This window comes from Ranitomeya imitator, chromosome 1 (genome assembly GCF_032444005.1).
Source record: "Ranitomeya imitator isolate aRanImi1 chromosome 1, aRanImi1.pri, whole genome shotgun sequence".
Lineage (NCBI taxonomy): Eukaryota > Metazoa > Chordata > Amphibia > Anura > Dendrobatidae > Ranitomeya > Ranitomeya imitator.
The window spans coordinates 1,252,403,516-1,252,475,604 of NC_091282.1; positions in this window are offsets into that span (position 1 = coordinate 1,252,403,516).

The window sequence follows — 72,089 nt, forward strand, 5'->3', positions numbered from 1 at the left end:
ACTTGGTCTGCAGGTGTCACGTTGCATTTGCAGAGCCCCTGATGTACCCAAACAGTAGAAACCCCCCACAAGTGAGTCCATATTGGAAACTAGACCCCCCAAGGAACTTATCTAGATGTGTTGTGAGAACTTTGAACCCCCAAGTGTTTCACTACAGTTCATAACGCAGAGCCGTGAAAATAAAAATTCTTTCTTTTTTCACAACAATGATTTTTTAGCCCCCAGTTTTGTATTTTCACAAGGGTAACTGATCCGGTGACCTTGGAGCTGCATGAGAACTTTCACTGGAGAAGGTGGCCACTATACTGACCGCAATCCTGAACTTAACACCGCAACTAGAAGTAGCCGTGGGATGTACCTAACACACCTAGACACCCCGTCACAGCCGGAGGACTAAATAACCCTAAAGATGGAAATAGGAATACTATCTTGCCTCAGAGAAAATCCCCAAAGGATAGACAGCTCGCCACAAATATTGGCGGTGAGTTGGAGAGGAAAAAACATACACAGGCAGAAAAACAGGATTTAGCACAGGAGGCCAGTCTAGCTAATTAGGACAGGATAGGACAGAGTTCTGTGCGGTCAGTATTAAAACCCTTCAAAAACATCCACAGCAGAATATACAAAAACTTCCTACATCTAACTAAAGATGTAGGAGCGTAAATCTGCAACTCCAGTGAATCCTACAATCAGAGCAGGAATAAAACTGAAACAAGCACACAGCAGTGTGCCACAAATACAAAAAAAAAACAACACTTATCTTTGCTGAATTTGGCAGCAAGCAGGAGAAGCCAGAAAGTGATCCAACACTTCACAAGGAACATTGACAACTGGCAAGGGCTAAAGGATCCTGCACATCCCAGTCAGAATTGTAATCATCAGATACACCTGGCCAAGACTGCGACTCAGAGACAAATGCATTCCCATCTACAACCACTGGAGGGAACCCAAAAGCAGAATTCACAACAGTACCCCCCCCTTGAGGAGGGGTCACCAAACCCTCACCAGAGCCCCTAGGATGATCAGGACGAGCCAGATGAAAGGCACGGACCAAATCAGCAGCATGGACATCAGAGGTAAAAACCCAAGAATTATCCCCCACAGGACTGCACAAAAGAATGCACATCACGGGACAATGAAGGCCACAAAAAGGACCTACCAACCAAATCTCTGCTACCAAAAATTCCAGGATGACCAGCCAACACGGAACAGTGAACCTCAGAAATCACTCTACTAGTCCATCTGTCAGGAACAAACAATTTCCCCACAGGACAGCGGTCAGGTTTGTCAGCCTGAAATTCCTGAAGAACCTGTCGTAAATCAGGGGAAATGGCAGAAAGGACCACGCCCTCTTTCAGAACACCGACCGGCTCTAAGACCTCAGGAGAATCAGGCAAAAAACTCCTAGAGAGGGCATCAGCCTTAATATTCTTAGAACCCGGAAGGTACGAGACCACGAAATCAAAACGGGGAAAAAACAAGGACCATCGAGCCTGTCTAGGATTCAGCCGTTTAGCAGACTCGAGGTAAATCAAATTCTTATGATCGGTCAAGACCACAATATGGTGCTTAGCTCCCTCAAGCCAATGTCGCAACTCCTCAAACGCCCACTTCATAGCCAACAACTCCCGATTGCCGACAGCATAATTGCGTTCAGCATGTGAAAACTTACGGGAAAAGAAGGCACACGGTTTCATTAAGGAACCAACAGGATCCCTCTGAGACCAAACGGCCCCTGCCCCAATCTCAGAGGCGTCAACCTCAACCTGAAACGGAAGAGAAACATCCGGTTGGCGCAACACTGGAGCAGAAGTAAATCAACGTTTAAGCTCCTGAAAGGCAGAGTCAGCCGCAGAGGACCAATTCGCCACATCAGCACCTTTCTTCGTCAAATCGGTCAAGGGTTTTACCACACTGGAAAAATTAGCAATGAAACGGCGATAAAAATTTGCAAAACCCAAAAATTTCTGAAGGCTCTTCACGGATGTGGGCTGAATCCAATCATGAATGGCCTGAACCTTAACCGGATCCATCTCTATAGACGAGGGAGAAAAAATGAAGCCCAAAAAAGAGACCTTCTGCACCCCAAAGAGACACTTAGACCCTTTCACAAACAGGGCATTGTCACGAAGGATCTGAAATACCATCCTGACCTGTTGCACATGAGACTCCCAATCATCAGAAAAAATCAAAATATCGTCCAAATATACAATCAAGAATTTATCAAGATAAGTCCGGAAAATATCATGCATGAAGGACTGAAAAACAGATGGAGCATTAGAGAGTCCGAATGGCATCACAAGGTATTCAAAATGGCCTTCGGGCGTGTTAAACGCAGTTTTCCATTCATCACCCTGCTTAATACGAACAAGATTATATGCCCCTCGAAGGTCAATCTTCGTAAACCAACTAGCTCCCTTAATCCTAGCAAACAAATCGGAAAGCAAAGGCAAAGGGTATTGGAACTTGACCGTGATTTTATTCAAGAGGCGATAATCTATACAGGGTCTCAAGGAACCATCTTTTTTAGCAACAAAAAAGAACCCCGCTCCCAACGGTGAAGAAGATGGTCGAATATGCCCTTTCTCCAAAGACTCCTTAATATAGCTCCGCATGGCGGTATGTTCAGGCACAGATAGGTTGAAAAGTCGACCCGTAGGAAACTTACAGCCTGGAATCAAGTCAATAGCACAATCGCAGTCCCTGTGCGGTGGAAGGAAACTGGACTTGGGCTCATCGAATACATCCTGAAAATCAGACAAAAACTCTGGAATTTCAGAAGGGGAAGAAGAGGAGATTGACATCAAAGGAACATCATTATGAACCCCCTGACAACCCCAACTAGTCACAGACATGCACTTCCAGTCCAACACAGGATTATGTACCTGCAACCACGGAAAACCCAACACGATAGCATCATGCAAGTTATGCAACACCAGAAATCGACAATCTTCCTGATGAGCTGGCGCCATGCGCATGGTTACCTGTGTCCAAAACTGGGGCTTATTTTTAGCCAAGGGTGTAGCATCAATGCCCCTTAAAGGAATAGAGTTCTGCAAAGGCTGCAAGGGAAAACCACAACGCCTGGCAACCTCAAAATCCATTAAATTCAAGGCGGCGCCTGAATCCATAAACGCCATGACAGAAAATGATGACAATGAGCAGATCAAGGACACAGATAACAAAAATTTAGGTTGTACAGTACTGATGGTAATTGAACTGGCGATCCTCTTTGTCCGCTTAGGGCAGACTGAAATGACATGAGAAGCGTCGCCACAATAATAACACAACATATTTTGACGTCTGAAACCTTGTCGTTCCATTCTAGACTGAATTTCATCACACTGCATAGGCTCAGGAATTTGCTCTGAGGACAACGCCACAGCGCGCACAATTCTGCGCTCCCGCAGGCGTCGGTCAATCTGAATGGCCAGAGACATAGAATCACTCAGACCGGAAGGCGTGGGAAACCCCACCATAACATCTTTAACGGATTCAGAAAGCCCCCTTCTGAAAATTGCCGCCAAAGCATCATTATTCCATTTAGTCAACACAGACCATTTTCTGAATTTCTGACAATACAATTCTGCCACCTCTTGACCCTGAGACAGGGCCAACAAGGTCTTCTCAGCTTGATCCACAGAATTAGGTTCATCATATAATAATCCTAAAGCCTGAAAAAAGGAATCAATATCAAGCAAAACCGGATTCCCCGATTCCAGGGAAAACGCCCAATCCTGCGGGTCGCCACGCAGCAGGGAGATTACAATTTTTACCTGCTGAATGGAATCACCAGAGGATCGAGGTCTTAGAGCAAAAAACAGTTTACAGTTATTTTTAAAACTCAAAAATTTAAACCTATCACCAGAAAACAAATCAGGAGTAGGAATCTTCGGTTCTAAAGCAGGAGTCTGAACAATATAATCAGAAATACCTTGCACCCTAGCAGCAAGCTGGTCTACACGAGAAGCTAATTCCTGAACATTCATGCTTGCACCAGGCTCCTCAGCCACCCAGATATTAAGAGGGAAGAGAACACAAAATAGACTGGAGAAAAAAAAATGGCTCAAGAGCTTCCTTCCCTTCTTCTGAGATGCATTTAACTCATTGTGGGCCAGTTGTACTGTTATGATCCGGTGACCTTGGAGCTGCATGAGAACTTTCACTGGAGAAGGTGGCCACTATACTGACCGCAATCCTGAACTTAACACCGCAACTAGAAGTAGCCGTGGAGTGTACCTAACACACCTAGACACCTCGTCACAGCCAGAGGACTAAATACCCCTAAAGATGGAAATAGGAATACTATCTTGCCTCAGAGAAAATCCCCAAAGGATAGACAGCCCCCCACAAATATTGGCGGTGAGTCGGAGAGGAAAAAACATACACAGGCAGAAAAACAGGATTTAGCACAGGAGGCCACTCTAGCTAATTAGGACAGGATAGGACAGAGTTCTGAGCGGTCAGTATTAAAACCCTTCAAAAACATCCACAGCAGAATATACAAAAACTTCCTACATCTAACTAAAGATGTAGGAGCGTAAATCTGCAACTCCAGTGAATCCTACAATCAGAGCAGGAATAAAACTGAAACAAGCACACAGCAGTGTGCCTCAAATACAAAAAAAACCAAACACTTATCTTTGCTGAATTTGGCAGCAAGCAGGAGAAGCCAGAAAGTGATCCAACACTTCACAAGGAACATTGACAACTGGCAAGGGCTAAAGGATCCTGCACATCTAAATATCCCAGTCAGAATTGTAATCATCAGATACACCTGGCCAAGACTGCGACTCAGAGACAACTGCATTCCCATCTACAACCACTGGAGGGAACCCAAGAGCACTGGAGGGAACCCAAGAGCAGAATTCACAACAGGTAACAGGATAAATTGGACCCCATACCCCATATGTGGGGGGGACTGTTATGACCTGGTGGTTAAGAGGCCACACTGATATGACCTGGTGGCTAAAACGCAACATGGACGAGCTCTGAGAAGGTGGTATCTCTACTGACCGCAGTCCCTAATCCTAACAACACAACTAAAAATAGCCGTGGGATGTTCCTGACACTCCCTAGACAGCCTAAGATATATCTACCCCTAAAGAAGGAAATAGAAAGCTATCTTGCCTCAGAGAAACCCCCAAAAGGAAAGATAGCCCCCCCACAAATATTGACTGTGAAAGGAGAGGGCAAAGACGTACACAGAAATGAAATCAGAATTCAGCAAAGGGAGGCCAATACTAAACTAGATAGGCAGAGAGAAAAGGATACTGTGCGGTCAGTATAAAAACTACAAAATCCACGCACAGTTTACAAAAATGAACTCCACACCGACTCACGGTGTGGAGGGGCAAATCTGCTTTCCCAGAGCTTCCAGCTAGCCTGAATGAGACATAGTGACAGGCTGGACAAAAAGAGACATAGCTGCAGAGCAATGAAGTCCAAACTAATGGACAAACAAAAACTAGCAAAAACTTATCTTTTGCAGACCAGGACTGGCCATGTGAGAATTCCAAGGAGAGAACCAAATCCAACCAAGAACATTGACAGCAGGCAAGAACTAAAGCCCAGAGCAGGTTTAAATAACAAACCCAGGCAAGGCGATTAGTGAAGGCAGCTGCTACAGCTACCTAAAAGAGCAGCAGTTCCACTTGAAACCACCAGAGCGAGCCCAAGGGCAGAACTCACAAAAATACCATTAGTAACCACAGGAGGGAGCTCCAGAACGGAATTCACAACAGTACCCCCCCCTTGAGGAGGGGTCACCGAACCCTCACCAGAGCTCCCAGGCCGATCAGGACGAGCCAAATGGAAGGCACAAACCAAATCGGCAGCATGAACATCGGAGGCAACAACCCAAGAATTATCCTCCTGGCCATAACCCTTCCACTTGACAAGATACTGAAGCCTCCGCCTCGAAAAACGAGAATCCAAAATCTTCTCTACCACATATTCCAATTCCCCCTCAACCAACACCGGAGCAGGAGGATCAACACGGAAGGAACCATAGGTACCACATATCTCCGCAACAAGGATCTATGGAACACATTATGAATGGAAAAGGAAGCTGGAAGGGCCAAACGAAAAGACAGTGGATTGATAATCTCAGAAATCTTATAAGGCCCAATAAAGCGAGGCTTGAACTTAGGGGAAGAAACCTTCATAGGAACATGACGAGAAGACAACCAGACCAAATCCCCCACACGAAGCCGGGGACCAACACACCGACGACGGTTAGCAAAACGTTGAGCCTTTTCCTGAGACAACGTCAAATTGTCCACAACATGAGTCCATATTTGCTGCAACCTGTCCACCACGGAATCCACACCAGGACAGTCAGAAGGCTCAAGCTGCCCTGAAGAAAAACGAGGATGAAAACCGAAGTTACAAAAGAAAGGCGAAACCGAGGTTGCCGAACTAGCCCGATTATTAAGGGCAAACTCGGCCAACGACAAAAAGGTCACCCAATCATCCTGATCAGCAGACACGAAGCATCTCAAATAGGTTTCCAAGGTCTGATTAGTTCGCTCTGTTTGGCCATTTGTCTGAGGATGGAATGCTGAAGAAAAAGACAAATCAATGCCCATTCTAGCACAAAAGGACCGCCAAAACCTAGAAACAAACTGGGAATCTCTGTCAGACACAATATTCTCCGGAATACCATGCAAACGAACCACATGCTGAAAAAATAATGGAACCAAATCAGAGGAGGAAGGCAACTTAGGCAACGGCACCAAATGGACCATCTTAGAAAACCGGTCACAAACCACCCAGATGACAGACATCTTCTGAGAAACAGGAAGATCAGAAATAAAATCCATGGAAATATGCGTCCAGGGCCTCTCAGGAATAGGCAAAGGCAAAAGCAACCCGCTGGCACGGGAACAGCAAGGCTTAGCCCGAGCACAGGTCCCACAGGACTGCACAAACAAACGCACATCCCGTGAAAAGGAAGGCCACCAAAAGGACCTAGCCACCAAATCTCTGGTACCAAAAATCCCAGGGTGACCAGCCAACACCGAACAATGAACCTCAGAAATTACCTTACTAGTCCATCTATCAGGAACAAACAATTTCCCCACAGGACAGCGGTCAGGTTTATCAGCCTGAAACTCCTGAAGTACCTGCCGCAAATCAGGGGAGATGGCAGAAAGAATCACCCCCTCCTTGAGGATCCCAGCCGGCTCAAGAACTCCCAGAGAATCAGGCAAAAAACTCCTAGAAAGGGCATCAGCCTTCACATTCTTAGATCCCGGAATATACGAGACCACAAAATCAAAACGTGAGAAAAACAAAGACCACCGAGCCTGTCTAGGATTCAACTGCTTAGCAGACTCGAGGTAAATCAGATTCTTGTGATCAGTCAAGACCACCACGCGATGCTTGGCTCCCTCAAGCCAATGTCGCCACTCCTCAAATGCCCACTTCATAGCCAACAACTCCCGATTGCCGACATCATAATTACGCTCAGCAGACGAAAACTTTCTGGAGAAGACAGCACATGGTTTCATCAAAGAGCCATCAGAATTTCTCTGAGACAAAACGGCCCCTGCCCCAATCTCAGAAGCATCAACCTCAACCTGAAAAGGGAGAGAAACATCTGGCTGACGCAACAAAGGGGCAGAAGTAAAACGACGTTTAAGCTCCTGAAAGGCCTCAACAGCCGTAGAGGACCAATTCACCACATCAGCGCCCTTCCTCGTCAAATCGGTCAGAGGCTTCACCACACTAGAAAAATTAGCAATAAAGCGGCGATAAAAATTGGCAAAGCCCAAAGATTTCTGAAGGCTCTTTACAGATGTAGGTTGAGTCCAATCATGAATGGACTGGACTTTAACAGGGTCCATTTCAATAGCCGAAGGGGAAAAAATTAAACCCAAAAAAGAAACCCTCTGAACTCCAAAGAGGCACTTAGACCCCTTCACAAACAACGCATTAGCACGAAGGACCTGAAATACCATCCTAACCTGCTTCACATGAGACTCCCAATTATCGGAGAAAACCAAAATATCATCCAAATACACAATCATGAATTTATCCAGATAATTCCGGAAGACATCATGCATAAAGGACTGAAATACCGATGGAGCATTAGAGAGTCTGAATAGCATCACAAGATATTCAAAATGGCCTTCGGGCGTATTAAATGCTGTTTTCCATTCATCACCTTGTTTAATACGCACGAGATTATACGCCCCTCGAAGGTCGATTTTAGTAAACCAACTGGCACCCTTAATCCGAGCAAACAAATCAGAAAGTAAAGGTAAGGGATACTGGAATTTGACAGTGATCTTATTGAGAAGGTGATAATCTATACAGGGTCTCAAAGAGCCATCCTTCTTGGCAACAATGAAAAATCCCGCTCCCAACGGTGATGAAGACGGGCGAATATGCCCCTTCTCCAAGGACTCCTTTACATAACTCCGCATAGCGGCATGCTCTGGCACAGACAGATTGAAAAGTCAGCCCTTAGGGAACTTATAGCCAGGAATCAAATTAATGGCACAATCACAGTCCCTATGAGGAGGCAGGGAACTGGACTTGGGCACATCAAATACATCCTGGAAATCCGACAAAAACTCAGGAACTTCAGTAGAAGGGGACGAGGAAATGGACATCAAAGGAATATCACTATGTATCCCCTGACAACCCCAACCAGTTACAGACATAGATCTCCAATCCAGCACTGGGTTATGTACCTGTAACCATGGAAAACCCAGCACAACAACATCATGCAGATTATGCAACACCAAAAAACGAATATTTTCCTGATGTGCTGGAGCCATGTACATGGTTAACTGAGTCCAGTACTGAGGTTTATTCTTGGCCAATGGCGTAGCATCAATCCCCTTTAAGGGAATAGGACTCTGCAAAGGCTCCAAGGAAAAACCACAGCGCTTGGCAAATTCTAAGTCCATTAAGTTCAGGGCAGCGCCAGAATCCACAAATGCCATAACAGAAAAGGACGACAATGAGCAAATCAGGGTAATAGACAAGAGAAATTTAGGCTGTACAGTACTAATAATAACAGACCCAGGAACCCTCCTCGTACGCTTAGGGCAATCACAAATAGCATGCGCAGAATCACCACAGTAGAAACACAGGCCATTCTGACGTCTGAATTTCTGCCTTTCTGCTCTAGTCAAAATCCTATCACACTGCACAGGCTCAGGACTTCGCTCAGAGGACACTGCCATATGGTGCACCACCTTGCGCTCACGCAAGCGCCGATCAATCTGAATGGCTAGAGACATAGATTCGCTCAACGCGGCGTAGGAAAGCTCACCACAACATCTTTAAGGGTTTCAGAAAGACATTTTCTGAAAATAGCAGCCAGAGCCTCTTCATTCCATTTTGTGAGCACAGACCATTTTCTAAATTTTTGGCAGTATAACTCTGCCGCTTCTTGACCCTGACACAGGGCCAACAGTGTTTTCTCAGCATGCTCTACAGAGTTAGGTTCGTCATACAATAATCCGAGCGCTTGAAAAAATGCATCTACGTTCAATAATGCCGGATCCCCTGTTTCAAGAGCAAAGGCCCAGTCTTGAGGATCACCACGCAGCAAGGATACGATGATTTTTGCTTGCTGAATGGAATCACCAGAAGAACGGGGTTTCAAAGCAAAAAACAATTTGCAGCTATTTTTAAAGTTCAAAAACTTGGATCTGTCCACAAAAAACAAATCAGGAGTAGGAATTCTAGGCTCCAGAGCCGGAGTCTGGACAATATAATCTTGGATACTCTGGACACTTGCAGCAAGTTGATCCACACGAAAAAACAAACCCTGAACCTCCATACCAGAACATATATCCAGAACAACCCAGATATCAAGAGGAAAAAAAAAGACAGAACAGAGCACAGAAAAAAAATGGTTCAGAACTTTCTTTTCCTTCTTTTGAGATACACTTAATTCATTTCTGTCCTGCTGTACTGTTATGACCTGGTGGTTAAGAGGCCACACTGATATGACCTGGTGACCTGGTGGCTAAAACGCAACATGGACGAGCTCTGGGAAGGTGGTATCTCTACTGACCGCAGTCCCTAATCCTAACAACACAACTAAAAATAGCCGTGGGATGTTCCTGACTCTCCCTAGACACCTCTTCACAGCCTAAGATATAACTACCCCTAAAGAAGGAAATAGAAAGCTATCTTGCCTCAGAGAAACCCCCAAAAGGAAAGATAGCCCCCCACAAATATTGACTGTGAAAGGAGAGGGAAAAGACGTACACAGAAATGAAATCAGAATTCAGCAAAGGGAGGCCAATACTAAACTAGATAGGCAGAGAGAAAAGGATACTGTGCGGTCAGTATAAAAACTACAAAATCCACACACAGTTTACAAAAATGAACTCCACACCGACTCACGGTGTGGAGGGGCAAATCTGCTTTCCCAGAGCTTCCAGCTAGACTGAATGAGACCTAGTGACAGGCTGGACAAAAAGAGACATAGCTGCAGAGCAATGAAGTCCAAACTAATGGACAAACAAAAACTAGCAAAAACTTATCTTTTGCAGACCAGGACTGGCCATGTGAGAATTCCAAGGAGAGAACCAAATCCAACCAAGAACATTGACAGCAGGCAAGAACTAATGCCCAGAGCAGGTTTAAATAACAAACCCAGGCAAGGCGATTAGTGAAGGCAGCTGCTACAGCTACCTAAAAGAGCAGCAGTTCCACTTGAAACCACCAGAGGGAGCCCAAGGGCAGAACTCACAAAAATACCATTAGTAACCACAGGAGGGAGCTCCAGAACGGAATTCACAACAGGGGACCACTGTTTGGGCACATGTAAGAGTTCGGAAGGGAAGGAGCGCCATTTGGAATACAGACTTAGATGGATTGGTCTGCAGGCATCACGTTGCATTTGCAGAGCCCCTGATGTACCCAAACAGTAGAAACCCCCCACAAGTGACCCCATATTGGAAACTAGACCTCCCAAGGAACTTATCTAGATGTGTTGTGAGAACTTTGAACCCCCAAGTGTTTCACTGCAGTTTACAACGCAGAGCCGTGAAAATAAAAATATCTTATTTTTCCCACAAAAATGATTTTAGCCCCCCAAATTTGTATTTTCCCAAGGATAACAAGAGAACTTGGACCACAAAAGTTGTTGTCCAATTTGTCCCGAGTACACTGATACCCCATATGTTGGAGTAAACCCCTTTCACCAGAGAGCTCGGAAGGGAAGGAGCACTGTTTTACTTTTTCAATGCAGAATTGGCTGGAATTGAGATCGGACGCCATGTCGCGTTTGGAGAGCCCCTGATGTCCCTGAACAGTGGAAACTCCCCAATTCTACCTGAAACCCTAATCCAACAACACCCCTAACCCTAATCCCAATGGTAACCCTAACCACACCCCTAACCCTGACACACCCCTAATTCTAATCCCAACCCTAATCCCAACCGTAAATGTAATCCAAACCCTAACCCTTTTTTTTTTTACTTTTTTACTTTGTCCCAGGGGGGACATCACAGATTGCCGATCGTACAGTTTGCACAGCACTCTGTAAGATCGGCGATCTCACTCACATCGCTGCAGGCTTACCAGCACCTGCAGTCGACCCGGAAGTACTCCCTGAAGGACCCGGATGCAGCCCCGCGGCCATTTTGGATCCGGGGACTGCAGGGAGAAGACGCTCGGTACAAGGTGAGCACATCACCTTATACCGATCGTCTTAGGGAAGCCCGCAGGGAGCCCTCTCCCTGCGCGATGCTTCCCTGTACCGCCGGCACACTGCGATCATGTTTGATCGCTGTGTGCCGGGGGTTAATGTGCCGAGAGCAGTCCGTGACCGCTCCTGGCACATAGTGCCGGATGTCAGCTGCGATAGTCAGCTGACACCCGGCCGCGATCGGCCGCGCTCCCCCCGTGATCGCGGCCGATCGCTATGACGTAGTATCCCATCGGTGGGAATTAAGGCCCACCCCACCTCGACGGGATAGTACGTCATATGGGATTAAGGGGTTAAAAAAATGAACATTTATCATTTTTTCACAAAAAATTTATTTCAGATCCAATTTGTTTTATTTTACTAAGGGTAACAGAAGAAGGTGGACCCAAAAAGTAGTTGAGAAATTTGTCCTTAGTAAGCTGATACCCCATATGTGGGGGTAAACCACTGTTTGGGCGCATGGGAGAGCTCGGAAGGGAAGGAGCGCCGTTTGATTTTTCAATGCAAAATTGGCTGGAATTGAGATAGGACGCCATGTTACCTTTGGAGGGCCCCTGATGTGCCTAAACAGTGGAAACCCCCACAAGAGACACCATTTTGGAAAGTAGACCCCCTAAGGAACTTATATTGATGTGTGTTGAGCACTTTGAACCCCCAAGTGCTTCACAGAAGTTTATAATGTAGAGCTGTAAAAATTAAAAATCATATTTTTTTCACAAAAATGATCTTGTAGCCCCCAATTTTTTTATTTTCCCAAGGGTAAAAGGAGAAATTGGACCCCAAAAGTTGTTGTGCAATTTGCCCAGAGTACGCTGATAACTCATATGCGAGGGGGGGACCACCGTTTGGGTGCATGTCAGAGCTTGGAACCCTAACCCTAACTTTAGCCCCAATCCTAAAGCTATCTTTAGCTCCCACCCTAAACCTAACTTTAGCCACAACCCTAACTTTAGCCCCAACCCTAACCCTAATTTTAGCACCAACTCTATCCCTAATCCTAATGGGAAAATGGAAATAAATACATTTTTTTTATTTTTTATTTTTCCCTTGCTAAGGCGGTTGAGAAGGGTGTGGTTGATTTACTATTTATAGGTTTTTTTTATAGCGGGTTTTTATGCTTGGCAGCTGTCACAGACTAATAGATGCTTTTCATTGCACAAAATAGTTTTTGCGTCACCACATTTTGAGAGCTATAATTTTTCCATATTTTGGTCCACAGAGTCATGTAAGGTCTTCTTTTTTGTGGGACAAGTTTACTTTTTTATTGGTACCATTTTGGGGCACATTACATTTTTTGATCGCTTTTTATTCCGATTTTTGTTAAGCAGAATGAACAAAAACCAGCAATTCATGAATTTCTTTTTGGGGGTGTTTATACCGTTCCGCATTTGGTAAAATTGATAGAGCAGTTTTATTCTTCAGGTTAGTACGATTACAGTGATACCTCATTTATTTTTTTTTATGTTTTGGTGCTTTTATACAATAAAAACTTTTATATAAAAATTAATTATTTTGCATTGCTTTATTCTGAGGGCTATAACTTTTTTCATTTTTTTCTGATGACGCTGTATAGCGGCTCATTTTTTGCCAGACAAGATGACGTTTTCAGCGGTATCATGTTTATTTCTATCCATCATTTTGATCGTGTGTTTTTTGCCTCGTTTTTTATTTAGATTTTTTACGTTGTTCACTGAAGGAGTTAAATAGTGGGACAGTTTTATTGGTCGGGTTGCTATGGACGTGATGAAACTAAATATGTGTACTTTTGTTGTTTTTTTTATTTACGCAAAGAAATTTATTGGAACAATATTTTTTTTCTTTTTTTAGGATTTAAAAAAAAAATATATTTTTACACAGCATATTTTTTTTAACTTTTTTACATTGTACCAGGGTGGGACATCACTGTAAAAAGACAGATTGTTGATCTGACACTTTGCAGAGCACAGTGTCAGATCAACGATCTGACAGGCAGTGCAGTAGGCTTGTCGGCGCCTGCTCTCAGCAAGCACTGACAAGCCACCTCCCTGCAAGACCCGGAAGGACCCGACGGCCATCTTGGATCCGTTGGCCTGCAGTGAGAAGAATGGAGAAGACGCTTGGAAAAACACAATCACATTGCGTTGTTCTGAGGGTCTCAGGGTAGCACGCAGGGAGCCCACTCCCTGTGCGATTCTTCCCTATGCTACCAGAACACTGCAATATTGTTTGATCGCAGTGTTCCAAGGGATAAAGTGCGGGGAAAGGTGTTGTGAATTCTGTGGCTGAATTCACTCCTGTGGTCACAAGTGGTACTGCAGCTTCTGAGCTTCCTTCCTCAGGTGTTCTGGTGAGCTCGTTAACTGCTTCGTTACTTAACTCCGCCTGATGCTGCTATCCCTGCTCCTTGTCAATGTTCCAGTGTTGGATCTGAGCTTCTCCTGATTGTTCCTGTGACCTGCTGCTCTGTATAGCTAAGTGCTTTTTTGCTATTTTGTTGCTTTTTTTCTGTCCAGCTTGTCTTTTGTTTTGCTGGTAGCTCTGAGAAGCAAAGGGTGTACCGCCGTGCCGTTAGTTCGGCACGGTGGGTCTTTTTTGCCCCCTTTGCGTGGTTTTTGCTTTAGGCTTTTTTGTAGACTGCAAAGTTCGCTTTACTATCCTCGCTCTGTCTAAGATTATCGGGCCCCACTTTGCTGAATCTATTTCATCCCTACGTTTTGTCTTTTCATCTTACTCACAGTCATTATATGTGGGGGGCTGCCTTTTCCTTTGGGGTATTTCTCTGGGGGCAAGTCAGGCCTATTTTTCTATCTTCAGGCTAGCTAGTTTCTTAGGCTGTGCCGAGTTGCATAGGTAGTTGCTAGGCGCAATCCACAGCCGCTTTTAGTTGTGTTTAGGATAGGATCAGGTGTGTAGTCTACAGAGTTTCCACGTCTCAGAGCTCGTTCTTTTGTTTTTGGGTATTTGTCAGATCACTGTGTGCGCTCGGATCGCTGGGCACACTGTGTCTCTGGATTGCCTTCATTACACCTTTCATTAGCAGACATAACAGTACAAGGAGCCAAACTAATGATTCTCAATAGAGGGAAAGAAAAAGTTCTGACATCATTTTTTTTTTTCTGCTCTGTGTTCATTTTTTTTTTTTCCCCTAGACATTTGGGTGATTCTGGACACAGGTGTGGACATGGATATTCAGGGTCTGTGCTCTTCAATGGATAATCTCGTTATAAATGTACAAAAGATTCAAGATGCTATTGATCGGAAATCTATGTTAGAACCAAGAATTCCTATTCCTGATTTGTTTTTTGGAGATAGAACTAAGTTTCTAAGTTTCAAAAATAATTGTAAGCTATTTCTGGCCTTGAAACCTCATTCTTCTGGTAATCCTATTCAACAGGTTTTGATTATTATTTCTTTTTTGCGCGGCGACCCTCAAGACTGGGCATTTTCTCTTGCGCCAGGAGACCCTGTATTGAGTAGTGTCGATGCGTTTTTCCTGGCGCTCGGATTACTGTACGATGAGCCTAATTCAGTGGATCAGGCTGAGAAAAATTTGCTGGCTTTGTGCCAGGGTCAGGATGATATAGAAGTATATTGTCAGAAATTTAGGAAATGGTCAGTACTCACTCAGTGGAATGAATCTGCGCTGGCAGCTTTGTTCAGAAAGGGTCTCTCTGAGGCTCTTAAGGATGTCATGGTGGGATTTCCTATGCCTGCTGGTTTGAATGAGTTTTTGTCTTTGGCCATTCAAATCGGTCGACGCTTGCGCGAGCGTAAATCTGTGCACCATTTGGCGGTATTGCCTGAGGTTAAACCTGAGCCTATGCAGTGCGATAGGACTATGACCAGAGTTGAACGGCAGGAATACAGACGTCTGAATGGGCTGTGTTTCTACTGTGGTGATTCCACTCATGCTATTTCTGATTGTCCTAAGCGCACTAAGCGGTCCGCTAGGTCTGCCGTCATTGGTACTGTACAGTCCAAATTCCTTCTGTCCATTACCCTGATATGCTCTTTGTCGTCGTTTTCTGTCATGGCGTTTGTGGATTCAGGCGCTGCCCTGAATCTGATGGATTTGGATTATGCTAAACGTTGTGGGTTTTTCTTGGAGCCTTTGCGGTGTCCTATTCCATTGAGAGGAATTGATGCTACACCTTTGGCCAAGAATAAACCTCAATACTGGGCCCAGCTGACCATGTGCATGGCTCCTGCACATCAGGAAGTTATTCGCTTTCTGATGTTGCATAATCTGCATGATGTGGTCGTGTTGGGGTTGCCATGGCTACAAACCCATAATCCAGTATTGGATTGGAATTCCATGTCGGTATCCAGCTGGGGTTGTCAGGGGGTACATGGTGATGTTCCATTTTTGTCGATTTCGTCATCCACCCCTTCTGAGGTCCCAGAGTTCTTGTCTGATTATCAGGATGTATTTGAAGAGCCCAAGTCCGATGCCCTACCTCCGCATAGGGATTGTGATTGTGCTATCAATTTGATTCCTGGTAGTAAATTCCCTAAAGGTCGATTATTTAATTTATCCGTGCCCGAACACGCCGCTATGCGCAGTTATGTGAAGGAATCCCTGGAGAAGGGACATATTCGCCCATCATCATCACCACTGGGAGCAGGGTTCTTCTTTGTAGCCAAGAAGGATGGTTCGCTGAGACCGTGTATTGATTACCGCCTTCTTAATAAGATCACTGTTAAATTTCAGTATCCCTTGCCATTGTTATCTGACTTGTTTGCTCGGATTAAGGGGGCTAGTTGGTTCACTAAGATAGATCTTCGTGGTGCGTATAATCTGGTGAGAATCAGGCAAGGAGATGAATGGAAAACTGCATTCAATACGCCCGAGGGTCATTTTGAGTATCTAGTGATGCCGTTCGGACTTGCCAATGCTCCATCTGTGTTTCAGTCTTTTATGCATGACATCTTTCGTGAGTATCTGGATAAATTCCTGATTGTTTACTTGGATGACATTTTGATCTTCTCAGATGATTGGGAGTCTCATGTGAAGCAGGTCAGAATGGTTTTTCAGGTCCTGCGTGCTAATTCTTTGTTTGTGAAGGGATCAAAGTGTCTCTTCGGTGTGCAGAAAGTTTCATTTTTGGGGTTCATCTTTACCCCTTCTACTATCGAGATGGATCCAGTTAAGGTCCAAGCCATCCAGGATTGGATTCAGCCGACATCTCTGAAAAGTCTGCAAAAGTTCCTGGGCTTTGCTAATTTTTATCGTCGCTTCATCTGTAATTTTTCTAGCATTGCCAAACCATTGACCGATTTGACCAAGAAGGGTGCTGATTTGGTTAATTGGTCTTCTGCTGCTGTGGAAGCTTTTCAGGAGTTGAAGCGTCGTTTTTGTTCTGCCCCTGTGTTGTGTCAGCCAGATGTTTCTCTTCCGTTCCAGGTCGAGGTTGATGCTTCTGAGATTGGAGCAGGGGCGGTTTTGTCACAGAGAGGTTCTGATTGCTCAGTGATGAAACCATGTGCTTTCTTTTCCAGGAAGTTTTCGCCCGCTGAGCGTAATTATGATGTGGGCAACCGAGAGTTGCTGGCCATGAAGTGGGCATTCGAGGAATGGCGCCATTGGCTTGAAGGAGCCAAGCATCGCGTGGTGGTATTGACTGATCATAAGAACTTGACTTATCTCGAGTCTGCCAAGCGCTTGAATCCTAGACAGGCCCGTTGGTCGTTATTTTTTGCCCGCTTCGACTTTGTGATTTCGTACCTTCCGGGCTCTAAAAATGTGAAGGCGGATGCTCTGTCTAGGAGTTTTGTGCCCGACTCTCCGGGTTTATCTGAGCCAGCGGGTATCCTCAAGGAAGGAGTCATTGTGTCTGCCATCTCCCCTGATTTGCGGCGGGTGCTGCAAAAATTTCAGGCGAATAAACCTGATCGTTGTCCAGCGGAGAAACTGTTCGTCCCTGATAGGTGGACTAATAAACTTATCTCTGAACTTCATAGTTCGGTGTTGGCTGGTCATCCTGGAATCTTTGGTACCAGAGAGTTAGTGGCTAGATCCTTCTGGTGGCCATCTCTGTCACGGGATGTACGTACTTTTGTGCAGTCCTGTGGGATTTGTGCTAGGGCTAAGCCCTGCTGTTCTCGTGCCAGTGGGTTGCTTTTGCCCTTGCCGGTCCCAAAGAGGCCTTGGACACATATTTCGATGGATTTCATTTCTGACCTTCCCGTTTCTCAAAAGATGTCAGTCATTTGGGTGGTCTGTGATCGCTTTTCTAAAATGGTCCATCTGGTGCCCTTGGCTAAATTGCCTTCCTCCTCTGATTTGGTACCTTTGTTCTTTCAGCATGTGGTTCGGTTGCATGGCATTCCTGAGAATATTGTTTCTGACAGAGGTTCCCAGTTTGTTTCAAGGTTTTGGCGAGCCTTTTGTGGTAGGATGGGCATTGACCTATCCTTTTCCTCGGCTTTCCATCCTCAGACTAATGGCCAGACCGAACGAACCAATCAGACCTTGGAAACATATCTGAGATGTTTTGTTTCTGCTGACCAGGATGATTGGGTGTCCTTTTTGCCGTTGGCTGAGTTCGCCCTTAATAATCGGGCCAGCTCGGCTACCTTGGTTTCTCCATTTTTTTGCAATTCTGGGTTCCATCCTCGTTTCTCTTCAGGACAGGTTGAGTCTTCGGACTGTCCTGGTGTGGATTCTGTGGTGGACAGGTTGCAGCAGATCTGGACTCAGGTAGTGGACAATTTGACCTTGTCCCAGGAAAAGGCTCAACTTTTCGCTAATCGCAGACGCCGTGTGGGTCCCCGACTTCATGTTGGGGATCTGGTTTGGTTATCTTCTCGTCATATTCCTATGAAGGTTTCCTCTCCTAAATTTAAACCTCGTTTTATTGGTCCGTATAGGATTTCTGAGGTTCTCAATCCTGTGTCTTTTCGTTTGACCCTCCCAGACTCCTTTTCCATACATAATGTATTCCATAGGTCGTTGTTGCGGAGATACGTGGCACCTATGGTTCCATCTGTTGAGCCTCCTGCCCCGGTTTTGGTGGAGGGGGAATTGGAGTATATTGTGGAGAAGATTTTGGATTCTCGTGTTTCTAGACGGAAACTCCAGTATCTGGTTAAATGGAAGGGTTATGCTCAGGAAGATAATTCCTGGGTTTTTGCCTCTGATGTTCATGCTCCCGATCTTGTTCGTGCCTTTCATGCGGCTCATCCTGGTCGGCCTGGAGGCTCTGGTGAGGGTTCGGTGACCCCTCCTCAAGGGGGGGGTACTGTTGTGAATTCTGTGGCTGAATTCACTCCTGTGGTCACAAGTGGTACTGCAGCTTCTGAGCTTCCTTCCTCAGGTGTTCTGGTGAGCTCGTTAACTGCTTCGTTACTTAACTCCGCCTGATGCTGCTATCCCTGCTCCTTGTCAATGTTCCAGTGTTGGATCTGAGCTTCTCCTGATTGTTCCTGTGACCTGCTGCTCTGTATAGCTAAGTGCTTTTTTGCTATTTTGTTGCTTTTTTTCTGTCCAGCTTGTCTTTTGTTTTGCTGGTAGCTCTGAGAAGCAAAGGGTGTACCGCCGTGCCGTTAGTTCGGCACGGTGGGTCTTTTTTGCCCCCTTTGCGTGGTTTTTGCTTTAGGGTTTTTTGTAGACTGCAAAGTTCGCTTTACTATCCTCGCTCTGTCTAAGATTATCGGGCCCCACTTTGCTGAATCTATTTCATCCCTACGTTTTGTCTTTTCATCTTACTCACAGTCATTATATGTGGGGGGCTGCCTTTTCCTTTGGGGTATTTCTCTGGGGGCAAGTCAGGCCTATTTTTCTATCTTCAGGCTAGCTAGTTTCTTAGGCTGTGCCGAGTTGCATAGGTAGTTGCTAGGCGCAATCCACAGCCGCTTTTAGTTGTGTTTAGGATAGGATCAGGTGTGTAGTCTACAGAGTTTCCACGTCTCAGAGCTCGTTCTTTTGTTTTTGGGTATTTGTCAGATCACTGTGTGCGCTCGGATCGCTGGGCACACTGTGTCTCTGGATTGCCTTCATTACACCTTTCATTAGCAGACATAACAGAAAGGTCCGTGACCGTGACTATCGGCCACGCTTCCCCGTGAGCACAGTTGATCGCATTGGACGTACTATTCCATCCATGGGAATTATGGCCCATGTCACCGCGACAAGATAGTATGTCCGATGGCAAAAAGTGTTTAATGACGAGGCCAAACTTTTGTAATTTGACCAGTGCCACTTCATGTGATAATAATAACTCTGGAAAGCTTTAATGGATCCCAGTGAGTCTGAGATTGTTTTTCGTGACACAATATACTTTATATTAGTGGTAAATTTAGGTCCATATTTTTTAATTAATTTTTAAAATTTTGGAATTTTGGTGAAAATGTAGAATATTTTGGAAATTTCAAACTTTATATCCCTAAACCAGTTAGTTATGATGTACAAAATAATAAATAACCATTCTTATATGTCTATTTAAGATGTGCATCATTTTTCAAAAGTTATTTTCTTTTTGCTAGGATGTTAGGAGGGTTAAAAGTTTAGCATTCATTTCTAATTTTTTCAAGACATTTCCAAAGCCTGTTTCTTTAGGGACCTATTCAGATATAACCTCTTGGGATTTTCCATTTTTGCGGTTTTGATTTCTACTCCCCTTCTTTCTAGAGCCATAACTTTTTTATTTTTTCATAAATATGCCCATGGGGAAGCTAGTTTTTGCAGTACAAGTTGTATGTGTTGTACTTTTCCACAACACCATTGATTTTATTATATAGTGTACTGGAAAATGGGGGGAAAAATCCATGTGCAATGAAATTGCAAAAAAAAGTGCAATTCCCCAATAGTTTTTTTGCCAAGGCAAACAGGATCATGGGGTGCATTAAAATAGGTCTGGATACACATGATGAGAGCATTATACTGCCTCTGTACAAATCCCTAGTTAGACCGCACATGGAGTACTGTGTCCAGTTTTGGGCACCGGTGCTCAGGAAGGATATAATGGAACTAGAGGGAGTACAAAGGAGGGCAACAAAATTAATAAAGGGGATGGGAGATCTACAATACCCAGATAGATAAGCGAAATTAGGATTATTTAGTCTAGAAAAAAGACGACTGAGGGGCGATCTAATAACCATGTATAAGTATATAAGGGGACAATACAAATATCTCGCTGAGGATCTGTTTATACCAAGGAAGGTGACGGGCACAAGGGGGCATTCTTTACGTCTGGAGGAGAGAAGGTTTTTCCACCAACATAGAAGAGGATTCTTTACTGTTAGGGCAGTGAGAATCTGGAATTGTTTGCCTGAGGAGGTGGTGATGGCGAACTCAGTCGAGGGGTTCAAGAGAGGCCTGGATGTCTTCCTGGAGCAGAACAATATTGTATCATACAATTATTAGGTTCTGTAGAAGGACGTAGATCTGGGGATTTATTATGATGGAATATAGGCTGAACTGGATGGACAAATGTCTTTTTTCGGCCTTACTAACTATGTTACTATGTTACTCTGTTACTATGTCTTTTATATTTACTATGTTCACTTAATGCTAAAACTGACCTGCTAGGATAATTCACCAGGTCATTATGAGTTCGCAGATACCAAACATAAATAGGTTCTTGTCTATTTAAGTGGTGAAAAAATAGAAAGTTTGTACATAAGAAATGGAGCTATTTTCTTTGACCCGTGGCATTTCCTTTTTTAGGGATCTGAGGTTGGGTGATGGGTGATGACTTAGTTTTTGTACTCTTAGCTGCCGTTTTTATTGATACTATTTTGATGTAAATACAATGTTTTCATTGCCATTTATTGCATATTATTACAATGTTAGGGTGACCAAAAAACGTATTTCTGGTGTTTTGATTTTATTTTCTCGTAGCGCCTTTTACTAATCAGATTAATTGATTTTATATTTTGATAGATCGGACATTTCTGCACACAGCGATAACATATACAGTGGTGAAAAAGTGTTTGCCTCTTTCCTGATTTCCTGTTCTTTTGCATGTTTGTCACACTTAAATGTTTCTTATCACCAAGCAATTATTAGACAAAGATAACACAAGTAAACACAAAATTCAGTTTTAAATGAAGGTCTTTATTATTAAGGTAAAAATAAATCCAAACCTACAGTGCCTTGTGTGAAAAAGTGATTGTCCCCTAAACCTAATGACTGGTTAGGAAACAACTGCAATCAAGCGTTTTTGATAACTGGCAATGAGTCGTTTACAACGCTCTGGAGGACTTTTGACCCACTCTTCTCTAAAGAATTGTTGTAGTTCAGCCACATTGGAGGGATTTTGAACGTGAAAAGCATTTTTAAGGTCATGCCACAGCATCTCAATCCGATTAACATTTCCTGCAGCGGTGCTCCAGGTGTGCCGAACGTCTGTGGAGAAAATCTAATCAACCCAAAGATTTCATCCAATATAAGTTCATGATTAAAACATACAATTCTGCCCTTCACCTCTCCACACAAACATATTTTAACACCCTCATCACCTCCCTGTCCAATAACTCTAAACGTCTCTTTGACACTATCCATTCCCTACTCAAGCCAAGAGTGCAGGCACCAACCACGGATCTCCGCGCTGACGATCTGGCCAATTACTTCAAATAAAAAATTGATCACATTCGACAGGAAATTATCTCCCAATCCCTTCATACCATGCACTGTCCTCCCTCCCCCACTGCATCTAGCTCACTCTCTGACTTTGAACCAGTTACAGAAGAAGAAGTAAGCAGGCTCCTTGCATCTTCTCGCCCAACCACTTGCACCAGTGACCCCATTCCATCACATCTCCAGTCCCTTTGCCCGGCGGTCACCTTTTACCTAACAAAACTATTCAACCTCTCTCTCTCTTCCAGTATTTTTCCCTCCTCATTTAAGCATGCCATCATACATCCATTACTTAAAAAAGCATCCCTCGATCAAAACTGTGCCACTAATTATAGACCTGCCTCTAATCTTCCTTTCATCTCTAAACTCATCGAACACCTGGTCCACTTCCGTCTCATCCGCTATCTCTCAGATAACTCTCTTTTCGACCCTCTTCAATCTGGTTTCCACTCTTTACACTCTACTGAAACTGCCCCCACTAAAGTCTCTAATGATCTACTAAAAGCTAAATCTAATTGGATCATCAGCTCCTCCTTACTATGCTCTGCTCCATCAGCCTCAACAACACTGTTCTCTCCTGGTTCTCCTCCTATCTCTCTGACCGATCCTTCACTATATCTTTTGCTGGTTCCTCCTCCTCTCACCTTCCCCTTACTGTTGGGGTTCCTCAAGGATCAGTCCTAGGCCCCCTTCTCTTCTCTTTGTGTACCGCTCCTATTGGACAAACAATCCATAGATTTGGTTACCAGTACCGTCTCTATGCTGATGAAACCCAATTATACACCTCTTCTCCTGATATAACGTCTGCCTTTTTAGTAAACACCAGTGATTGTCTTACCGCTATCTCTAACATCATGTCCTCCCTCTATCTGAAACTGAACCTGTCAAAAACATAACTACTCGTGTTTTCTCCCTCTACTAACCTACCTTTGCCTGATATTGCTGTCTCCGTGTGTGGTTCCACCATTACTCCCAAGCAACATGCCCGCTGCCTTGAGGTCATACCTGATTCCGAGCTTTCATTCACCCCCCACGTCTGATCACTGGCTGACTCTGCAAAACTCTCACTGTTTCACTCATTCATTCTCATCTGGACTATTGTAACTCTCTCTTAATCGGCCTCCCTCTTAGCAAACTCTCCCCGCTGCAATCTGTCCTGAATGCTGCTGCCAGGATTATAATCCTGGCCAACTGTTACACCGATGCCTCTACCCTGTGCCTGTCATTACACTGGTTACCCATCCACTCCAGAATCCAGTACAAAACTATTAAATTTATCAACAAAGCACTCCATGGCTCAGCACCACCCTACATCTCCTCCCTGGTCTCAGTCTACCACCCTACCTGTGCTCTCCGTTCTTCTAATGACCTCAGGTTAGCATCCTCAATAATCAGAACCTTCCACTCCCATCTCCAAGACTTTTGATGTGCTTCACCAATTCTGTAGAATGCACTATCCAGGTTAATACGATTAATCCCCAATCCCCACAGTTTTAAGCGTGCCCTAAAAATACATTTGTTCAGACTGGCCTACCCTCTCAACGCATTAACCTAACTACCCCTGTGTGGCCCATTCAAAAAACTTAAACCATAATCAGGTTCCTCACATCATGTTCTCATACACTTTATGCAGTTAATAGCCCTCTGTGTCTGTACTGCTACATATTTAGGCAGTTAACTGTTTCATGCAGCTTTACATGAACACCCGATCCTTACACTATGGCTGGTCCGAACAACGAAAGAAATTGTTATCATCCACCTCTCGTGTCTCCCCTTTTTCCTCATAGTTTGTAAGCTTGCAAGCAGGGCCCTGATTCCTCTTGGTATCTATTTTGAACTGATTTTTGTTATGCTGTAATGTCTATTGTCTGTACAAGTCCCCTCTATAATTTGTAAAGCTCTGTGGAATATGTTGGCGCTAAGTAAATAAAATGTATTATTATTATTAATAATAATGTTAGGAGCTTGACTAGGCCACTCCAAAAGTCTTAATTTTGCTTTTCTTAAGCATTTAAGAGGTGCATTTGCTGGAGTGTTTTGGATCATTATCCTGCTGCATAACCCAAGTGCTCTTCAGCTTGAGGTCACAAACAGAAGGCCGGACATTCTCCTTCAGGATTTTTTGGAAGGCATCAGAATTCATGGTTCCATTTACTGGTCTTCCAGGTCCTGAATGTCACAACTCTGTTGTCGGGTGTTCCGATGCCAGAGGCTAATTTCCTGTCCTTAATGCTAGGGGTGCCCTAGCTCGCCCTGTTCCCAGGGTTACTTCTGATGGTGAAGATGCTGGGGCCACGTACCTTGCCTTAACTCCTGAATCTGCATTCAGTGTATACCCTTCTTCCACCCAGGGCAGAGGGGAGTAGTAGTGTACCGTAATACACTAACCAGACCAACAAGGAAAAATGAACAGGGATAATGAAAAATGCCAATCATACAAATATACTCACAAAAACAGCAGAGGTTGAAGAAGAGGAAGAATTAGCACACACACAAAACCTATCAGCAATCACAGAAAAGTCCACAAAATGACAACAAACAACCTCCAGCAAGTCAGCAAAAGCTAGTTCTGACAATTAGTGTTTGCCAGGACACAGATTATATAGGAGATGGGAATGGCTAACACTGAGCAGCTGAGCCTTATTGCAGGAAAAGTTCCAGGAGCTCTCAACTGTGCAGATTATCCCCTGCACTGCAAAAAGAAACCTGTACTGTTCAATATGAAGGTGAAGTGCTTCTAATCAGTGCAGGAGTAAAAGAAATCAGACGCTGCAGCCTTCTGGCTCCTTCCTGTCACGGTAAACCCATGACAGTACCACCCTTCTACAAGGGTCCTCCGGAACCTAAAAACCGGGTTTAGCAAGGCAATTATTTTTTGAGTAGAGATCTATGAAACACATTATCGGTGCTAAAAGTGTGCAGGAAAGCAAGGCAAAATGTAATGGGACGGTAACAATCTTATAAGGACCAATGAACCTTGGACCCAGTATCCAAGAGGGAACCTTCAACTTAATCTTCTTCGAGGAAAGCCATGCCAAGTCACCAACACACAGATCTGGAACTACCAAACGTCTCTCATCAGCCACACTGTTATATTTGGTCCCCATCATCCTCAAATTATCATGAACCCCTTGCCACACAGACGTGATTGATGATGAAAACCGTTCTTTTTCAGGTATTCTAGAATAACGGTTCCTATTAAATCAGCTGAACAGAGAATGAAACCAATATGCCCTGAAGAATGGGGACTTACCAGTAGACTCGTGACAATGATTATTTACAGCAAATTCAGCTAGAGGTATGTAGGTAACCCAAACCTCCTGATGCTCAGACACAAAACACCTAAGATAAGTCTCAAGATTCTGGATAACCTATTTAGTTTGCCCTTTAGACTGTGGGTGAAATGCTGAAGAGAATGACAGATGGATGCCAAATGAGTGCAAAACACCCTCCAAAATTTAGAAATAAACTGCACCCCATGATCAGAAACAATATTGGTAGGGATCCCCCGTAATTTTGTAATCTCTCTGATGAAAATTTGTGCCAAGGTCTTGGCGTTAGGTAATGTGGGTAGCGCAATGAAAGGTGACATTTCACTGAGTCTGTCCACCATCACCAAAATTACAGTATTACCTGCTGACACGGGTAGATCAGTGATAAAATCAACTGATCAATGAGTCCAAGGTCTATTGGGAATCACAATTGTTTGGAGAGACCCAGGTGGACGAGTATGAGAGGTTTTAGAATGTGCACAGACACTGCAGGTGGCTACAAACCTCTAGTAATCCTGATATACCTTAGACCACCAAAACCGCCTAGTAAAAAGATCTGTGTTGGCTTTATCACTGTGAAATCCGGCCAAGAAATATTCATGAAGTTCACTAAGAACTCTCAGATGGAGATACACAGATACAAACAGTTTACCTAACGGACAGGCAGCAGGAGCGTCCTCCCGGCCCCACACAACCTCATTCTCAAGATCAGAGCATATAAACGCAATAACTAGAGATGAGCGAATATCTTTGGCTCCCTCTTTATTCGGCAGATAAGCTGCAATGGGAACCCGGATGCCTGGATCGCTCCTGCTGATCAGCTGTTCTGGGAAATTCAAGATTCACCGCACACTCTATCCATATGGTGATGCAAAAAATTATATTTATTACACTTGTTGACAGCAAAATAATCGTAGAGCAGGGAAATGAATTATTTTGAGTGACTATATTCAATGACATTTCGACCTCTCCCAGGTCTTAATCAATACGTTGCTGGGTAGTCCTTAGAAATGTAGGGAGTATAGTGATATGCTTCAAGCGGTGTACAAGGCAGCACTCAAGAACGGGGCCCCAGACATCACACAGGGAGTGCACAGGGGAGCAGAGACAGCGCACAGGGGGGCAGAGACAGCTCACAGGGGCCCTGCACGCTGTCTCTTCCCCCCTTGCGCGCTTTCTCTTCCACACTTGCTTGCTGTCTCTGCCCCCCTGTGCACTCTCTCTGCCCCCTGTGTGCTCTCTCTTCCCCCCTGTGCGATCTCTCTGCCCCCTGTGCGCTCTCTTTGCCTCCCCTGTGTGATGTCTCTGCCCCCCTGTGTGATGTCTTTGTTCCCCTGTGCGCTGTCTGGGGCCCATTCTTGAGTATATGACTCAATCCTATGCGATGTCTGGGGCCCCTGTGCGATGTCTGGGGGTATAAAATAATAATATACCCGGGGTATAATATGGCTTAGATCACTTTAACCCCGGGTATATTCTGGGCAGGGGGGTTAATCTGGCCTCTTACACCAGCAGCCAGGATTCTCACAGAAAGTGCCTTTAGCGCTGCTGACGTGTAAGCACACCCAACTGTCCCCGGAAAGTGTAGATCCCCTAACTTTCATCAAGATGAACAAGTCATGGATCTCCAATGACTTTTGAACCCCAGTATCAGACTGGACAGACTAGGCGATGTTGTAATTTTTAGTGAGCTGCATTGATGTAATCTTATGTTATTGTAGTCTGTGACGCCTTTATAGTGGTATCTGTGCCTGCTGATGCTACTGCTGATTTTTGGAAATGTGGAGACTCCAAGTTGTGTCTCCATCTGGTGGGTTACCTGTAGTGGATGTGGTGTAAGAGCCCCATTAAATAATTTCTACTCTGTGGAAATTGATGCCATTTAAGTGGTGTCTGCTTCTAATTTTTGGAAATGTTTGAGCTCCAAGTTGGGTCTCCTTCATGTCTGAAGCCTGTAACAGTAGGGCTCCCACACCGGCAGGCCTGCACTTACTTTAAACTACCTTTGTTACTATTAGTGATGGGTGAGCACTAAAATGCTTGGGTGCTCATTGCTCTGGTCAAGCAGATTGGAATACTTGGGCCAGAACAACGAGCCCAATGTAAGTCTATCGGAGACCCGAGGATTTTTACCGCGATCCCCCGGGGGTCCTTTTAAGGTCTAAAAACGTCTGATAATGATGGAGACACTGCGCAAATGACACTGGAACCTCATGGGGATCGCCCCTGGAAGCATTCCTGACTCCTACTTCACAGCTTGATTCATGCAATTTTTCCCAGTGCCATAAAAAACACATGAAAACGAAACCAAAACGAGTTTTGCTTGGAAATATGTCAAGGTCCATCATTTGCAGGTTAATGACTTGCCTGTAAGGCCAAAAATTTAAACCCAGACATAAAATTTTCTTAGGCTTAGTTAAGACGCAGTGTTTTTGAAGCGTTTTTCAACTTTAACATTGTTTCAACCACTACAAATGCATTTACTGTGAAATGTCATTGTAACATGTAACCCCCCTAGCTGGCCATGTGGTGTGTGACACATAAGCAGAACCATCTTGTTTCATTTACGAAGGAGGGACTCTTAAAGTCACAGAGCCTATCTTTACTGGTGAATCAGGTGGCATTAATCTTCTTAAAGGGCCATTATGAAACAGTGGGTCTCCTAAGCTGTTGTAGCCTACGCTGTGAGTGGATGGGCCAGGGGTGAACCTAGCCTCTCTGCTGCCTGAGGCGAGCTACAAAATGGCACCCCCCATCCCCCCTCGTAAAAACAGTACAAATAAATCTGTTTTACTCTTTTCTAGCCTAACCTGACGCACATGTACAATACATACACTTTTAATAGGAATATATTTAGGAAATAGGAATGATTTTTTAAGCCTCCACCACGACAAGGCAGACTCTTTTGGCCCAACTCTACTCTACTCTAACGTATTAAACATTTGTTAAAATATCTAATACAATTTAGGTATATTTTTATTTTTCAATTTTTAAAATGATCAATAATATCACATATAGGAGACAAATACCATTGCACCATGACCAAAGGAACAAATACCACCACACCATGTCCAGACACCATATTACCACCTCAGTGACAGAATAATACCACATACAAGGAACAAATACCACAACCCCATGACCAGACCAGATATTACCACCACATACAAGGAACAAATAGCGCCACACCATAGTCGGACAACATATTACCACCACATAGTGACTGAATACTACAATACTGATCATTAACAAAAAAAAACACAATACTAATATCACTTTAAGTACTATTATACATAGGAGATCTGAACTGAAACTGCCCTAACTAAAATCACCATTGACCTAAAAACCACCAAGAGCTAGCGACACTACTCTGTACTCCTTCTCCTGCACCTGTCTTGTGCCTTTGAAACTGTGGACCATTCCCTCCTGCTCCAGATTCTCTCATTTCTTGGCATCACAGACTTGGCCCTATCCTGGATCTCATCATATCTAACAGACGGAACATTCAGTGTCTCCCTCTCACACACCACCTCCTCACCTCGCCCCCTATCTGTCGGTGTTCCTCAAGGCTCAGTCCTAGGACCCTACTCCTCTCCATCTACACCTTTGACTTGGGACAGCTCATTGAATCCCATGGTTAACAGTATCATCTCTATGCCGACGGCACGCAGATCTACCTCTCTGGACCTGACCTCACTTCCTTACTGACCAAAATCCCACATGCTTGAAAAAGGTCCACGGACCAAAACGTTGCAGATGGCAGAATAAATACGGGAGCTGTTTTTTTAACAATTGCTGTGGTGCTGTCCTTCTCTTTATGTGCATCAAAATCCTACAATGTCGGTCTGCTATTTCAGCTTTCTTTTATGCTCGCTTTCTAAAACTGAACATGGACAAAACATAATTCATCATCTTTCCCCCATCTCACTCTGCCCCTCCATGAGACTTATCCATCATTGTCAATGGCTGCTCACTTTCCTCAGTCCCATACACTCGGTGCCTCGGGGTGATCCTCGACTCTGCCCTCTCTTTCAATCCACATATCCAAGCCCTTGCCTCCTCCTGCCAACTCAAACTCAAAAATATTTCCAAGATCTGTGCATTCCTTGACCATGAAATCACAAAAACACTAGTGCACGCCCTTATCATCTCCTGCCTCGACTACTACAGCCTCTTAGTCTCTGGCCTCCCCTCTAGCACTCTGGCACCTTTCCAATCCATCCTACACTCTGCTCCCCGATTATTCCATCTGTCTCCCCATTATTCCACAGCCTCCCCTCTCTGCCAAGCCTTTCACTGGCTTCCTATTGTCCAGAGGCTCCTGTTCAAAACCCTAACTATTACATACAAGGCCATCCACAACCTGTCTCCTCCATACATCTGTGACATGGTCTCCTGGTACCTACCAACACGCAACCTTCGATCCTCTCAAGATTTCCTTCTCTACTCCCCTCTTATCTCTTCTTGCCACAACCGCATACAAGACTTCTCCCGCGCTTCCACCATACTCTGGAACTCTCTACCCCAACACATCAGACAGCCTGCCACGGAAACCTTTAAAAGGAACCTGAAGACCCACCTCTACCGACAAGCCTACAACCTGCAGTGATCCTTAGTCTGCTGAATTGCCGCACAACTAGCTCTTCCCTCTCCTAGTGTATCCTCACCCATCCGCTGTAGACTGTGAGCCTTCGCGGGCAGGGTCATCTCTTCCTCTGTACTTGTGTGTGCCTTGTTTTGCTTATGTTTTTTTGTACTTGTCTATAATTGCCCCTTCCACATGTAAAGTGCCAAGGAATAAATGGCGCTATAAAATTGAATAATAATAATAATATGGGAGACACACTTTCTTCTAATGACAACAATTTTGTCATGATGCCCTCAAGTATGTCTAATGAAAGGGTTATTGGGGTGCATATAACTTTGGTGCAGGGCAGGCCTTGCATTCAGTGTCTAAGCAAACAGTATGGGAGACACCCTTTGTTCTAATGGGAATAAGTTTCTCATGAGGCCCTCAAGTACGTCTTCTGAAATGGTTATTTGGGGTGAATGTAACATTGGTGCAGGCCACACCTTGCATTCAGTGCATAAGCAAACAGTATGGAGACACACTTTTTTCTACTGGGATCAATTTTGTCATGAGGACCTCAAGTACGTCTGCTGAAAGGGTTTGGGGTGCATGTAACATTGGTGCAGGCCAGGTCTTGCATTTAATGCATAGGAAAACAGTATGTTAGACACACTTTCTTCCAATGGGAACAATTTTGTCATGAGGCCCTCAAGTACATTTTTTTAAAGGGTTATTGGTAGTGTTGAGCATTCCGATACTGCAAGTATTGGGTATCGGCCGATACTTGCTGTATCGGAATACCGATACCGAGATCCGATATTTTTGTGATATCGGAAATCGGTATCGGAGTGTGCAGCGCATGTGGTTCCAAGGGTCTGGAGGAGAGGAAACTCTCCTTCAGGCCCTGGGATCCATATTAATGTAAAAAATAAAGAATAAAAATAAAAAATATGGCTATACTCACCCCTGCGGCAAACCCTGGCTGTCACCGCTGCGAGCGTCCGCCTCCATCCTTAAGAATGCTGTGAGTGAAGGACCTTCAATGATGTCGTGGTCAGGAGAGCGGTCACGTGAGCGGTCACCTGACCGTGACGTCATCGAAGGTCCTTCACTCACAGCATTCTTAAGGACGGAGGCGGACGCTCGCAGCGGTGACAGCCAGGGCTCGCCGGAGGGGTGAGTATAGCCATATTTTTTATTTTTATTCTTTATTTTTTACATTAATATGGATCCCAGGGCCTGAAGGAGAGTTTCCTCTCCTTCAGACCCTGGGAACCATCGATAATACCTTCCGATATTTGTGTCCCATTGACTTGTATTGGTATCGGAACTCGGTATCGGCGAGATCCGATATTTTGCCGGTATCGGCCGATACCATGTGATACCGATACTTTCAAATATCGGAAGGTATCGCTCAACACTAGTTATTGGAGTGCATTTAACTTTGGGGCAGGCCAGGCCTTGCATTCAATGCAACATTTTTTCAGGAGGCCCTCCTGTACATCTCGTGAGAAGGGTATTAGGGTGCGTCCTAATTTTTGGCAGTCCAGCCACTCACTGCATTGGCAATAACAGTACAGGAGACCCACTGTTTACTTGCCCTTTAAGAAGATTGGTGCCACCTAATGCCCCTCTAAAAATAGGCTCTGTGAGTTTAAAATGAAACAAGATGGGTCTTCTTATGTGCCACACACCACATGGCCAGCTAGGGGTGTTAAATGTTACAATGACATTTTCCATTTGATGCATTTTGATTGGTTGAAAGCAATTCTAAAGTTGAAAAACGCATCAAAAACGCTGCGTGTGAACATAGCCCAAGTGGTGGGGTAAATTATTTTGCTTTATATAATTCATTAGACTGGAAAGGATGTACCTTAACATATTTCCCAGCAAAATCCATTTTGGTTTTGTTTTTGTATGTTTTTTGATGCACCTGTTAAAATGGTGTGAAACTCTGACAACATTGCTTACAGCTGTGACCTAGGAGTCAGAAATGCTTCCAGGGGCGATCCCCATGAAGCCCCTGTGTCATTTGAGTGTTCCTTTCATTTTCTGACATTTTTAGACCTTAAAAGGAATCCCAGGGGGAGATCGCGGTAAAAATACTCGGGTCTCCCATAGACTTTCATCGGGCATGTTGCTCGGGTCGAATACTTGAGTATTACAAATTGTTTGCCCCAAGCAACAAGTGCGGCGCTCCAGGGTTCTGGTCGTCGCAGTGGTATTGCTTTCCTCTCGGGTGAGTGATGCTACGTTTGGAGGCAAGGAAGGATAGCTGCATCCAGGTATCACAAACATGAAACACATTTCACACTCCAGGCCACCAGGGGGAGCTTTTGCTCCAATTTACTAGGTCACTTCCCATATATATATAACTGGTAGTCTGTAGGGAAAATTAGTCAGTTCCATACTGAAGCTGGTTGCTGGCTGAGCTCAGCTCAGTTAGTTCCAGACAGGAGTCAGTTCCTGACAGAGCTCCAGTCAGGAATTCTGTTAGGGAGTTCCAGACCAGAGTCTGAGGAGGACAGAAGGTCAACGTGCATGCCCTCAGAGCTGCAGTTCCAAGAAAGAGACTTTGAAAGGCAGAGTTGTATTGCAGCGAGCGTGAAGGAAGTCGAAGCAAAGGAGAGGATACCAGAAGGGGAACTGCCCTGCTCAGGCTGCCCCCTTCTGAGGCACAAAATCCCAGTAGCCAGAACACTGAGGGAGAAAGGACCTTTCCGCCTTATTTCAGAGACCGGCAGGACAACTAATTGCAGGTTACCTGTCCTCACCTACACCCAGGAGGCACAGTGACACCTACAGAGCCGGGTTATCTAAGAGACCCTATAAACAGGCTCAAGTCACCAGTCATACAGGTTTTGTTCTATCCTATATGGGGGACAGAGAGAACGAAACATCACATCTGTGAGACCCTTATGTGAAGCCATAAGCAGTAAGGGACTACACAACCGCAGCGCAAGGGAAGGCTGCTGATTTCCACCTCGACAAGGGGACTCTGGACTTGCCTCCAAACTGGCCGGACTCTGCCTGCCCTGTGATCTGGTGCCCTGGACTGTGGATGCTGAAGCCTTCAGTAAAGGTAAAGAGACTGCAAGCTTGTGTTCCTCGTTCTTCTCTGTGCCTCTCACCATACCACCATCTACACACCGGGAGCCCTGGGGATATACTTCACCTGTGGGAAGTTATACCATCTTGCTGCCATAACATCACCCCAGCGGACCCCTTAAAGTAGCATCGGTAACCCTGACCGAATACCACAGGTGGCGTCAAGAACATAAACTCTATCCCTTTAAAGACCTTTCTCTTTTTACATGGGCGCCCTGGGCCACGGACCGGGTCGTAGCCACCGTGACATCCCTGTTATGATCCGGTGACCTTGGAGCAGCATGAGAACCTACACTGGAGTAAGTGGTAACTATACTGACCGCAAATCCTGATCTTAACACCGCAACTAGAAGTAGCCGTGGGATGTACCTAAAAAACCTAGACACCTTGTCACAGCCGGAGGACTAAATACCCCTAAAGATGGAAATAGGAATACTATCTTGCCTCAGAGCAGAACCCCAAAGTATAGGCAGCCCCCCACAAATATTGGCTGTGAGTAGGAGAGGAAAAGACGCACACAGGCAGAAAAACAGGATTCAGCACAAGAGGCCCTTCTAGCTAAAATAGGAAAGGATAGGACAGAGCACTGTGCGGTCAGTATTAAAACCCTTCAAAAATATCCACAGCAGATAATACAAAAAAATCCCACCATCCAACTAAAGACGTGGGGCAAATATCTGCAACTCCAGAGAAAAATACACTCAGAGCAAGAATGCAATAAAAAAACACGCACACTGCTTGTGTGCCATGGAAAAAGAAACAGACACTTATCTTTGCTGAATTGGCAGCAAGGCAGGAGAAGCCAGACAGGGATCCAACACTTCACAAGAAACATTGACAACTGGCAAGGACTAATGAGTCCAGGAAACCTAAATACCCCAGTCAGAATTGCAATTAGCAGATACACCTCTCCAGGACTGCAGCCCAGGCACAACTGCATTACCACCTGCCACCACCTGAGGGAGCCCAAAAGCAGAATTCACAACACATCCCCCTGTGAACAGCAGGACCCGGTACCGAGTACCCCTAGCCTGCGGGGCGACTCACAAGCACCCGAGCATTTTAGTGCTCGCTCATCACTAGTGCTGGCAGGAGCGCTATATGGCTTTTGAAGCACAGATTTTGTTACAAATGTTTATGGGCAGCATTTGTGAAGCCCCTATGGTGACAGAACAGCTGAAAACCCCCCAAAGGCGCTCACCTCTACCATAGTAACATAGTAACATAGTAACATAGTTAGTAAGGCCGAAAAAAGACATTTGTCCATCCAGTTCAGCCTATATTCCATCATAATAAATCCCCAGATCTACGTCCTTCTACAGAACCTAATTGTATGATACAATATTGTTCTGCTCCAGGAAGACATCCAGGCCTCTCTTGAACCCCTCGACTGAGTTCGCCATCACCACCTCCTCAGGCAAGCAATTCCAGATTCTCACTGCCCTAACAGTAAAGAATCCTCTTCTATGTTGGTGGAAAAACCTTCTCTCCTCCAGACGCAAAGAATGCCCCCTTGTGCCCGTCACCTTCCTTGGTATAAACAGATCCTCAGCGAGATATTTGTATTGTCCCCTTATATACTTATACATGGTTATTAGATCGCCCCTCAGTCGTCTTTTTTCTAGACTAAATAATCCTAATTTCGCTAATCTATCTGGGTATTGTAGTTCTCCCATCCCCTTTATTAATTTTGTTGCCCTCCTTTGTACTCTCTCTAGTTCCATTATATCCTTCCTGAGCACCGGTGCCCAAAACTGGACACAGTACTCCATGTGCGGTCTAACTAGGGATTTGTACAGAGGCAGTATAATGCTCTCATCATGTGTATCCAGACCTCTTTTAATGCACCCCATGATCCTGTTTGCCTTGGCAGCTGCTGCCTGGCACTGGCTGCTCCAGGTAAGTTTATCATTAACTAGGATCCCCAAGTCCTCCTCCCTGTCAGATTTACCCAGTGGTTTCCCGTTCAGTGTGTAATGGTGATATTGATTCCTTCTTCCCATGTGTATAACCTTACATTTATCATTGTTAAACCTCATCTGCCACCTTTCAGCCCAAGTTTCCAACTTATCCAGATCCATCTGTAGCAGAATACTATCTTCTCTTGTATTAACTGCTTTACATAGTTTTGTATCATCTGCAAATATCGATATTTTACTGTGTAAACCTTCTACCAGATCATTAATGAATATGTTGAAGAGAACAAGTCACAATACTGACCCCTGCGGTACCCCACTGGTCACAGCGACCCAGTTAGAGACTATACCATTTATAACCACCCTCTGCTTTCTATCACTAAGCCAGTTACTAACCCATTTACACACATTTTCCCCCAGACCAAGCATTCTCATTTTGTGTACCAACCTCTTGTGCGGCACGGTATCAAACGCTTTGGAAAAATCGAGATATACCACGTCCAATGACTCACCGTGGTCCAGCCTATAGCTTACCTCTTCATAAAAACTGATTAGATTGGTTTGACAGGAGCGATTTCTCATGAACCCATGCTGATATGGAGTTAAACAGTTATTCTCATTGAGATAATCCAGAATAACATCCCTCAGAAACCCTTCAAATATTTTACCAACAATAGAGGTTAGACTTACTGGCCTATAATTTCCAGGTTCACTTTTAGAGCCCTTTTTGAATATTGGCACCACATTTGCTATGCGCCAATCCTGCGGAACAGACCCCGTCACTATAGAGTCCCTAAAAATAAGAAATAATGGTTTATCTATTACATTACTTAGTTCTCTTAGTACTCGTGGGTGTATGCCATCCGGACCCGCCACAGGTAATGCCACAGGTGTGGATGCTTACTGCGATTTAGGCACAGTGAGACTCACAAGGAAAGAGGACTTGGATTTTGGGGTGCAGATTTCACTGGATTCTATTTGAGGGGATATTGGCAATAAATAAAACAATATTGACAAGAAAACATACAAAACCACAGATAATATTTACTTTACTGTAAAAATATGTTAAGAAATATTCTTTCCAGGATAATGACTTGCATGTTGCATGTAAGGCTGCTTTCATACATCTGTTTTTTTCCATCAGTCGCAATCCGTCGAATTTTGAAAAAAACGGATCCAGTAACTGATGCCACCAGATCTGATCTTTTCTCATAGACTTGTTTCAGGAATGGATTGAGATGAATGGCCTCACATTTCATCCATCGTTCACAGAATCCGTCGAAAATTGTCGGTCCGGAGGCCAGAGACAACTGACAAAGTAATGTTTTTGTGTCAATCGAAAAAAACGGACAGCAACGGATCCGGTGCCTACTGGCGTTTGATAGAATGGAAGCCTATGATGGATTCCGGCAACGGATTCTGTTTTTTTAAACTAAGTATGCTCCGATTTTTCTAGGATCCAATAGCCCGTTCAGTTGGTCAGATCTGGCTAAAAAACACATCCGTCACATCAGTTTTTCACAATCTGCGACGGATCCGTTTTTTTCAAAATTCGACGGATTGCGCCTGGTGGCAAAAAACTGAAAAAAATGATGTGTGAAAGCAGCCTAAATAAATAAGAGAAAAAAGATGCTCTTCCACACCCTGTGGTATGTTCACATTTTAGTGTTTTTTGCCGCATTTTTGCACCTTTGCATTGCTTTCAGTGGTGAAAGAAACATTGACCATGAAATTTAATTTTAACATTTTACTATCTTCTCCGACCCTGTGGTGTGTGAGACATGATCAGTCACATCCTGTTTAATTTATGAAGGAAGGACTCACAAAGTTTTTTTTTAGGGCCATCACGCAGCCCCCACTATTTGTAGAGGGCCATCACGCAGGCCTTTTTATTGCTAGAGGACCAGCAGACGGCCCTCACTATTGTCCGACGGCCATCAGGCAGCCCTCACTCTAATTGTAGAGGGCCAGCAGCCAGTCCTCTTTAAGCATTTTGGCATAGCGGTATATTGTTACTGCATTATAATTTTGCATCTGAGGTGAGCAATTTTTCTTTCTCATATTAATACTGTAAAGTTTGATGGCCAGCAGGCAGCCCTCACAATTTATAGAGGGCTAGAAGGCACCCCCCCACACAGTATTTTTAGAGGGCCAGCAGGTGTCTTGTGGATAGATGAGACCAAGATAGGCCTTTTTGGTAGAACACATAATTCTACTGTGTACTGTAAATGGAATGAGGCCTACAAATAAAAGAACCGTAGTTAAAGTCAAATATGTTGGCGGTTCAAAGACATTTTGGGGATGTTTTGCTGCCTCTGGTACTGGATGCCTTGAATGTATGCAAATCTTCATGAAATGTGAAAATTCCCAAAGGGTTTTGGGTCGCAATGTCGTGCCCAGTGTCAGAAAGCTGGATTTGCAGCCTAGGTCATGGGTCTTCCAGCAGGACAATGACCCCAAACATACTTCAGCAAGCACCCAGAAAAGAATAGAAACAAATCACTGGAGAGTTAAGAAGTTGTAAATCTCCGAGTATAGTGAGAAATCCACTCACTATAATGAGGCAGCAGAGTTGCTGTGAACTCGTGCCTCTGTTCACATGGGGGGAGGAAGAAACCAATAGACAACCTTAGGTCTATAATATAAAATTACTTTATTACAAGAGGGCAAGGAACAGTAAACATGCTAAAATAGCCGATTTGTCAACCACAAAAATTATTGTAAGGGTACAGCGGACCACGCGTGCCAATTGTATATAAGAGACACATACAATCAATACATTGGTAAATCAAGGTGAGGATGCCTCCATGCGTCAGTTGGCCACATGGATGCATCCACATTGAAGACACTCCCACGACACTTTAAACTATGCCATGATAGTAATAGCAAACTGATATGCAATGCCTTCACTATCCAGCCGACGCTGGTGACTATGATCTTTGAGCGTGTAATCACGTGGGGCCCCCCGTATTTATGTAGTCATGGCTCTCTTTTCGCGATGCCTGGCTGGTGTGTGGGAGTGTTGCTATGGCAGCCGTTGACATCTTCCGGGGTTAGCTCTCTGGATGTTGTTCCGGTCCACAGCCTTTTTATACTTGATCTTTTTGTTCAACATCGTGATCCCTGACTAAGGTGTTCCGAAATGCACGTTGGGGCGGGCACGTGGACCCTCTGCTCGCACTTGCCTTCATCAGGTGATGTGTTTGAGCCTTATTCTGATGTATGTGATTGTTTTGGTACTCTGCATAGTATTCTCTGGCCAATTTCAATTTGCATTGTCCAGATAGGCTTTTCCTGACATGTACTATGTGCATACTCACCTTTATTTACCAATGTATTGATTGTATGGGTCTCTTATATATAATTGGCACGCGTGGTCCGCTGTGCCCTTACAATAATTTTTATGGTTGACAAATCGGCTATTTTAGCATGTTTACTGCTCCTTGCCCTCCTGTAATAAAGCAATTTTATATTATAGACCTAAGGTTATCTTTCGGTTTCTTCTCCCCCCCCCCATATGTCTATATTGACAACCGGTTTTTATTTAGGTCCATGATATTTATATTTCTGGGATATTTGTAATAATGTTGGTATGATATGTGATATATTTTTTCCAGAATAACTTATATACCAATGATTGCCACCTTTCTCCTTTGTCATTTGCCTCTGTTCAGCAGTCTCACTGAACTGTGGTCAACCGCACATTTATGCTCATCTAAAAAGATGCACAATGCCAGATCACAGGTCCTATGGCATCCATAGTGCCTCCATCTGCCTCATTAAAGGGAACCTTCAGCCAGATGATCCAACTGAATCATGTATTTCAGAGACTTACACTCATAAACCCCGGTGTAAGCGCTCAGTGCAGAGCACAGGATAAATGTGCGCCGAGCCTTACTGCGATCTTTGGGAGGCAGAATGAAAAAATCAACAGCAGGTAAAGAATCGGTTTTATTTATTTTTTACGCTGTTCCTCGTGCAGTATTAGTGATTAGATGACTTTATGGGTTTTTATGTTTGGCTGCTGTCACACAATAGACTAAGCGTCAAGATCAAGTCTGGAGACAAGAAAGGTGTGTCTTTATATAAATGTGGAATAGACACATTTTATTAAATAGTTTTACATTACAAAAAAAATCAAAACCTTAAAATCTTGTAAAAGATGTCTGGTGTCAAAATGGAGATGCAATGATTAAATATACATGGGACATATTGTCCTATCAAAAAGATAGTCTAATAATCAGGATAAAGTGACAGCCATATGAAGCCCTCATTGACTTGGTGGAAAGAGACATAATAATCTGACTACCAGCAGAAGGTAAAGAAAGTTAAGAAGTTGCACAAAGCTAAAAAGCTGCATTATAAAAACCTTTTTGCTGAAGGAACAGAGATGTATCAAGCCACAAAGTCATGCATCATATTAACTGCTAATGCCTAGGATAAGGGTTAATAGCTCTCTGCTACTAAGTAACTATAATTAAATATAATAAACAAATAAATTATAATTACTAAATATACATTACACATGTTAGCCAAGACTTGAAGGAGTTAAACCCATTACCCATTGGGCATAAATAGATACAAACCATGAAAGAGTTAGTACATATTATCTCTTTTACCTGATGAAAGACAAATGCTGAAAAAAAACGCTGCCTCTCCCACGTGCGTTTCGCCTATTCTTCTGGGAGCGCCTTTTTTGTTTCCAGACTTGATCTGGGCATTTTGTTTTGGCATTTAATGTGTGGAGTGTGATCTGGTCAAGGTCTCATGGACTAACATGCATATGTCACACAATAAAATACGCTTTTTATTGCAAAAACTAAATTTTGCATCCCTGCATTTTGAGAGCTATAATATTTCCATATTTCGGGAAGAGTTCACATTTTTATTGGTATCATTTTCAGATACGTGACATTTTTTAATCACTTTCTATTCCAATTTTTGGGAGGTAGAATGAGCGAAAAACGAGCAATTCAGGAATAGTTTTTTATATATATCGTTACATATGTGGTAAAATTGGTAAGACAGCTTTATTCTTCGTTTCAGTGCAATTACACGATACTACATTCATATTTTTTATGTTTTGGCGCTTTTACACAATAAAAATACTTTTTTTTTGCATCGCTTTATTCTGAATGCTATAACGTTTTTATTTTTCTGCTGATGACGCTGTATGGTGGCTGTTATTTGCAGGACAAGATGACGTTTTCAGTGGATCCATTTTTATTTGCATTTGTGTTTTTAATGGTGCTTTATTCCGCTTTTTGTTCAGTGGTATGATGATAAAGCATTGTTTTTTACCTCAATTTTTATTTATTTTTTCACGGTGTTCACTGAAGGGGTTAACTAGTGAGACAGTTTTATAGAGCGAGTTGTTACGCATGCAAAAATACCAAATATGTGTATTTTTTTGTTTATTTTTTTTATTTACATAAATAATTGTATTTATTGGAATAATATTTTTTTCTTTTTTCTTGTTCTTTATTTGGGGAGTTTAAAAAAATATTTTTTAATGTTTTAGTAACTTTTTGTTTACTTTTTTACATTGTCCCAGAATGGGACATTACTGTACAGTATCAGATTGCTGATCTGATACTCAGCAATGCTTCTGCACTGTAGCGCATCAGATCAGTGTCTGACAGGCAGGAAAGGAAGGGGCGTTTTCACATGAAGTGATGTCTGTTTGTTTGTAATTGTGATGCCATGAAGGTTTGTATAAAACCATTGCTGTAAACAGATACTGTCAAACTTTTGGCCCTGAGGAAGTGGCAGATTGCCACAAAACGCGTCGGCATAATAAAGCTTTTAAGAACATTTCCATCGTTGTGTGGTTAGTCTTCTTTGAGGCAGGAAAGGAGGCATGCCAGCGCCTGCTCTTAGCTACCTACCCTGCAGGACTCTGAATGACCCCGCTGCTATCTTGGGGCTAGGTGTCTCCATGGAGACCATCAGAACAACGCAATCGCATTGCATTGTTCTCATGGGTGCACACAGGGGACCCCACCTTGCTCAATTCTCCTCGATGTTTCTGTAACTATTCACTATAGGTGATCCCTATATTACCTGTGCACTATACACTAAATACAGAGCTCCTGTGTATAAAGTCACCTATGATCCCTGATATAACCTTTACACTGACACTATATACATAGCTCCTATGTATAATGTAATTGGTGATCACTGTATTACCTGTAAACTATACAATATATACAGAACTCCTGTGTATGATGTCACGGTTAATCCCTGTATTACCTGTACACTATATACAGAGCTCCTGTGTATGATGTCACTGTTAATCCCTGTATTACCTGTACACTATACACTATATACAGAGCTCCTGTGTATGATGTCACTGTTAATCCCTGTATTACCTGTACACTATACACTATATACAGAGCTACTGTGTATGATGTCACTGTTAATCCCTGAATTAAGTGTACACTATATACTATATACAGAGATCCTTTGTATAATGTCACCGGTGATCCCTGTATTACTTGTACACTGACACTATACACTGTATACTATGTACAGTGCTCTTGTGTATAATGGCACCTATGGTAATGTTGGTATTGTGTTTGTTTATTAATGATCAGTACTGTAGTATTTGGTCATTATGTGGTGGCAATATGTGCTCTGGTCATGGTGTGACAGTATTTTTTTCTCATAGGTGGTATTATTCGGTTACTATGGGTTAGTAATATGTGGTACAGCCATGGTGTGGCTGTATTTTTCCCATATAGTCAGGATACTCCTTCAGCATCTTCCAAATAATTTCCCTCCTTGTAAGAGAACCCTGCACATCAGGGCCTGGGTGATGTGAGGGCATGAGAAAACTGTCTCAGACCTTTTATGTTCCCTTGCCTCTGCTGCATATGGTGTGTATCTCCCTCATTTCTACTCCTTGGTTGTCCAAGGAACTGTGACCTCTGACACCAGCATTGTCAGATGGGAATTTTTTAAATAATTCTTCAACTAGGGCCTTCAAGTATTGCAACATTTTAGTAGACCTTTCCGCCATGGGAATGAGAGATGAAAGTTCTCCTTGAAGCATGCGTCTAGAAGGGTGACCAACAAGTAATTTGTGTTGGTCAATATGTGTACAATGCAATGGTCACAGGAAAGGCAGCGTGAACTCAGTAAACTCAACCATGTTTGCCATATTGACAACAGCCAAGATTTCCCTTTCCTCACGAAGAGGACGACTGTCCATCTTCTCCTCCTCATCATCGTCCTCCCCCTGGTCTTCAGGCCACTCATGCTGAACAGATGGAAAGGGACCCACAAGTAGCGCGGATCTGAGTAGGTTTTGAGAAACCGCTGAACCACTAGGTTGAGCATATTGGCCGGGCATGGTACATGTGTGTTAGTTCGCCGAGCTTCAAGTAAATCATTCAGCTGCTGCGATGAAAACTAAATCTCCGAGCAGTCATAAATACTAGTAATCGTTCACCTGAGCGTGCTCGAGAAAACCCGAGCAACGAGTATACTCGCTCATCACTAGTCCTAGGCTATGCCTTCAGCATAATCTCTCCCTATGTGCTGCGAACAGCAGTATTAATATTGATTATAATTAGCCCTAATGAAGGCTGTTGTTGCAGTTGATAAAAACATTACAGGTGTCTAATTCCTGCCTATGCGCAGCTAAAACTCTGTCCTTCACTTTGCAGCGCACCACCTCTCCCTACTCTGCATGAGTCTGTGGGTACACTGTGCTGGATCTAGCATCACTGGTCATATTTAGACCTGATGGCGCTATGTGCCAGCCAATCACAGTAATGCTACAGCAAAGATGGCTGCAGCATTACAGTTACTGGCAGGCAATCCTCGCATGTGCAGTGGTTGTCTAGCAAGCACCAAACATGGACGGTGGGGACTTGAACTTGCACTCAGGCTTTCAAAAAACTCACGTAGTAACAAGCATCCTGAGCACACAGATGCTCCAGCGAGTACCGAGTAGTAACAAGCACGCTCGCTTCGCACTAGTTACAACCTATAAAGAACATGTTTATTTTATCATAAATCGTATTATAATTTTTAAACTCTAGATTTATGTGTTTCTTATATTATACATTGTATCACATTGTACATGGTCCAGAGTTAATAGTTTATTATGTTAGAGTTTGTATTATGAATGATCTATAGAGTCCAGACATAAAAGTATTAATACATTTTACATTTTTTTTGTTGCATTCCATCCTGTTGTATAACAGATGACATATCGGAGCGGCCGTCACTTTCCGCTCCCCTTCCGCACTCATATGGATAAATCTGTAAAACATCCATGAGTCAGCTACCTGGATACATAAATAGACAAGAAAGTAGTGAATCTATGAGATAAAAAAATCAAGTAAAATGACTCAGATCATAGGAGCTGACAATGCCGCCCGGTGTAGAATTCCCCCGCCATATGCTTCTCATTCAGATTCATAATTATAGGGGAGGAACCACAATATCGCTGTGATCCTGACTCCAGAGAACACGGAGACGCTTTAAGTTATTTACAAGTGAAAAATTCTGCTCTTTCTAAAGGGAATTAGCCATTGAATTTTCTCGTAGCCATGAAACAATTGGCCTGATTGAAGCTATCACAGCAATAAGTAGTTTAATAAACAAAGTAAATATTTTCAAGGTCACTTTTTCCTAATTTTATATGTGACAGATGTACACAGAAATGTAATTACACTGGAAGAACAATGTGATTAATTTGGAAAAGTCCCATAAACAGCGATGGAGCGCGGCTGCTGCCGACCCATCAAGGAAAGACGATGATTGCAGGAATAATGGGTTAAATTCTGCTGGACAAATGATTAAGGATGAATGGAATAACAGATCCAGGAGATAAATATGTGGCGTATTTGTCTATTCATTTCAAGGTGACAACACTTATTATTTAGGACAAACTACAGGTGGTTGTCCTGAAGAAGGAATGTTGTCACTTCCAAAGGCATAAATAAATACCCAGCATATCTGTCTCCTGGGTTCTTGGCTCCATTCATCCTTAAAAGGAACCTGTCACCTGAATTTGGCGGGACAGGTTTGCGGTCATGTAGGCGGGGTTTTCGGGTGTTTGATTCACCCTTTCCTTACCCGCTGGCTGCATGCTGGCCGCAATTTTGGGTTGAAGTTCATGCTGTGTCCTTCGAAGTACACGCCTGCGCAACACAATCTTGCCTGGAGTACGCGCAGTATGCTTTGTCCAACTGCAGGCAAAGCCGAAAAGCCTTAGTGCGCATGCACCGGCGCACTATGTCCCGGAAGTATTTCGCTGTGTTCCGGGACATAGTGCGCCGGCGCATGCGCACTAATGCTTTTCGGCTTTGCCCGCAGTTGGGCAAAGCATACTGCGCGTACTCCAGGCAGGATTGCCTTGCGCAGGCGTGTACTGCACCATTTAATATGAAGGTGAAGTGCTTCTAAACAGTGCAGGAGTAGGAGAATTCAGACGCTATGGACTTTTGGCTCCTCTGTGTCACAGTAAACCCGTGACAATACCTCAGCCCAACAAGCTCTAATGCTGTGGGCACACTTGACCAAATAACAGGCATGCCAAGTATGGGCATAGCGGTGATTGACCACCGCACCATGTGACCTCACCTGTGTAAAGGCCGGATAACGGGTTGCACAGCCATTCTGATGCCTGATGCCTTAACAGTCTGGTGTACAGCTGAACACCAAAACAAAAAGTAGACCTCTAAAAATTAACTTTGAATAACATATTTTAAAGATCAGAAAATACTTAAATTGTGCAAAAAAATTGGGGCCTCACACAGTAGAATAACTAATCAAAGGGCTAACCTCTCCTTAAATGAGCCCTATCAGTTGCCCTACCTGTCAACGGAGGTTGGCACCCTAGTTGTAGACGTGATGGCGCCCCTGCTCAATGTCGGTGTCCCTAATGACCCTAGTGCCCCCTCAACATACTATACACTAATTATACACAAAATCACATAGATATAAAAACAATAAGAGAAAGTACCCAAATGTAAACAGCTCTGGCACAGTATATAAATATCTCATAGTTAATATTTTAGGTTCTGGTAGGTATACCGCTAGGGTGTGTAATAACCCAAAACAGAAAACTAGAAATAGACCAAGATGTATATTCACATTAGTATTTAGGACCTTCTAGGCTGCAGTCTGACCGGAAATCCATCAATCTAATATATAAAGCGGAATGTGTGTGTGTGTGTGTGTCCGGGATTGGCATCTGCACCGTCGCAGCTACAGCCACAAAATTTTGCACAGTCACATGTCTGGACCCCGAGAGCGTCATAGGCTATATTGTGAGGCGAAATTTTAACCCCGCGCGTTCCAATTCACCAAACAATTTTGCCCCTATCTACATAATGGGGAAAAAAGAGAAAGGAAAAGTGTTGGAAGCGTCGCAGCTACAGCCACAAAATTTTGCAAAGTCACACGTCTGGACCCCGAGAGCGTCATAGGCTATATTGTGAGGCGAAATTTTAACCCCGCGCGTTCCAATTCACCAAACAATTTTGCCCCTATCTACATAATGGGGAAAAAGTGAAAGGAAAAGTGTTGGAGGCGTTGAAGCTACAGCCACAAAATTTTGCACAGTCACACGTCTGGACCCCGAGAGCGTCATAGGCTATGTTGTGAGGTGAAATTTTAACCCCGCGCTTTCCAATTCACCAAACAATTTTGCCCCTATCTACATAATGGGAAAAAATGAAAGGAAAAGTGTAGGAGGCAAATTGACAGCTGCCAGATGTGAACAAGGGGGACTTAAAGAATGAGAGCGATGGCGCCAAAGAGTATATACCGTACAGTTGCTAAGGTAGGGCCCCGACATGGGATACTCACCACACACGGGGATATAAACACACACACAAAATGCGCCACACACTACCACATGCTTGAACACATATTACCCTCAGCACACATTTCACCACAAATACACCAACCTCGCCACATAAAAGTCAAAACACAAAAGTCGCCACTCAAAACTCGCCACGCGCAGAACTCGCCACATGCAAAAACTAGGCTCTTGCAAAACTCGCCACAAGTGCAAAATTCTCCTCATGAAAAACTCGCCACACGCAAAACTTGCACACGCGGAAAAATTGCCACATGCACAAAAGTTGCAACACATGCAAAAGTTGCCTCACACAAAACTTGCACATACTCAAAAGGCACCACACATAATACTCGCAACGCGCAAAACTCGCCATGCGCAAAACTTGCTGCACACAACTTGCTACACTAACCTATCACATGTAACTCGACACACAAAAAGTTGCTACACGCATGTTGCTACACAAAACTCATCTCACAAAAGTCGCTACATGCATGTCGCCACACGCAACTCAACACACACAACTTGACAAACGAAACTCGCCCTAAAACACACACAAGTCTGGTATTATCCTTCAAAAATAAAAATCTGATTAATAAGCAGACAAACTACAACAATTGCACCATATAGGAAATACGGCAGCTGTCAGTCACATGACCTGTCTATTATGTGTATGTGTGAGCTAATATATACTGCCAGGGGGAGGGCTTCCTGTTGGCTGGGGATTTATCAGGCTGCCAATTTAGCTTACAAAATACTGAGGTAAAAATACTGAGCAAATAACGTGTGAATGAGGTCTAATACAGGAGGAGATGACACACAGGTATATACTATATACAGGGGAGATGACACACAGATATATACTATATACAGGAGAGATGACACACAGGTATATACTATATAGAGGAGGAGATGACATATAGGTACATATATATACAGGAGGAGATGACATACAGGTATATACTATATACAGGAGGAGATGACATACAGGTATATGCTATATATAGAAGATGACATGCAGGTATATACTATATGCAGGAGGAGATGACACTCAGATATATACTGTACAGGGGAGATGACACACAGGTATATACTATATACAGGAGGAGATGACATACAGGTATATGCTATATATAGAAGATGACATGCAGGTATATACTATATGCAGGAGGAGATGACACTCAGATATATACTATATACAGGGGAGATGACACACAGGTATATACTATATACAGGAGGAGATGACATACAGGTATATACTATATATAGAAGGAGATGACATTCAGGTATATACTATATATAGGGGAGATGACACACAGCAGGTATATAATATATACAGGGGAGATGACATACAGGTATATACTATATACAGGAGATGACATACAGATGTATACTATATATAAGGGAGATGGCAAACATGTATATACTGAGGTGATGAGGTGAAAATGAGAGGTGTGAGGTGAAAATGAAAAGGTGTGAGTGCAAAATGAGAGAAGTGAGGAAAAAATAGTGGAGTGATCAGAAAATGACAGATGTGAGGTTGAAATGACAAGTGTTAGGGGGGAATGAGAGGAGTGAGGGAGAAAATGAAAGATGTGATTGGGAAAATGAGAGGCGTGATGGGAAAATAAGAGAAGTGAGGTGCCATAACTAACCACAGATATTTACTATGCCCAGGCAACGCCGGGCTTTTCAGCTAGTCTAATATATAAAGCGGAATGTGTGTGTGTGTGTGTGTGTGTATGTGTGTATGTCCGGGATTGGCATCTGCACCGTCGCAGCTACAGCCATAAAATTTTGCAAACTCACACGTCTGGACCCCGAGAGCGTCATAGGCTATGTTGTGAAGCGAAATTTTAACCCCGCGTGTTCCAATTCCCCAAACAATTTTGCCCCTATCTACATAATGGGGAAAAAGTGAAAGGAAAACTGTTGGAAGCGTCGCAGCTATAGCCACAAAATTTTGCACAGTCACACGTCTGGACCCTGAGAGCGTCATAGGCTATGTTGTGAGGTGAAATTTTAACCCCGCGCTTTCCAATTCACCAAACAATTTTGCCCCTCTACATAATGGGGAAAAAGTGAAAGGAAAAGTGTTGGAGGCAAATTGACAGTTGCCAGATCTGAACAAGGGGAACGATGGCGCCAAAGAGTATATACCGTACAGTTGCTAAGGTGGGGCCCCGACATGGGATACTCACCACACACGGGGATATGAACACACACACAAAAGGCGCCAAAAACTACCACGTGCTTGAACGTATATACCACCCTTAGCACACATTTCACCACACATAGACCAACCTCGCCACATAAAAGTCGAAACACAAAAGTCGCCGCTCAAAACTCGCCACATGCAAAACTAGGCTCATGCAAAACTCGCCACACGTGCAAAACTCACCTCATGGAAAACTCGCCACACGCAAAACTTGCAGACGCGGAAAAATTGCCACATGCACAAAAGTTGCAACACATGCAAAAGTTGCCTCACTCAAAACTTGCACATACTCAAAACGCACCACACATAAAACTTGCCACGCGCAAAACTCGCCATGCGCAAAACTTGCTGCACACAACTTGCTACACTAACCTGTCACATGCAACTCGACACACAAAAAGTTGCTACACGCATGTCGCCACACAAAACTCATCTCACAAAAGTCGCTACATGCATGTCGCCACATGCAACTCAACACACACAACTTGACACATGAAACTTGCCTTAAAACACACACAAGTCTGGTATTATCCTTCAAAAATAAAAATCTGATTAATAAGCAGACAAACTACAAGAGCAACAAATGTACCATATAGGAAATACGGCAGCTGTCAGTCACATGACCTGTCTATTATGTGTATGTGTGAGCTAATATATACTGCCAGAGGGGAGGGCTTCCTGTTGGCTGGGGATTTATCAGGCTGACAATTTAGTACTATATTCAGGAGAGATGACACACAGGTATATACTATATACAGGAGGAGATGACACACAGGTATATACTATATACAGGAGGAGATGAGACACAGGTATATACTATATACAGGAGCAGATGACACACATGTATATACTATATACAGGAGCAGATGACACACAGGTATATACTATATACAGGAGGAGATGACACACAGGTATATACTATATACAGGAGGAGATGACTTACAGGTATATGCTATATACAGGAGCAGATGACACACAGGTATATACTATATACAGAAGGAGATGACTTACAGGTATATACTATATACAGGAGGAGATGACACACGTATATACTATATACAGGAGGAGATGACACACAGGTATATACTATATGTAGGAGGAGATGACACACACATATACTATATACAGGGGAAAAGGCACACAGGTATATACTATATACAGGAGGAGATGACATACAGGTATATACTATATACAGGAGGAGATGACATCCTGGTATATACTATATACAGGGGAGATGACATACAGGTACATACTATATACAGGAGCAATGACACACAGGTATATACTATATACAGTGGAGATGACACACAGGTATATACTATATACAGGTGGAGATGACAAAGGTATATTCTATATACTGGAGGAGATGACACACAGGTATATACTTTATACAGGAGCAGATGATACACAGGTATATACTATATACAGTAGGAGATGACACACGTATATACTATATACAGGAGGAGATGACATACAGGTATATACTATATAAAAGAGGAGATGACACATAGGTATAGAAGGAGGAGAGGACATACAGCAGGTATATACTATATATAGGAGGAGATGACATACAGGTATATAGTATATACAGAAGAGATGACATACAGGTATATAATATATACAGGAGGAGATGACACATGGGTATATACAATATACAGGAGGAGATGACATACAGCAGGTATATACTATTTACAGGGGAGATGGCATACAGGTATATACTATATACAAGAGAAGACATACAGGTGTATACTATATATAAGGGAGATGACAATCATGTATATACTGAGGTGAAAATGAGGGGTGTGAGGTGAAAATGAAAAGGTGGGAGTGCAAAATGAGAGGAGTGAAGGAAACTAGTGGAGTGATCGGAAAATGACAGATGTGAGGTCGAAATGACAAGTGTTAGGGGGGAATGAGAGAAGTGAGGGGGAAAATAAGAGGAGTGAGGGGGAAAATGAGAGGTGTAAGGGAGAAAATGAGAAGCATGATGGGAAAATAAGAGACATGAGGTGCTATAACTAACCACAGATATTTACTATGCCCAGGCAACGCCGGGCTCTTCAGCTAGTCTAATAGATAAAGCTGAATGTGTGTGTGTGTGTGTGTGTGTGTATGTGTGTATGTCTGGGATTGGCATCTGCACCGTCGCAGCTACAGCCACAACATTTTGCACAGTCACACGTCTGGACCCCGAGAGCGTCATAGGCTATGTTGTGAGGCGAAATATTAACCCCACACGTTCCAATTCACCAAACTATTTTGCCCCTATCTACATAATGGGGAAAAAGTGAAAGGAAAAGTGTTGGAGGCAAATTGACAGCTGCCAGATGTGAACAAGGGGGACTTAAAGAGTGAGAGCGATGGCGCCAAAGAGTAAATACCGCACAGTTGCTAAGGTGGGGCCCCGACATGGGATACTCACCACACACGGGGATATGAACACACACAAAAATGCGCCACACACTACCACGTGCTTGAACACATATCACCCTCAGCACACATTTCACCACACATACACCAACCTCGCCACATAAAATTCGAAACACAAAAGTCGCCGCTCAAAACTCGCCACACGCAAAACTCGCCACATGCAAAACTAGGCTCACGCAAAACTCGCCACATATGCAAAACTCACCTCATGGAAAACTCACCACACGCAAAACTTGCACACGCATAAAATTGCCACATGCACAAAAGTTGCAACACATGCAAAAGTTGCCTCACACAAAACTTGCACATGCTCAAAACGCACCACACATAAAACTCACCACGCACAAAACTCACCATGCGCAAAACTTGCTGCACACAACTTGCTACACTAACCTGTCACATGCAACTCGACACACAAAAAGTTGTTACACACATGTCGCCACACAAAAGTTGCTACATGCATGTCGCCACACGCAACTCAACACACACAACTTGACACATGAAACTCACCCGAAAACACATGCAAGTCTGATATTATCCTTCAAAAACACACAGGTATATACTATATACAGGGAGATGACACACAGGTATATACTATATACAGTAGGAGATGACACTGGTATATACTATATGCAGGGGAGATGACATACAGGTGCAATATATACTGTAAACAGGAGCAGATGACACAGGTATATACAATATACAGGGGAGATGACACAGGTACATACTATATACAGGGGAAATGACACAGATATATACTATATACAGGTGAGATGACACACAGGTATATACTATATACAGGAGGAGATGACACACAGGTATATACTATATACAGGAGGAGATGACATACATGTACATACTATATACAGGGGAGATGACACACAGATATATACAATATACAGGAGGAGATGACACACAGATATATACTATATACAGGGGAGATGACACGTATATACTATATACAGGAAGAGATGACACAGGTATATACTATATACAGGAGGAGATGACACACAGGTACATCCTATATACAGGAGCAGATGACATACAGGTATATACTATATACAGGAGATGACATACAGGTGTATACTATATATAAGGGAGATGACAAACATGTATATACAGAGGGGAAAATGAGAGGTGTGAGGTGAAAATGAGGGGTGTGAGTTGAAAATGAAAAGGTGTGAGTGCAAAATGAGAGGAGTGAGGGAAAATAGTGGAGTGATCGGAAAATGACAGATGTGAGGTCGAAATGACAAGTGTTAGGGGAGAATGAGAGGAGTGAGGGGGAAAATAAGAGGAGTGAGGGGGAAAATGAGAGGTGTAAGGGAGAATATGAGAGATGTAAGGGAGAAAATGAAAGATGTAAGGTGGAAAATGAGAGGTGTGATGGGAAAACAAGAGAAGTGCGGTGCTAAATGAGAAGCATGATGGGAAAGTAAGAGAAGTGAGGTGCTATAACTAACCACAGATATTTACTATGCCCAGGCAACGCCGGGCTCTTCAGCTAGTCTACTATATAAAGCTGAATGTGTGTTTGTATGTGTGTGTGTGTGTATGTGTGTATGTCCGGGATTGGCATCTGCACCGTCGCAGCTACAGCCACAAAATGCACAGTTACATGTCTGGACCCCGAGAGCGTCATAGGCTATGTTGTGAGGTGAAATTTTAACCCTGCGCGTTCCAATTCACCAAAAAATTTTGCCCCTATCTACATAATGGGGAAAAAAGTGAAAGGAAAAGTGTTGGAGGCGTCCCAGCTACAGCCACAAAATTTTGCACAGTCACATGTCTGAACCCTGAGAGCGTCATAGGCTATGTTGTGAGGTGAAATTTTAACCCCGCGCTTTCCAATTCACCAAACAATTTTGCCCCTATCTACATAATGGGAAAAAGTGAAAGGAAAAGTGTTGGAGGCAAATTGACAGCTGCCAGATGTGAACAAGGGGGACTTAAAGAGTTAGAGTGATGGCGCCAAAGAGTATATACCGTACAGTTGCTAAGGTGGGGCCCCGACATGGGATACTCACCACACACGGGGATATGAACACACACACACAAAATGCGCCACACACTACCACGTGCTTGAACACATATTAACCTCAGCACACATTTCACCACACATACACCAACCTCGCCACATAAAAGTCGAAACACAAAAGTCGCCGCTCAAAACTCTCCACGCGCAAAACTCGCCACATGCAAAAACTAGGCTCACGCAAAACTCGCCACAAGTGCAAAACTCACCTCATGGAAAACTCGCTACACGCAAAACTTGCACACGCGGAAAAATTGCCACATGCACAAAAGTTGCAACACATGCAAAAGTTGCCTCACACAAAACTTGCACATACTCAAAATGCACCACACATAAAACTCGCCACGCGCAAAACTCGCCATGCGCCAAACTTGCTGCACACAACTTGCTACACTAACCTGTCACATGCAACTCGACACACAAAAAGTTGCTACACGCATGTTGCCACACAAAACTCATATCACAAAAGTCGCTACATGCATGTTGCCACACGCAACTCAACACACACAACTTGACACACGAAACTCGCCCTAAAGCACACACAAGTCTGGTATTATCCTTCAAAAATAAAAATCTGATTAATAAGCAGACAAACTACAATAGCAACAAATGTACCATATAGGAAATACGGCAGCTGTCAGTCACATGACCTGTCTATTATGTGTATGTGTGAGCTAATATATACTGCCAGGGGGAAGGGTTCCTGTTGGCTGGGGATTTATCAGGCTGCCAATTTAGCTTACAAATACTGAGGTAAAAATACTGAGTAAATAACGTGTGAACGAGGTCTAATACAGGAGGAGATGACACACAGGTATATACTATATACAGGGGAGATGACACACAGATATATACTATATACAGGAGAGATGACACACAGGTATATACTATATAGAGGAGGAGATGACATACAGGTATATACTATATACAGGAGGAGATGACATACCGGTATATACTATATACAGGAGGAGATGACACACAGGTATATACTATATACAGGAGAAGATGACCTACAGGTATATACTATATACAGAAGGAGATGACACACAGGTATATGCTATAAATAGAAGATGACATACAAGTATATACTATATACAGGAGGAGATGACACACAGATATCTATAATATAACGCTGGGAGCGTCACTCTGTCCGAAGCCTCTATAGACTGCGCAGGCGCAAGCGCCGGCGCAGTCTGGGCCTCACAGAGGGACGCTCCCGGGAGATCGCGGTGTGCGTTCACACTGAACGCACACCGCGATCTCCAACAGAGAAGCAGGGACCGCCAGGAGGGTGAGTATCGGCCATATTCACCTGTCCCCGTTCCATCGCTGAGCGCCGCCATCTTCCCGGTCTTCGGCCTGTAACCTTCAGTTCAGAGGGCGCGATGACGCGCCTAATGCGAGCCGGCGCCGCCCTCTGACTGAACATTCACGGCCAGGAGACCGGGAAGATGGCGGCGCGCAGCGATGGAACGGGGCCAGGTGAATATAGTAAGTGCTGGGGGGCCTGAGCTGGCGGCGATACCGGCACCTGACCCCCACAGCGTGCCGGTGTACCCGGCGCCGAGCGGGTCAGAGGCAGTATGGGGACGCAGGATGGAGCAGCACATAAGGATGGGGACGCAGGATGGAGCAGCACATAAGGATGGGGACGCAGGATGGAGCAGCACATAAGGATGGGGACGCAGGATGGGAGCAGCACATAAGGATGGGGACGCAGGATGGAGCAGCACATAAGGATGGGGACGCAGGATGGAGCAGCACATAAGGATGGGGACGCAGGATGGGAGCAGCGCATGACAGGATGGGGACGCAGGATGGGTGCAGCACATGACAGGATGGGGACGCAGGATGGAGCAGCACATGGCAGGATGGGGACGCAGGATGGAGCAGCACATAAGGATGGGGACGCAGGATGGGTGCAGCGCATGACAGGATGGGGACGCAGGATGGGAGCAGCGCATGACAGGATGGGGACGCAGGATGGGAGCAGCGCATGACAGGATGGGGACGCAGGATGGGAGCAGCGCATGACAGGATGGGGACACAGGATGGGAGCAGCGCATGACAGCATGGGGACGCAGGATGGGAGCAGCGCATGACAGGATGGGGACGCAGGATGGGAGCAGCGCATGACAGGATGGGGACACAGGATGGGAGCAGCGCATGACAGCATGGGGACGCAGGATGGAGCAGCACATGACAGGATGGGGACGCAGGATGGAGCAGCACATGACAGGATGGGGACGCAGGACGGAGCAGCACATGACAGGATGGGGACGCAGGATGGGAGCAGCGCATCACAGTATGGGAGCAGCGCATCACAGGATGGGGACGCACGATGGAAGCAGCGCATGACAGGATGGGGACGCAGGATGGAGCAGCGCATTACAGGATGGGGACGCAGGATGGGAGCAGCGCATGACAGGATGGGGACGCAGGATGGAGCAGCGCATGACAGGATGGGAGCAGCACATGACAGAATGGAGGCGCAGGATGGAGCAGCACATGACAGGATGGGGACGCAGGATGGGAGCAGCGCATGACAGGATGGGGACGCAGGATGGAGCAGCGCATGACAGGATGGGGACGCAGGATGGAGCAGCACATGACAGGATGGGGACGCAGGATGGGAGCAGCGCATCACAGGATGGGAGCAGCGCATCACAGGATGGGGACGCAGGGTGGGAGCAGCGCATGACAGGATGGGGACGCAGGATGGAGCAGCACATGACAGGATGGGGACGCAGGATGGAGCAGCACATGACTGGATGGGGACGCAGGATGGAGCAGCGCATGACAGGATGGGGATGCAGGATGGAGCAGCACATGACAGGATGGGGACGCAGGATGGAGCAGCGCATGACAGGATGGGGACGCAGGATGGAGCAGCACATGACAGGATGGGGACGCAGGATGGAGCAGCGCATGACAGGATGGGGACGCAGGATGGAGCAGCACATGACAGGATGGGGACGCAGGATGGAGCAGCACATACCAGGATGGAGACCATATACCAATGTAAATGCTCGCCACCCGGGCGTAGAACGGGTTCAATAGCTAGTATACTATATACAGGGGAGATGACACACAGGTATATACTATATACAGGAGGAGATGACATACAGGTATATACTATATATAGGAGGAGATGACATACAGGTATATACTATATACAGGGGAGATGACACGCAGCAGGTATATACTATATACAGGGGAGATGACATACAGGTATATACTATATACAGGAGATGACATACAGGTGTATACTATATATATAAGGGAGATGACAAACATATATATACTGAGGTGAAAATGAGAGGTGTGAGGTGAAAATGAAAACATGTGAGTGCAAAATGAGAGGAGTGAGGGAAAATAGTGGAGTGATCGGAAAATGAGAGATGTGAGGTCGAAATGACAAGTGTTAGGGGGGAATGAGAGGAGTGAGGGAGAAAATGAGAAGTGTGAGGGAGAAAATGAGAGATGTGATTGGGAAAATAAGAGAAGTGAGGTGCTATAACTAACCACAGATATTTACTATGCCCAGGCAACGCCGGACTCTTCAGCTAGTCTAATATATAAAGCTGAATGTGTGTGTATATATGTATGTATGTGTGTGTGTCCGGGATTGGCATCTGCACCGTCGCAGCTACAGACACAAAATTTTGCACAGTCACACGTCTGGACCCCGAGAGCGTCATAGGCTATATTGTGAGGTGAAATTTTAACCCCGCACGTTCCAATTCACCAAACTATTTTGCCCCTATCTACATAATGGGGGGAAAAGTGAAAGGAAAAGTGTTGGAGGCAAATTGACAGCTGCCAGATGTGAACAAGGGGGACTTAAAGAGTGAGAGCGATGGCGCCAAAGAGAAAATACCGTACAGTTGCTAAGGTGGGGCCCCGACATGGGATGCTCACCACACACGGGGATATGAACACACATAAAATGCGCCACACACTACCACGTGCTTGAACACATATACCACCCTCAGCACACATTTCACCACACATACACCAACCTCGCCACATAAAAGTTGAAACACGAAAGTCGCCGCTCAAAACTTGCCACATGCAAAACTAGACTTACGCAAAACTAGGCTCACGTAAAACTCGCCACACGTGCAAAACTCACCTCATGGGAAACTCGCCACACGCAAAACTTGCACATGCGGAAAAATTGCCACATGCACAAAAGTTGCAACACATGCAAAAGTTGCCTCACAGAATACTTACACATACTCACGACGCACCACACATAAAACTCGCCACGCGCAAAACTCGCTATGTGCAAAACTGGCTGCACACAATTTGCTACACTAACCTGTCACATGCAACTCGACACAAAAAGTTGCTGCACTCATGTCGCCACACAAATCTCATCTCACAAAAGTCGCTACATGCATGTCGCCACACACAACTCAACACACACAACTTGACACATGAAACTCGCCCTAAAACACACACAAGTCTGGTATTATCCTTCAAAAATAAAAATCTGATTAATAAGCAGACAAACTACAAGAGCAACAAATGTACCATATAGGAAATACAGCAGCTGTCAGTCACATGACCTGTCTATTATGTGTATGTGTGAGCTAATATATACTGCCAGGGGGAGGGCTTCCTGTTGGCTGGGGATTTTTCAGGCTGCCAATAGCAACCAATCACATCTCAGCTTCTATTTTGCTACAGTTAATTAATCTGAGCTCTGATTGGTTAATATAGGCAACAAAGGACATTCTCAGTATAACAAATCTTGTGTGAGGTAACAGCATGTCAGTTAGGGTGTGTTGCTGGCACCTGAAGGAAAAACCAAGAATGTCGTTTATCAAAAGGCTCTCGAATAAGTAGTAGAAGATTACTTCACATTACTTGGCCAATTTAGTTAAATCTGTGTGGAATATCTCTGGTGTTGAAATATATGTTGTGAAATGCTTCTATTAGCTTAGGTTTCACCTTTTAATAATTACATTTCTTTCTATTTGTTTTGTGGTTTTTGTGTGCAGAATACATTTTTGTTAACACATTCTATTTTGCTAACAGCAGTTATTAACCCGGGCGAAGCCGTGTAGTCCAGCTAGTTGTAAGTATATTGCACAATGCCCATAATAATCATGTAGTCCTCCAATATAGATTACTCATAGAGGAATGGGTGTTAAAAAGAAACAAATTCCCAATAATCATGGTACTCAGAGACAGTTAACAGTATTGTTCCTTATATTTTTATCTCTACTGGTCAGATCGCAAACAATGGATAAATGAATGTCAGTTGGCCATTAATCAACGGTCCACTAGTCCACTGTCTTCCCCTCCTACCACAAGAACCAACAAGCCTGTGGGTACATAAAACAATAATCAATAGCCATGAAAAAAAGTTTCCACATAGTTGTGGTACTTATCCGCCATTAGCTTCCTCCTATTCTGGACACGTTTCCTGCATAAGAGATATAAGGGTTCATCAGGGGATCCAGGGTTTGGGGGCTGCAGTATTCCCCCTATCTGTGTGCGGCAGGGTGCTAGTGTTGTATATTTATATCCAGCGCCATTAATAGGCCACACCCTCACTTCTGGCCCCTTATAGATTTGGTAGATGCTGCGCTCCATTTCAGCAACCCCCAGTGTTTGTGGTGTAATCCCTCCGCTCCCCCTGTAGCCTGTGTCACAGATTGAGGAATGCAGAATGCGTACCACCGGTCCACGCACAAGAAGTGGAATACCGCGAACCGGAAGGGAAATAACCACCGGCCTAGGGAGCCGTGGAATGCAAATTGTGTTCCACCAGCTCATGTGCTGAAAGCGGGATACCCCCGGCTGTACAGTACTGATATATAAAGTGCAAATATCATTCCATATAGGGATAACCAGGCATCAAAATAGGTGAAGGAGTGCTCTCTTGCCTCGGTCGATGTGTCGATGTGTCACGTACCCCATTACACCAGCACCTCACATAACGACCGAGTGCACGACAATCTTCTAGTATCTAAGACTGATACCTGATGTCTACCTGTAGCTCAAGCCTGACTCAACAGGTTATATAGAAAATGTTCAGCACAGCCAAAAGGAGGAGGTGCACGGTCATAGGTTCCCAAGCCTTTATATAAAATGCACGTGACTAGCACACTCCAAAAGTGTTGTGATTGTGATGCAAAGTGGGGGTTTGATTTACATACAGTATTCACAAACGTTTCGGTCGTTACTGAGCCTGCACTTGCGGTGGACACCGCGTGCTTCCTGTTGCTGATGAGGCAGATAGTGCACACTATTCCTGCAGCCCAGACTGGCGGTGTATACCGTGTGGCCTCTGCTTCATTCAGCAGTTTGTGCCTACCCCTTGAGCACTATTTTGCAGCCCATACTAGCGGTACATACCCCGTGCCTCCTGCTTCATTCAGCAGATAGTGTCAGTCCGTGACACATTACCCTATCTCAGTAGCTTGTGTCTACCTCATGCGCACTATTTCGCAGCCCATACTGGCAGTACATTCCGCGTGGCTCCTGCTCCATCCAGCAGTTAGTGTCACTTGTAACACACCATTGTATCTCTGCGGCTTGTGCCTACCCCCGCGACCTATATGTCTTCAGGCTTTTAATTGATGCAATCTAACCTTGCTACTCGGGGCTTCTCTAAGCATACTAGTATATTAGCACACTGATGAAGGTCCAGTAACGACCGAAACGTTTGTGAATACTGTATGTAAATAAAACCCCCACTTTGCATCACAACACTATTGGAGTGTGCTAGTCACATGCATTTTGACTCAACCATCAGGAGCACCAGTGCAAACCAGGTAGCTGCTTAGCTACGCCCCGCCTAGATAAGCCTGGCCCCTTGGCACAGTGTGTTCAATAACCATATGTGCCATCCAAATGCTTGATTACTGCCATTAATGGTGAATGTATTATTTAAAGGGAACCTGTCACCCCCCCTGGAGTTTTTAATTAAAAGAGCCACCTCGTGCAGCACTAATGCTGCATTCTGTCAAGGTGGCTCTTTTATTTGGGGTCCCTTCCAACGTTGCAATATTAATTTTTTTAATTTGCCCGCCATACCTGTAGTGTGTCCGGGGGGCATGTCTTTTCTCCCTGGACACAAACACCTGCACTCTAAGTTCCTTTTTCGGGCATGCACAGTTTGCACTGCCCTTCGACTCACATCACACGATGGGAACTTACAGTGCAGGCACCGGGGACGTTAATGAAGGCACAGGAGGCGGCACCATGTGCACAGAGGGGCCGAGTGATGGCTGGGAGGGTTTTTGTTTCCGGGGGAAAAATACATGCCTCCCCAGACAGACTACAGGTATCGTGGGCAAATTATAAAAAGTGATATTGCAGCGTTGGAAGAGACCCAGAAAAAAAGAGCCACCTTCACAGAATGCAGCATTAGTGCTGCACAAGGTGGCTCTTTTATTTGGGGTCCGTTCCAACGCTGCAATATTAGTTTTTTTAATTTGCCCGCCATACCTGTAGTGTGTCCGGGGGCATGTCTTTTCTTCCTGGACACAAACACCTGCACTGTAAGTTCATTTTTCGGGCATGCGCAGTTTGCGCTGTCCTTCGACTCACATCACATGATGGGAACTTGCAGCGCAGGCACCGGGAACATTAATGAAGGCACAGGAGGCGGCACCGTGTGCACGGAGGGGCCGAGTGATGGCTGGGAGGCGTTTGTTTCCGGGGGGAAAATACATGCCCCCCGGACAGACTACAGGTATCGTGGGCAAATTATAAGAAGTGATATTGCAGCGTTGGAAGGGACCCAGAAAAAAAGAGCCACCTTCTCTGAATGCAGCATTAGTGCTGCACAAGGTGGCTCTTTTAGATAAGAATGCCTGAGGGGTGACAGGTTCCCTTTAACATATCAAATTATTGTCTAGCAAAACTGAATACTATAATAAAATAAAAAATTGGAATCAGAATTAAAATATTATATTCAGTTGTATTTCTAAATCAGAGGTTACATATTGATTTTCTTGACAATGCATCTTCCATATAGACGTGAAGATGTGCAGAGCGGTCAGCGTCATGCAGTAATTACATCATGTACCTTGTCTGTTCTTTACCTGCTCTCTGCAGCCTGGAGGGGATTTTCTACTTTGACTCATTGACTGGTTAATTATTCTATGTTCATCATTTTGGAGAAACATGATCCTGAATATTTAAGCAAAATGTAAACTCTTCACAACTGATTACTGTAAATAATGTCTGCAAGGTGATATCACAATTAAAGAGCTGCTTCTGTCAGTTAAGTAAATCTTGTGTCTCTCCTCCTTTGTGTGATGGCAAAGGTGTCACCTACGCAGAATTTTTAAATTAATCAGTTCTCCATATAACTTGATATTAAACGACAACAGAAGCCAAATCAGAGAGTTTTAGTGTGACTAAAGTTTCCTTAAAATGCTCAACTGCTCAAATTATACATACTAAAGGTATAAATGGCTAATAATGGTATTTTAGAAGTCATCTTGTAACTTAGATATGTTAAAGTGCAATGAAACAAATGTATTAAGAGTAAAGATGAGCGGATCTTTTGAAATTCAAATTTTGGGTTTTTTCCAAATGTTTTCAGAATAATTGATTTCGAACAAATTGAAAATATTGAAAAGTGTCTAAATTTCTGAACCATATGGGTATAAAACTCTGAGTTCACCTTGGAAAGCATTTTAAGCAGGGATGACCGAGCATGCTCCTGATACTTGGATATCACTCTAGTATCTGGGTGCTCATTTGTACCAGATAGACTCTGCATTTTAGTCTACAGAGGGAGAGAGATTTGCTGGTCAGGTAGAGTGGCAGAATACAGTCTATAGGCAGGGATTAGGGTTTTGCAGTACGCTGATAAATATATAGCTGCTGCAGTTGCTTTATTCTTGTGAAAAATGTAATATATTGTGATCCATCATGTACTACTTGCATTGTGGTACATTTTGATGTTATATAACGCCAAAAAAGAGTTGACAATGTTTTGTGGATTACATTACACACCCATAACGTATTCTGTGGTCTTAGGAACATTTTGGGATATAGAACACTCCAAAAAAGAGTTAAAACATTTTACTGGATTAAATTACCCACTTATACAGTATTCGGTGAATTAGGGTCCATTTATGTGGTATATAACACTCCAAAAAAGAGTTAAAACATTTTTCTGGATTAAATTACTCACCCATACAGTATTTGGTGATTTAGGGTCCATTTATATGATATATAACACTCCAAAAAAGAGTTAAAACATTTTTCTGGATTAAATTACTCACCCATACAGTATTTAGTGATTTAGGGTCCATTTATATGATATATAACACTCCAAAAAAGAGTTAAAACATTTTACTGGATTAAATTACCCACTCATACATTATTCGTTGAATTAGGGTCCATTTATGTGATATATAACACTCAAAAAAAGAGTTAAAACATTTTTCTGAATTAAATTACTCAGCCATACAGTATTTGGTGATTTAGGGTCCATTTATATGATACATAACACTCCAAAAAAGCGTTTTGCAGAATTAACCCCTTTCCCACCTTAGACATCACCATATGTTCCCTTAACCTGGTACTTATTGATCTGCGATATACAGATAAGTCTCATCTTTAATGCGGCGCCATGGTCGCGCTGCTAGAATTAAAATTCCATTGCCATATTGGAGCTGGGCACATGGAGTCATCATTCTGGGAGTTGGAAACACCTCCCCTCGCAACTACGATCGTTGTGATTGGCTGTTGAATTCAGAATAGCCAATCGCAGCATATCTCAGTGTTTGAAGCAATCAGATTCCCTGAAACTTTGATGTCCATCCTAGGATCGGTGCTCTTACAGGCATCTGTAATGCCAGGATCACCAAGACCAGCTCTGATTGGTGAGATCAATGACAACATCAATCGCACCAATCAGAGAGCACAGACATATGCTAACACATTAAGAAATTCACATAAGAGGAAACAGTAGATCAGTTCAAAAATGGGTCACTTGTGGGGGGTTTCCACTGTTTAGGCTCATCAGGGGCTCTGCAAAAACAACATGACGTCCACAGACCATTCCATCAAAGTCTACATTCCAAAACATCACTTCTTCCTTTCCTGAGCCCCGACATGCACCCAAACAGTAGTTTCCCCCCACATATGGGGCATCAATGTACTCAGAAGAAATTGTACAGCAAATTTTGAGATCTATTTTCTCTTGATTACCTTTTAAAAGTACATTTATTTTGCTAAACTAACATTTTTGTGGATAAAATGTGATTTTCTTTCATTTTCCCAACTCAACATTATAATTGCACAAGAAATTTTAAGGTCCAATTTCTCCTGTTACCCTTGTGAAAATTAAAAAATGGGGGCTAAAAGATCATTTTTGTGGAAAAAATTTGATTTTGTTATTTTAATGGCTCTATTTTTTAAACTTCTGTGAAGCAGCAGAGGGTTCAAAGTGCTCATTACACATCTAGATAAGTTCCTTGAGAGGTGTAGTTTCCAAAATGTGATCACTTTTGATGGGTATCCACAGTTTAGGCACATCGGGGGCTTTTTACAAACGTGACATGGCAACCGCTAATTATACCAGCAAATTTTCCATTCAAAAAGTCTAATGACGCTCTTTCCCTTTCGAGCCCTGCTGTGCACCCAAACAGTGGTTTTCCCTCATATATATGGGGGAAATACATATGCTTTTTATCATATGATATGACTTGGATAACTGTTTGGTCAAAGGTTACTTAGCATTGTGGGATGTGGAGGTATATAGGATTTGATAAAGCTCGCTGGGGCGATCGAAATGCATCACTTTATTCTCTTGTTGACACAGTGCTGTCTGGGAGCATTTTGCATTTTTTGCATTTCAAATTTTCTCCAAGGAGCTGGATCATCAAACTTTCTTTCTCTACATCGATCATGTTTCATCAGGACAGAGTTCCATGCACCTTACAACCATCGGTGAAGCTGGCTAAACTCTGGTTCTTTCAACATTCAATTTGCATTGAATAAAATTTACCGTATTTTCTGGCGTATAAGACAACTTTTTAACCACTGAAAATCATCTCAAAAGTCAGGGGTCATCTTATACGCCGGTACGGCGTGTGCAGGGAGTGATCCTGGATGGTTCCCAGGGTCTGAAGGAGAGGAGACTGTCCTTCAGGCCCTGGGATCCATATTCATGTAAAAAATAAAGAATAAAAATAAAAAATATGGATATACTCACCCTCTGACGGCCCCTGGCTCTCAGCATTGCAAGCGGTATCCTCCGTTCCTAAGAATGCATTGAGCATAGGACTTGCGATGACGTTGTGGTCACGAGACCGGTCACGCAACCGCGAAGTCATCGCAGGTCCTACGCTCAATGCATTCTTAGGAACAGAGGCTGCCGCTTGCAATGCTGAGAGCCTTGGGCCATCAGAGGGTGAGTATATCCATATTTTTTATTTTTATTCTTTATTTTTTACATGAATATGGATCCCAGGGCCTGAAGGAGAGTCTCCTCTCCTCCAGACCCTGGGAACCACACGCCGTATAAGATGACTGGGTGTATATGATGACCCCCGTCTTATACGGCGAGTATATCCCAAATTCCATATTTTGTATGGAAAAGTTGGGGGACATCTTATACGCCCAATGACAGAAAAAAAGACAGAAAAAAAGACTGGCATATCCAAACTAGTGTGAATAGGTGCATACCAGGAGCAGCTACCTCCATATACAATATACAAAAAAAGGTTGCACTCTATCGTGCCAAAACACGTCAAATATGAAATACATGAAATATGAATTGCAAAATTGCTTTTTGAACATTAGGAAAAAAATTTTTTGAGACGCTTAGCACAGAATTTGGCCAAATAGTGCCAAATAGCCCATCAACCATCGTCAAGGTGGTCTCATTAAAAAACTGATGGGTACCTGACCTCCCTGTCCAAATGTGAACACTTACCGAAGGCTAATGTCTGCATGCTTGGGTGAATATGCCAATTATATATAAGAGACACATACAATCAATACATTGGTAAATCAAGGTGAGGATGCTTCAGTTGACCACATGGATGCATCCAAATTGAAGACACTCCCACAACACTGTAAACTATGCCATGATAGTAACAGTAATTTTATATTATAGACCTAAGGTTGTCTTTTGGTTTCTTCCTCCCCCATGTGAACAGAGGCAAGAGTTCACATCAACTCTGCTGCCTCATTATAGTGAGTGGATTCCTCAAGGGTTTCATATGAACCATGTCACTCAGAGATTTACCACTTCTTAACTCTCCAGTGATTTGTTTCTATTCTTTTCTGGGTGCTTGCTGAAGTATGTTTGGGGTCATTGTCCTGCTGGAAGACCCATGACCTAGGATGCAAAGCCAGCTTTCTGACACTGGGCACGACATTGCGACCCAAAACCCTTTGGGAATTTTCACATTTCATGAAGACTTGCATACATTCAAGGCATCCAGTACCAGAGGCAGCAAAACATCGCCAAAATGTCTTTGAACCACCAACATATTTGACTTTAACTACGGTTCTTTTATTTGTAGGCCTCATTCCATTTACAGTACACAGTAGAATTATGTGTTCTACCAAAAAGGCCTATCTTGGTCTCATCTATCCACAAGACACCTGCTGGCCCTCTAAAAATACTGTGTGGGGGGGTGCCTGCTAGCTCTCTATAAATTGTGAGGGCTGCCTGCTGGCCATCAAACTTTACAGTATTAATATGAGAAAGAAAATTTGCTCACCTCAGATGCAAAATTATAATGCAGTAACAATATACCGCTATGCCAAAATGCTTAAAGAGGACTGGCTGCTGGCCCTCTACAATTAGAGTGAGGGCTGCCTGATGGCCGTCGGACAATAGTGAGGGCCGTCTGCTGGTCCTCTAGCAATAAAAAGGCTTGCGTGATGGCCCTCTACAAATAGTGGGGGCTGCGTGATGGCCCTAAAAAAAAACTTTGTGAGTCCTTCCTTCATAAATTAAACAGGATGTGACTGATCATGTCTCACACACCACAGGGTCGGAGAAGATAGTAAAATGTTAAAATTAAATTTCATGGTAAATGTTTCTTTCACCACTGAAAGCAATGCAAAGGTGCAAAAATGCGGCAAAAAACACTAAAATGTGAACATACCACAGGGTGTGGAAGAGCATCTTTTTTCTCTTATTTATTTAGGCTGCTTTCACACATCATTTTTTTCAGTTTTTTGCCACCAGGCGCAATCCGTCGAATTTTGAAAAAAACAGATCCGTCGCAGATTGTGAAAAACTGATGTGACGGATGTGTTTTTTAGCCAGATCTGACCAACTGAACGGGCTATTGGATCCTAGAAAAATCGGAGCATACTTAGTTTAAAAAAACAGAATCCATTGCAGGAATCCATTATAGGCTTCCATTCTATCAAACGCCAGTAGGCACCGGATCCGTTGATGTCCGTTTTTTCGATTGACACAAAAACATTACTTTGTCAGTCGTCTCTGGCCTCCGGACCGACAATTTTCGACGGATCCTGTGAACGACGGATGAAACGTGAGGCCATTCATCTCAATCCATTCCTGAAACAAGTCTATGAGAAAAGATCAGATTCGGTGGCATCAGTTACTGGATCCGTTTTTTTCAAAATTCGACGGATTGCGACTGATGGAAAAAAACAGATGTGTGAAAGCAGCCTTACATGCAACATGCAAGTCATTATCCTGGAAAGAATATTTCTTAACATATTTTTACAGTAAAGTAAATATTATCTTCGGTTTTGTATGTTTTATTGTCAATATTGTTTTATTTATTGCCAATATCCCCTCAAATAGAATCCAGTGAAATCTGCACCCCAAAATCCAAGTCCTCTTTCCTTGTGAGTCTCACTGTGCCTAAATCGCAGTAAGTATCCACACCTTTGGCATTATGGTAGAGGTGAGCACCTTTGGGGGGGTTTTCAGCTGTTCTGTCACCATAGGGGCTTCTCAAATGCTGCCCATAAACATTTGTAACAAAATCTGTGCTCCAAAAGCCATATAGCGCTCCTGCCAGCACTAGTGATGAGCGAGCACTAAAATGCTCGGGTGCTTGTGAGTCGCCCCGTGGGCTAGGGGTACTCGGTACCGGGTGCTGCTGTTCACAGGGGGATGTGTTGTGAATTCTACTTCTGGGCTCCCTCAGGTGGTGGCAAGTGGTAATGCAGTTGTGCCTGGGCTGCAGTCCTGGACAGGTGTATCTGCTAATTGCAATTCTGACTGGGGTATTTAGGTTTCCTGGACTCATTAGTCCTTGCCAGTTGTCAATGTTTCTTGTGAAGTGTTGGATCCCTGTCTGGCTTCTCCAGCCTTGCTGCCAATTCAGCAAAGATAAGTGTCTGTTTCTTTTTCCATGGCACACAAGCAGTGTGCTTGTTTTTTGATTGCATTCTTGCTCTGAGTGTATTTTTCTCTGGAGTTGCAGATATACGCCCCACGTCTTTAGTTGGATGGTGGGATTTTTTGTATTATCTGCAGTGGATATTTTTGAAGGGTTTTAATACTGACCGCACAGTGCTCTGTCCTATCCTTTCCTATTTTAGCTAGAAGGGCCTCTTGTGCTAAATCCTGTTTTTCTGCCTGTGTGCGTCTTTTCCTCTCCTACTCACAGCCAATATTTGTGGGGGGCTGCCTATACTTTGGGGTTCTGCTCTGAGGCAAGATAGTATTCCTATTTCCATCTTTAGGGGTATTTAGCCCTCCGGCTGTGACGAGGTGTCTAGGTTTTTTAGGTACATCCCACGGCTACTTCTAGTTGCGGTGTTAAGATCAGGATTTGCGGTCAGTATAGTTACCACTTACTCCAGTGTAGGTTCTCATGCTGCTCCAAGGTCACCGGATCATAACAGGGATGTCACGGTGGCTACAACCCGGTCCGTGGCCCAGGGCGCCCATGTAAAAAGAGAAAGGTCTTTAAAGGGATAGAGTTTATGTTCTTGACGCCACCTGTGGTATTCGGTCAGGGTTACCGATGCTACTTTAAGGGGTCCGCTGGGGTGATGTTATGGCAGCAAGATGGTATAACTTCCCACAGGTGAAGTATATCCCCAGGGCTCCCGGTGTGTAGATGGTGGTATGGTGAGAGGCACAGAGAAAAACGAGGAACACAAGGTTGCAGTCTCTTTACCTTTACTGAAGGCTTCAGCATCCACAGTCCAGGGCACCAGATCACAGGGCAGGCAGAGTCCGGCCAGTTTGCAGGCAAGTCCAGAGTCCCCTTGTCGAGGTGGAAATCAGCAGCCTTCCCTTGTGCTGCAGTAGTGTAGTCCCTTACTGCTTATGGCTTCACATAAGGGTCTCACAGATGTGGTGTTTCGTTCTCTGTCCCCCATATAGGATAGAACAAAACCTGTATGACTGGTGACTTGAGCCTGTTTATAGGGTCTCTTAGATAACCCTGCTCTGTAGGTGTCACTGTGCCTCCTGGGTGTAGGTGCGGACAGGTAACCTGCAATTAGTTGTCCTGCCGGTCTCTGAAATAAGGCATAAAAGTCCATTCTCCCTCGGTGTTCCGGCTACTGGGATTTTGTGCCTCAGAAGGGGGCAGCCTGAGCAGGGCAGTTCCCCTTCTGGTATCCTCTCCTTTGCTTCGACTTCCTTCACGCTCGCTGCAATACAACTCTGCCTTTCAATGTCTCTTTTTTGGAACTGCAGCTCTGAGGGCATGCACGTTGACCTTCTGTCCTCCTCAGCGCTCACGTGACCGCTCCCCTGACCGCGACATCATTGAAGGTCCTTCACTCACAGCATTCTTAAGGACGGAGGCAGACGCTCGCAGCGGTGACAGCCAGGGTTTGCCGGAGGGGTGAGTATAGCCATATTTTTTATTTTTATTCTTTATTTTTTACATTAATATGGATCCCAGGGCCTGAAGGAGAGTTTCCTCTCCTCCAGACCCTTGGAACCACATGCGCCGCACACTCCGATACCGATTTCCGATATCACAAAAATATCGGATCTCGGTATCGGTATTCCGATACAGCAAGTATCGGCCGATACCCAGTACTTGCAGTATCGGAATGCTCAACACTACCAATAACCCTTTAAAAAGATGTACTTGAGGGCCTCATGACAAAATTGTTCCCATTGGAAGAAAGTGTGTCTAACATACTGTTTTCCTATGCATTAAATGTAAGGCCTGGCCTGCACCAATGTTACATGCACCCCAAACCCTTTCAGCAGACGTACTTGAGGTCCTCATGACAAAATTGATCCCAGTAGAAAAAAGTGTGTCTCCATACTGTTTGCTTATGCACTGAATGCAAGGTGTGGCCTGCACCAATGTTACATTCACCCCAAATAACCATTTCAGAAGACGTACTTGAGGGCCTCATGAGAAACTTATTCCCATTAGAACAAAGGGTGTCTCCCATACTGTTTGCTTAGACACTGAATGCAAGGCCTGCCCTGCACCAAAGTTATATGCACCCCAATAACCCTTTCATTAGACATACTTGAGGGCATCATGACAAAATTGTTGTCATTAGAAGAAAGTGTGTCTCCCATTTTATTATTATTATTCAATTTTATAGCACCATTTATTCCATGACACTTTACATGTGGAAGGGGCAATTATAGACAAGTACAAAAAAACATAAGCAAAACAAGGCACACACAAGTACAGAGGAAGAGATGACCCTGCCCGTGAGGGCTCACAGTCTACAGCGGATGGGTGAGGATACACTAGGAGAGGGAAGAGCTAGTTGTGCGGCGATTCAGCAGACTAAGGATCACTGCAGGTTGTAGGCTTGTCGGTAGAGGTGGGTCTTCAGGTTCCTTTTAAAGGTTTCCATGGCAGGCTGTCTGATGTGTTGGGGTAGAGAGTTCCAGAGTATGGTGGAAGCGCGGGAGAAGTCTTGTATGCGGTTGTGGCAAGAAGAGATAAGAGGGCAGTAGAGAAGGAAATCTTGAGAGGATCAAAGGTTGCGTGTTGGTAGGTACCAGGAGACCATGTCACAGATGTATGGAGGAGACAGGTTGTGGATGGCCTTGTATGTAATAGTTAGGGTTTTGAACAGGAGCCTCTGGACAATAGGAAGCCAGTGAAAGGCTTGGCAGAGAGGGGAGGCTGTGGAATAATGGGGAGACAGATGGAATAATCGGGGAGCAGAGTGTAGGATGGATTGGAAAGGTGCCAGAGTGCTAGAGGGGAGGCCAGAGACTAAGAGGCTGTAGTAGTCGAGGCAGGAGATGATAAGGGCGTGCACTAGTGTTTTTGTGATTTCATGGTCAAGGAATGCACAGATCTTGGAAATATTTTTGAGTTTGAGTTGGCAGGAGGAGGCAAGGGCTTGGATATGTGGATTGAAAGAGAGGGCAGAGTCGAGGATCACCCCGAGGCACCGAGTGTATGGGACTGGGGATAGTGAGCAGCCATTGACAATGATGGATAGGTCTAATGGAGGGGCAGAGTGAGATGGGGGAATGATGATGAATTATGTTTTGTCCATGTTCAGTTTTAGAAAGCGAGCATAAAAGAAAGCTGAAATAGCAGACAGACATTGTGGGATTTTGATGCACATAAAGAGAAGGACAGCACCACAGCAATTGTTAAAAAACAGCTCCCGTATTTATTCTGCCATCTGCAACGTTTTGGTCCGTGGACCTTTTTCAAGCATGTGGGATTTTGGTCAGTAAGGAAGTGAGGTCAGGTCCAGAGAGGTAGATCTGCGTGCCGTCGGCATAGAGATGATACTGTTAACCATGGGATTCAATGAGCTGTCCCATGTCAAAGGTGTAGATGGAGAGGAGTAGGGTCCTAGGACTGAGCCTTGAGGAACACCGACAGATAGGGAGCAAGGTGAGGAGGTGGTGTGTGAGAGGGAGACACTGAATGTTCCGTCTGTTAGATATGATGAGATCCAGGATAGGGCCAAGTCTGTGATGCCAAGAAATGAGAGAATCTGGAGCAGGAGGGAATAGTCCACAGTTTCAAAGGCACAAGACAGGTGCAGGAGAAGGAGTACAGAGTAGTGTCGCTAGCTCTTGGTGGTTTTTAGGTCAATGGTGATTTTAGTTAGGGCAGTTTCAGTTCAGATCTCCTATGTATAATAGTACTTAAAGTGATATTAGTATTGTGTTTTTTTGTTAATGATCAGTATTGTAGTATTCAGTCACTATGTGGTGGTAATATGTTGTCCGACTATGGTGTGGCGCTATTTGTTCCTTGTATGTGGTGGTAATATCTGGTCTGGTCATGGGGTTGTGGTATTTGTTCCTTGTATGTGGTATTATTCTGTCACTGAGGTGGTAATATGGTGTCTGGACATGGTGTGGTGGTATTTGTTCCTTTGGTCATGGTGCAATGGTATTTGTCTCCTATATGTGATATTATTGATAATTTTAAAAATTGAAAAATAAAAATATACCTAAATTGTATTGGATATTTTAACAAATGTTTAATACGTTAGAGTAGAGTAGAGTTGGGCCAAAAGAGTCTGCCTTGTCGTGGTGGAGGCTTAAAAAATCATTCCTATTTCCTAAATATATTCCTATTAAAAGTGTATGTATTGTACATGTGCGTCAGGTTAGGCTAGAAAAGAGTAAAACAGATTTATTTGTACTGTTTTTACGAGAGGGGATGGGGGGTGCCATTTTGTAGCTCGCCTCAGGCAGCAGAGAGGCTAGGTTCACCCCTGGCCCATCCACTCACAGCGTAGGCTACAACAGCTTAGGAGACCCACTGTTTCATAATGGCCCTTTAAGAAGATTAATGCCACCTGATTCACCAGTAAAGATAGGCTCTGTGACTTTAAGAGTCCCTCCTTCGTAAATGAAACAAGATGGGTCTGCTTATGTGTCACACACCACATGGCCAGCTAGGGGGGTTACATGTTACAATGACATTTCACAGTAAATGCATTTGTAGTGGTTGAAACAATGTTAAAGTTGAAAAACGCTTCAAAAACACTGCGTCTTAACTAAGCCTAAGAAAATTTTATGTCTGGGTTTACATTTTTGGCCTTACAGGCAAGTCATTAACCTGCAAAGGATGGACCTTGACATATTTCCAAGCAAAACTCGTTTTGGTTTCGTTTTCATGTGTTTTTTATGGCACTGGGAAAAATTGCATGAATCAAGCTGTGAAGTAGGAGTCAGGAATGCTTCCAGGGGCGATCCCCATGAGGTTCCAGTGTCATTTGCGCAGTGTCTCCATCATTATCAGACGTTTTTAGACCTTAAAAGGACCCCCGGGGGATCGCGGTAAAAATCCTCGGGTCTCCGATAGACTTACATTGGGCTCGTTGTTCTGGCCCAAGTATTCCAATCAGCTTGACCAGAGCAATGAGCACCCAAGCATTTTAGTGCTCACCCATCACTAATAGTAACAAAGGTAGTTTAAAGTAAGTGCAGGCCTGCCGGTGTGGGAGCCCTACTGTTACAGGCTTCAGACATGAAGGAGACCCAACTTGGAGCTCAAACATTTCCAAAAATTAGAAGCAGACACCACTTAACCCCTTCCGACTTTTGACGCATACGCTGCGTCATGAAAGTCGG